The following is a 68864-nucleotide window of genomic DNA, read 5'->3' as shown; positions in this document are numbered from 1 at the left end:
TAGTGTTAGACACAGTAATAACAGTAATGTTATCTAATACTAGTAATGTAGACAACAGTAATGTTATCTACTACTAGTATGTTAGACAACAGTAATGTTATCTACTACTAGTAATGTTAGACAACAATAATGTTACTACTACTAGTAATGTTAGACAACAGTAATAACAGTAATGTTATCTACTCACAGTAATGTTAGACAACAGTAATACAGTAATGTTATCTAATACTAGTAATGTTAGACAACAGTCATGTTATCTACTACTAGTAGTGTTAGACAACAGTAATGTTATCTACTACTAGTAATGTTAGACAGCAGTAATGTTATCTACTACTAGTAATGTTAGACAACAGTAATAACAGTAATGTTATCTAATACTAGTAATGTTAGACAACAGTAATGTTATCTACTACTAGTAGTGTTAGACAACAGTAATGTTATCTACTACTAGTAATGTTAGACAGCAGTAATGTTATCTACTACTAGTAATGTTAGACAGCAGTAATGTTATCTACTACTAGTAATGTTAGACAACAGTAATGTTATCTTCTACTAGTAGTGTTAGACAACAGTAATGTTATCTACTACTAGTAGTGTTAGACAACAATAATGTTATCTACTATTAGTAGTGTTAGACAACAATAATGTTATCTACTACTAGTAGTGTTAGACAACAGTAATGTTATCTAATACTAGTAATGTTAGACAACAGTAATAACAGTAATGTTATCTACTAGTAGTAGTGTTAGACAACAGTGATGTTATCTACTACTAGTAATGTTAGACAACAGTAATGTTATCTACTAGTAGTAATGTTAGACAACAGTAATGTTATCTACTACTAGTAATGTTAGACAACAATAATGTTATCTACTACTAGTAATGTTAGACAACAGTAATTACAGTAATGTTATCTACTACCAGTAATGTTAGACAACAGTAATGTTATCTACTACTAGTAGTGTTAGACAACAGTAATAACAGTAATGTTATCTAATACTAGTAATGTTAGACAACAGTAATGTTATCTACTACTAGTAATGTTAGACAACAGTAATGTTATCTACTACTAGTAATGTTAGACAACAATAATGTTATCTACTACTAGTAATGTTAGACAACAGTAATAACAGTAATGTTATCTACTACCAGTAATGTTAGACAACAGTAATGTTATCTACTACTAGAAGTGTTAGACAACAGTAATAACAGTAATGTTATCTACTACTAGTAATGTTAGACAACAATAATGTTATCTACTACTAGTAATGTTAGACAACAGTAATAACAGTAATGTTATCAAATACTAGTAATGTTAGATAACAGTATTAACAGTAATGTTATCTACTTCTAGAGGTGTTAGACAACAGTAATGTTATCTACTACTAGTAACAGTAATGTTATCTATTACTATTAATGTTTGACAACAGTTATAACAGTAATGTTATCTACTACTAGTAATGTTAGACAACAGTAATGTTATCTACTACTAGTAATGTTAGACAACAGTAATGTTATCTACTACTAGTAATGTTAGATAACAGTAATGTTATCGAATACTAGTAATGTTAGACAACAGTAATGTTATCGAATACTAGTAATGTTAGACAACAGTAATGTTATCGAATACTAGTAATGTTAGATAACAGTAATAACAGTAATGTTATCTACTACTAGTAATGTTAGACAACAGTAATAACAGTAATGTTATCTAATACTAGTAATGTTAGACAACAGTAATGTTATCTACTACTAGTAATGTTAGACAACAGTAATAACAGTAATGTTATCTACTACTAGTAATGTTAGACAACAGTAATAACAGTAATGTTATCTAATACTAGTAATGTTAGACAACAATAATGTTTTCTACTACTAGTAGTGTTAGACAACAGTAATGTTATCTACTACTAGTAGTGTTAGACAACAGTAATGTTATCTAATACTAGTAATGTTAGACAACAGTAATGTTATCTACTACTAGTACTGTTAGACAACAGTAATGTTATCTACTACTAGTAATGTTAGACAACAGTAATGTTATCTACTACTAGTAATGTCAGACAACAGTAATGTTATCTATTACTAGTAGTGTTAGACAACAGTAATGTTATCTACTACTAGTAATGTTAGACAACAGTAATAACAGTAATGTTATCTTCTACTAGTAATGTTAGACAACAGTAATAACAGTAATGTTATCTAATACTAGTAATGTTAGACAACAGTCATGTTATCTACTACTAGTAGTGTTAGACAACAGTAATGTTATCTACTACTAGTAATGTTAGACAGCAGTAATGTTATCTACTACTAGTAATGTTAGACAGCAGTAATGTTATCTACTACTAGTAATGTTAGACAACAGTAATGTTATCTTCTACTAGTAGTGTTAGACAACAGTAATGTTATCTACTACTAGTAGTGTTAGACAACAATAATGTTATCTACTATTAGTAGTGTTAGACAACAATAATGTTATCTACTACTAGTAGTGTTAGACAACAGTAATGTTATCTAATACTAGTAATGTTAGACAACAGTAATAACAGTAATGTTATCTACTAGTAGTAGTGTTAGACAACAGTGATGTTATCTACTACTAGTAATGTTAGACAACAGTAATGTTATCTACTACTAGTAATGTTAGACAACAGTAATGTTATCTACTACTAGTAATGTTAGACAACAATAATGCTATCTACTACTAGTAATGTTAGACAACAGTAATTACAGTAATGTTATCTACTACCAGTAATGTTAGACAACAGTAATGTTATCTACTACTAGTAGTGTTAGACAACAGTAATAACAGTAATGTTATCTAATACTAGTAATGTTAGACAACAGTAATGTTATCTACTACTAGTAATGTTAGACAACAGTAATGTTATCTACTACTAGTAATGTTAGACAACAATAATGTTATCTACTACTAGTAATGTTAGACAACAGTAATAACAGTAATGTTATCTACTACCAGTAATGTTAGACAACAGTAATGTTATCTACTACTAGTAGTGTTAGACAACAGTAATAAAAGTAATGTTATCTACTACTAGTAATGTTAGACAACAATAATGTTATCTACTACTAGTAATGTTAGACAACAGTAATAACAGTAATGTTATCTTCTACTAGTAATGTTAGACAACAGTAATAACAGTAATGTTATCTAATACTAGTAATGTTAGACAACAGTAATGTTATCTACTACTAGTAGTGTTAGACAACAGTAATGTTATCTACTACTAGTAATGTTAGACAGCAGTAATGTTATCTACTACTAGTAATGTTAGACAGCAGTAATGTTATCTACTACTAGTAATGTTAGACAACAGTAATAACAGTAATGTTATCTACTACTAGTAATGTTAGACAACAGTAATAACAGTAATGTTATCTAATACTAGTAATGTTAGACAACAATAATGTTTTCTACTACTAGTAGTGTTAGACAACACTAATGTTATCTACTACTAGTAGTGTTAGACAACAGTAATGTTATCTAATACTAGTAATGTTAGACAACAGTAATGTTATCTACTACTAGTACTGTTAGACAACAGTAATGTTATCTACTACTAGTAATGTTAGACAACAGTAATGTTATCTACTACTAGTAATGTCAAACAACAGTAATGTTATCTACTACTAGTAGTGTTAGACAACAGTAATGTTATCTACTACTAGTAATGTTAGACAACAGTAATAACAGTAATGTTATCTTCTACTAGTAATGTTAGACAACAGTAATAACAGTAATGTTATCTAATACTAGTAATGTTAGACAACAGTAATGTTATCTACTACTAGTAGTGTTAGACAACAATAATGTTATCTACTATTAGTAGTGTTTGACAACAATAATGTTATCTACTACTAGTAGTGTTAGACAACAGTAATGTTATCTAATACTAGTAATGTTAGACAACAGTAATAACAGTAATGTTATCTACTAGTAGTAGTGTTAGACAACAGTAATGTTATCTACTACTAGTAATGTTAGACAACAGTAATGTTATCTACTACTAGTAATGTTAGACAACAGTAATGTTATCTACTACTAGTAATATTAGACAACAATAATGTTATCTACTACTAGTAATGTTAGACAACAGTAATAACAGTAATGTAATCTACTACCAGTAATGTTAGACAACAGTAATGTTATCTACTACTAGTAGTGTTAGACAACAGTAATAACAGTAATGTTATCTAATACTAGTAATGTTAGACAACAGTAATGTTATCTACTACTAGTAATGTTAGACAACAGTAATGTTATCTACTACTAGTAATGTTAGACAACAATAATGTTATCTACTACTAGTAATGTTAGACAACAGTAATAACAGTAATGTTATCTACTACCAGTAATGTTAGACAACAGTAATGTTATCTACTACTAGAAGTGTTAGACAACAGTAATAACAGTAATGTTATCTACTACTAGTAATGTTAGACAACAGTAATGTTATCTACTACTAGTAATGTTAGACAACAATAATGTTATCTACTACTAGTAATGTTAGATAACAGTATTAACAGTAATGTTATCTACTTCTAGTAGTGTTAGACAACAGTAATGTTACTTACTACTAGTAACAGTAATGTTATCTATTACTATTAATGTTTGACAACAGTTATAACAGTAATGTTATCTACTACTAGTAATGTTAGACAACAGTAATGTTATCTACTACTAGTAATGTTAGACAACAGTAATGCTATCTACTACTAGTAATGTTAGACAACAGTAATGTTATCTACTACTACTAATTTTAGATAACAGTAATGTTATCGAATACTAGTAATGTTAGACAACAGTAATGTTATCGAATACTAGTAATGTTAGACAACAGTAATGTTATCGAATACTAGTAATGCTAGATAACAGTAATAACAGTAATGTTATCTACTACTAGTAATGTTAGACAACAGTAAAAGCAGTAATGTTATCTACTACTAGTAATGTTAGACAACAGTAATGTTATCTACTACTAGTAATGTTAGACAACAGTAATAACAGTAATGTTATCTACTACTAGTAATGTTGGACAACAGTAATAACAGTAATGTTATCTAATACTAGTAATGTTAGACAACAATAATGTTTTCTACTACTAGTAGTGTTAGACAACAGTAATGTTATCTACTACTAGTAGTGTTAGACAACAGTAATGTTATCTAATACTAGTAATGTTAGACAACTGTAATGTTATCTACTACTAGTACTGTTAGACAACAGTAATGTTATCTACTACTAGTAATGTTAGACAACAGTAATGTTATCTACTACTAGTAATGTCAGACAACAGTAATGTTATCTACTACTAGTAGTGTCAGACAACAGTAATGTTATCTACTACTAGTAATGTTAGACAACAGTAATAACAGTAATGTTATCTACTACTAGTAATGTTAGACAACAGTAATAACAGTAATGTTATCTAATACTAGTAATGTTAGACAACAGTAATGTTATCTACTACTAGTAGTGTTAGACAACAGTAATGTTATCTACTACTAGTAATGTTAGACAGCAGTAATGTTATCTACTACTAGTAATTTTAGACAGCAGTAATGTTATCTAATACTAGTAGTGTTAGACAACAGTAATGTTATCTACTACTAGTAATGTTAGATAACAGTAATAACAGTAATGTTATCTACTACTAGTAATGTTAGACAACAGTAATGTTATCTACTACTAGTAATGTTAGATAACAGTAATAACAGTAATGTTATCTACTACTAGTAGTGTTAGACAACAGTAATGTTATCTACTACTAGTAATGTTAGACAACAGTAATGTTATCTACTACTAGTAATGTTATCTACTACTAGTAGTGTTAGACAACAGTAATGTTATCTACTACTAGTAGTGTTAGACAACAGTAATGTTATCTACTACTAGTAATGTTAGACAACAGTAATAACAGTAATGTTATCTACTACTAGTAATGTTAGACAACAGTAATGTTGTCTACTACTAGTAATGTTAGACAACAGTAATGTTATCTACTACTAGTAGTGTTAGACAACAGTAATAACAGTAATGTTATCTACTACTAGTAATGTTAGACAATAGTAATGTTATCTACTACTAGTAGTGTTAGACAACAGTAATGTTATCTACTACTAGTAGTGTTAGACAACAGTAATAACAGTAATGTTATCTAATACTAGTAATGTTAGACAACAGTAATAACAGTAATGTTATCTACTACTAGTAGTGTTAGACAATAGTAATGTTATCTAATACTAGTAATGTTAGACAACAGTAATGTTATCTACTACTAGTAATGTTAGACAACAATAATGTTATCTAATACTAGTAATGTTAGACAACAATAATGTTATCTAATACTAGTAGTGTTAGACAACAATAATGTTATCTACTACTAGTAATGTTAGACAGCAGTAATAACAGCAATGTTATCTACTACCAGTAATGTTAGACAACAGTAATGTTATCTACTACTAGTAATGTCAGACAACAGTAATGTTATCTACTACTAGTAGTGTTAGACAACAGTAATGTTATCTACTACTAGTAATGTTAGACAACAGTAATAACAGTAATGTTATCTACTACTAGTAATGTTAGACAACAGTAATAACAGTAATGTTATCTAATACTAGTAATGTTAGACAACAGTAATGTTATCTACTACTAGTAGTGTTAGACAACAGTAATGTTATCTACTACTAGTAATGTTAGACAACAGTAATAACAGTAATGTTATCTACTACTAGTAATGTTAGACAACAGTAATAACAGTATTGTTATCTAATACTAGTAATGTTAGACAACAGTAATGTTATCTACTACTAGTAGTGTTAGACAACAGTAATGTTATCTACTACTAGTAATGTTAGACAGCAGTAATGTTATCTACTACTAGTAATGTTAGACAGCAGTAATGTTATCTAATACTAGTAGTGTTAGACAACAGTAATGTTATCTACTACTAGTAATGTTAGATAACAGTAATAACAGTAATGTTATCTACTACTAGTAATGTTAGACAGCAGTAATGTTATCTAATACTAGTAGTGTTAGACAACAGTAATGTTATCTACTACTAGTAATGTTAGATAACAGTAATAACAGTAATGTTATCTACTACTAGTAATGTTAGACAACAGTAATGTTATCTACTACTAGTAATGTTAGATAACAGTAATAACAGTAATGTTATCTACTACTAGTAGTGTTAGACAACAGTAATGTTATCTACTACTAGTAATGTTAGACAACAGTAATGTTATCTATTACTAGTAATGTTAGACAACAGTAATAACAGTAATGTTATCTAATACTAGTAATGTTAGACAACAGTAATAACAGTAATGTTATCTACTACTAGTAATGTTAGACAACATTAATGTTATCTACTACTAGTAATGTTAGACAACAATAATGTTATCTACTATTAGTAGTGTTAGACAACAGTAATGTTATCTACTACTAGTAGTGTTAGACAACAATAATGTTATCTACTACTAGTAATGTTAGACAGCAGTAATAACAGCAATGTTATCTACTACCAGTAATGTTAGACAACAGTAATGTTATCTACTACTAGTAATGTCAGACAACAGTAATGTTATCTACTACTAGTAGTGTTAGACAACAGTAATGTTATCTACTACTAGTAATGTTAGACAACAGTAATAACAGTAATGTTATCTACTACTAGTAATGTTAGACAACAGTAATAACAGTAATGTTATCTAATACTAGTAATGTTAGACAACAGTAATGTTATCTACTACTAGTAGTGTTAGACAACAGTAATGTTATCTACTACTAGTAATGTTAGACAACAGTAATAACAGTAATGTTATCTACTACTAGTAATGTTAGACAACAGTAATAACAGTATTGTTATCTAATACTAGTAATGTTAGACAACAGTAATGTTATCTACTACTAGTAGTGTTAGACAACAGTAATGTTATCTACTACTAGTAATGTTAGACAGCAGTAATGTTATCTACTACTAGTAATGTTAGACAGCAGTAATGTTATCTAATACTAGTAGTGTTAGACAACAGTAATGTTATCTACTACTAGTAGTGTTAGACAATAGTAATGTTATCTAATACTAGTAATGTTAGACAACAGTAATGTTATCTACTACTAGTAATGTTAGACAACAATAATGTTATCTAATACTAGTAATGTTAGACAACAATAATGTTATCTAATACTAGTAGTGTTAGACAACAATAATGTTATCTACTACTAGTAATGTTAGACAGCAGTAATAACAGCAATGTTATCTACTACCAGTAATGTTAGACAACAGTAATGTTATCTACTACTAGTAATGTCAGACAACAGTAATGTTATCTACTACTAGTAGTGTTAGACAACAGTAATGTTATCTACTACTAGTAATGTTAGACAACAGTAATAACAGTAATGTTATCTACTACTAGTAATGTTAGACAACAGTAATAACAGTAATGTTATCTAATACTAGTAATGTTAGACAACAGTAATGTTATCTACTACTAGTAGTGTTAGACAACAGTAATGTTATCTACTACTAGTAATGTTAGACAACAGTAATAACAGTAATGTTATCTACTACTAGTAATGTTAGACAACAGTAATAACAGTATTGTTATCTAATACTAGTAATGTTAGACAACAGTAATGTTATCTACTACTAGTAGTGTTAGACAACAGTAATGTTATCTACTACTAGTAATGTTAGACAGCAGTAATGTTATCTACTACTAGTAATGTTAGACAGCAGTAATGTTATCTAATACTAGTAGTGTTAGACAACAGTAATGTTATCTACTACTAGTAATGTTAGATAACAGTAATAACAGTAATGTTATCTACTACTAGTAATGTTAGACAGCAGTAATGTTATCTAATACTAGTAGTGTTAGACAACAGTAATGTTATCTACTACTAGTAATGTTAGATAACAGTAATAACAGTAATGTTATCTACTACTAGTAATGTTAGACAACAGTAATGTTATCTACTACTAGTAATGTTAGATAACAGTAATAACAGTAATGTTATCTACTACTAGTAGTGTTAGACAACAGTAATGTTATCTACTACTAGTAATGTTAGACAACAGTAATGTTATCTATTACTAGTAATGTTAGACAACAGTAATAACAGTAATGTTATCTAATACTAGTAATGTTAGACAACAGTAATAACAGTAATGTTATCTACTACTAGTAATGTTAGACAACATTAATGTTATCTACTACTAGTAATGTTAGACAACAATAATGTTATCTACTATTAGTAGTGTTAGACAACAGTAATGTTATCTACTACTAGTAATGTTAGACAACAGTAATGTTATCTACTACTAGTAATGTTATCTACTACTAGTAGTGTTAGACAACAGTAATGTTATCTACTACTAGTAGTGTTAGACAACAGTAATGTTATCTACTACTAGTAATGTTAGACAACAGTAATAACAGTAATGTTATCTACTACTAGTAATGTTAGACAACAGTAATGTTGTCTACTACTAGTAATGTTAGACAACAGTAATGTTATCTACTACTAGTAGTGTTAGACAACAGTAATAACAGTAATGTTATCTACTACTAGTAATGTTAGACAATAGTAATGTTATCTACTACTAGTAGTGTTAGACAACAGTAATGTTATCTACTACTAGTAGTGTTAGACAACAGTAATAACAGTAATGTTATCTAATACTAGTAATGTTAGACAACAGTAATAACAGTAATGTTATCTACTACTAGTAGTGTTAGACAATAGTAATGTTATCTAATACTAGTAATGTTAGACAACAGTAATGTTATCTACTACTAGTAATGTTAGACAACAATAATGTTATCTAATACTAGTAATGTTAGACAACAATAATGTTATCTAATACTAGTAGTGTTAGACAACAATAATGTTATCTACTACTAGTAATGTTAGACAGCAGTAATAACAGCAATGTTATCTACTACCAGTAATGTTAGACAACAGTAATGTTATCTACTACTAGTAGTGTTAGACAACAGCAATAACAGTAATGTTATCTAATACTAGTAATGTTAGACAACAGTAATGTTATCTACTACTAGTAATGTTAGACAACAGTAATGTTATCTACTAGTAGTAGTGTTAGACAACAGTAATGTTATCTACTACTAGTAGTGTTAGACAACAGTAATGTTATCTACTACTAGTAATGTTAGACAACAATAATGTTATCTACTACTAGTAATGTTAGACAACAGTAATAACAGTAATGTTATCTAATACTAGTAATGTTAGATAACAGTATTAACAGTAATGTTATCTACTACTAGTAGTGTTAGACAACATTAATGTTATCTACTACTAGTAACAGTAATGTTATCTACTACTATTAATGTTTGACAACAGTTATAACAGTAATGTTATCTACTACTAGTAATGTTAGACAACAGTAATGTTATCTACTACTAGTAATGTTAGACAACAGTAATGCTATCTTCTACTAGTAATGTTAGACAACAGTAATGTTATCTACTACTAGTAATGTTAGATAACAGTAATGTTATCGAATACTAGTAATGTTAGACAACAGTAATGTTATCGAATACTAGTAATGTTAGACAACAGTAATGTTATCGAATACTAGTAATGTTAGATAACAGTAATGTTATCTACTACTAGTGCAACGGTCGTCGTACGTAATGGACCAAGGCGCAGCGGGTTGAGTGCTCATCTTAACTTTATTTGAACACTTAATTAACAAAACATAAAACGATTGCACGAACAGTGTTGCATGCTAACACACAGCAGTACAACAACACACAGCAGGCCAACAAAGAAATACACAACATAGAAAAACATAGAAATACAAAACAAGAACATTACCCAAAAACCACGGAACACATAAATTAAACACCCCTCTTACATAAATACATATCCCACTAAACCCCGAACCACATAAAACAAATATCCCCTGCCACGTCCTGACCAAACTACAATAACCAATAACCCCTTATACTGGTCAGGACATGACAGTACCCCCCCCCCCCAACGGTACAGACCCCGGATGCACCTCACACAAAAATAAACACAAAATAAACCCCCCCAAACTAAAGGGAGGGAAGGGAGGGTGGCTGCCGTCTCCGACGGTTCCCGTGCTACACCCCCCCTCCCAATCCTCCTACTGTGGAGGTGGCTCAGGCTCTGGCCTTAGTCCACCACCTAACCTGTCCGCCCCCGCTGAATACCTCTTGCTGAGGCACGTCGCTGTAGACCTCGGGCTGAAGCACTTCGCTGTAGACCTCAGGCAGAAGGACGATTCTGGGAGCTCTGGACTGTAGGGCGACTCTGGGAGCTCCGAACTGTAGGCCGTCTCACTCGGTTCCGGACTGTAGGCCGTCTCTCTCGGTCCCGGACTGTGGGCCGTCTCACTCGGTTCCGGACTGGAGGCCGTCTCACTCGGTTCCGGACTGTAGGTCGTCTCACTCGGTTCCGGACTGTAGGCCGTCTCACCCGGTTCCGGACTGTGGGCCGTCTCACTCGGCTCCGGACTGTAGGCCGTCTCACTCGGTTCCGGACTGTAGGCCGTCTCACTCGGTTCCGGACTGTGGGCCGTCTCACTCGGTTCCGGACTGTGGGCCGTCTCACTCGGTTCCGGACTGTGGGCCGTCTCTCTTGGTTCCGGACTGTGGGCCATCTCTAGACGGGGCACTGTCGTCGGACACTCTGGACGGGGCACTGTTTCCGGACACTCTGGACGGGGTACTGTTGCCGGAAGCTCTGGACGGGGTACTGTCGTCGGAAGCTCTGGACGGGGTACTGTCGTCGGAAGCTCTGGACGGGGTACTGTCGTCGGAAGCTCTGGACGGGGACTGCACACTGAAAGCCTGATGCGTGGGGGTGGTAGTGGGGGTACCAGACTGGAGACACACACCCCAAGGCAAGTGCGAGGGGCAGGAACAGGATGAGTTGGACTGGGCTGACGCACTGGAGGCCTGGTGCGTGGTGCTGGCTTTGGATGTGCCAGACTGGAAACACGCACCTCAGGGCTAATGCGAGGAGCAGGAACAGGACCTGTTTCCATGGCAGGGTCTTGTCCCCTGCCATTACCTCCTCCCATGTCCAAAATGTCCTCCACTCCCTTCTCTCCCTGGCCCAGGATCCTTCCTCTTCCTGGGCCCGCTGCTTGGTCTGTTGGTGGTGGGAAGTTCTGTAACGTTCGTCGTATGAAAAGGACCAAGGCGCAGCGGGTTGAGTGCTCATTTTAACTTTTAACCTGTTTGGGATAGGGGGCAGTATTTGCACAGCCGGATAAAAAACGTACCCAATTTAATCTGGTTACTACTCCTGCCCAGAAACTAGAATATGCATATAATTAGTAGATTTGGATAGAAAACACTCTAAAGTTTCTAAAACTGTTTGAATGGTGTCTGTGAGTATAACAGAACTCATATGGCAGGCCAAAACCTGAGTAGATTCTATACAGGAAGTGCCCTGTCTGACCATTTCTTGTCCTTCTAGGGCATCTCTATCAAAAATACAGCATGTCTGCTGTAACGTGACATTTTCTAAGGCGTTCATTGGCTCTAGGAAGGCGCCAGAAAGTGGAATGAGAGCTCTGCAGTCTCTGGGCAAAAAACAGCAGGGGTTTTTGTGAGTGGTCCTTCTGGGAACAATGACACTGAGGCGCGCGTGCACGAGACGACTCCATTTTTTTCTTTCAGTGTTTGAACGAATACAACGTCGCGCGGTTGGAATATTATCGCTATTTTACGAGAAAAATCGCATAAAAATGTATTTTAAACAGCGTTTGACATGCTTCGAAGTACGGTAATGGAATATTTTGAATTGTTTTGTCAATAGTGACTTGAACGCAAGAACAAAACGGAGCTATTTAGATATAACTATGGATTATTTGGAACCAAAACAACATTTGTTGTTGAAGTAGAAGTCCTGGGAGTGCATTCTGACGAAGAACAGCAAAGGTAATCCAATTTTTCTTATAGTAAATCTGAGTTTGGTGAGGGCCAAACTTGGTGGGTGTCAAAATAGCTAGCCATGATGGCCGGGCTATCTACTCAGAATATTTCAAAATGTGCTTTCACCGAAAAGCTATTTTAAAATCTGACACCGCGATTGCATAAAGGAGTTCTGTATCAATAATTCTTAAAATAATTGTTATGTGTTTTGTGAACGTTAATCGTGAGTAATTTAGTAAATTCACCGGAAGTTTTCAGTGGGTATGCTAGTTCTGAACAAAACATGCTAATGTGAAAAGCTGGTTTTTGATATAAATATGAACTTCATTGAACAAAACATGCATGTATTGTATAACAAAAGGTCCTAGGAGTGTCATCTGATGAAGATCATCAAAGGTTAGTGCTGCATTTAGCTGTGGTTTTGGTTTTTGTGACATATATGCTAGCTTGAAAAATGGGTGTGTGATTATTTCTGGCTGGGTACTCTCCTGACATAATCTAATGTTTTGCTTTCGCTGTAAAGCCTTTTTGAAATCTGACAATGTGGTTAGGTAAAGGAGAGTCTTATCTTTCAAAAGGTGTATAATAGTGATATGTTTGAGTAATTGAAATTTTAGCATTTTTAAGGTTTTTCGTATTTCGCGCCAGGCGCTACCATTGGATGGTGGTGAGGCGTTCCGCTTACGGAACGTCTGTCCATAAGAGGTTTTCATTTAGAACACTGAAAACACAAAACAAAAAACGCACAGTAATGCAGGCTACACACAGCAATGCACAAACAACTTCCCACAAAGGGACAGGTGAAAACAGGGCTACTTAAGTATGACTCTCAATCAGCAAAAACGATGTACAGCTGTTCCTGATTGAGAGCCATACCAGGCCAACAAAGAAATACACAACATAAAATAACATAGAAATACAAAACAAGAACATTACCCAAAAACCCCGGAACACATAAATCAAACATCTCTCTTACATAAATACATATCCCATTAAACCCCGAATCACATAAAACAAATACCCCCTGCCACGTCCTGACCAAACTACAATAACCAATAACCCCTTATACTGGTCAGGACGTGACAACTAGTAATGTTAGACAACAGTAATAACAGTAATGTTATCTACTACTAGTAGTGTTAGACAATAGTAATGTTATCGAATACAAGTAATGTTAGACAACAGTAATGTTATCTACTACTAGTAGTGTTAGACAACAGTAATGTTATCTACTACTAGTAATGTTAAACAACAGTAATGTTATCTACTACTAGTAGTGTTAGACAACAGTAATGTTATCTACTACTAGTAATGTTAGACAACAGTAATGTTATCTACTACTAGTAATGTTAGACAACAGTAATGTTATCTACTACTAGTAGTGTTAGACAATAGTAATGTTATCTAATACTAGTAATGTTAAACAACAGTAATGTTATCTACTACTAGTAGTGTTAGACAATAGTAATGTTATCGAATACTAGTAATGTTAGACAACAGTAATGTTATCTACTACTAGTAGTGTTAGACAATAGTAATGTTATCGAATACTAGTAATGTTAGACAACAGTAATGTTATCTACTACTAGTAATGTTAGACAACAGTAATGTTATCTACTACTAGTAGTGTTAGACAATAGTAATGTTATCTAATACTAGTAATGTTAAACAACAGTAATGTTATCTACTACTAGTAGTGTTAGACAATAGTAATGTTATCGAATACTAGTAATGTTAGACAACAGTAATGTTATCTACTACTAGTAGTGTTAGACAATAGTAATGTTATCTAATACTAGTAATGTTAGACAACAGTAATGTTATCTACTACTAGTAATGTTAGACAACAGTAATGTTATCTACTACTAGTAGTGTTAGACAATAGTAATGTTATCGAATACTAGTAATGTTAGACAACAGTAATGTTATCTACTACTAGTAGTGTTAGACAATAGTAATGTTATCTAATACTAGTAATGTTAGACAACAGTAATGTTATCTACTACTAGTAATGTTAGATAACAGTAATAACACAACGAATTCTTTGTCACCGGTGGTCTGATGACAAGAAGCAGGTAATCTCCACAGTGTTGTGCTGGGACCCCGCCACAACCATGATGACTGAGGAGTGTGTTACCGCTCAGAGTGTTACCACGGCAGCGTCACACTCCAAAAGTTCTACACACACATACACAGGATAGCACCTGTAGCCGTGTCTGTGTGAGAGTGAGCTGGGACCGTGTGTTTGAGAATGAATGTGTGAAGAAAGAGACAGGTCGGTGGGGAGCTGGGACCGTGTGTTTGAGAATGAATGTGTGGAGAAAGAGACAGGTCGGTGGGGAGCTGGGACCGTGTGTTTGAGAATGAATGTGTGGAGAAAGAGACAGGTCGGTGGGGAGCTGGGACTGTGTGTGGGTGTCAGCTTTTTGAATTTAATGCACTTGTTGTCGCCCTGGACAAGAACATCTGCTAAATAATTAAATGGAATGCTGAATTTTAACTCATGCAAAGTTTGAAAGTGTAATATCACATGTCAGACCAGAGAGGCATCTGTTCATGTGCTAAATTAACAACCTAACCACAGGTCTCACCCCCTACCTACAGGTCTCACATCTACCCACAGGTCTCACCCCCTACCAACAGGTCTCACAACCTACCCACAGGTCTCAAATCTAACCACAGGTCTCACCCTTACCCACAGGACTCACATTATACCCACAGGTCTCACCCCCTACCAACAGGACTCACCACCTACCCACAGGACTCACATTATACCCACAGGTCACACAACCTACCCACAGGTCACATACCCAACCCACAAGTCTCACACCCTACCTACAGGTCTCACCTCCTACCCACATCCTACCCACAGGTGAGACTTTGTTTTTATCACAAGAGGCAGTTTACTACTCATCACTGCACTCTTTACCAAAAGTTTGGTTGAACCTCTTTAAAGACACGTAGATCACATCATTACGCTCTTTTTGTTTACAAAGCCCTGCTCCAAAAGCTTCCGACTTGCCTAACATCACTGTTAAGATTTAAAATGACAAATGATCAAACTCGTTCACAGGGTTCGTTAACTTTGGAGATTCCTTTGGTGTCTACAGAGTTAGATAAATCGGTCTTTAATTTCCTTGCACTCTATGTTTGGAATAATCTCCAAAAGACATTTCGATTGGATGGTTTGAAGTCCGTACGCGCTTAGAAAAAAAGAGTTCTTTGGCTGACCCCATAGGAGAACCCTATATGGTTCCAGGTAGAACCCTTTCCACAGAGGCTCTTCATGGAACTCAAAATAGTTCTACCTCGAACCAAAAGGGTTTTACCTGGAACTAAAAAGGGATCTTCAAAGGGTTCTCCTATGGGGACAGCTGAAGAACCCCTTTAGGTTCTAGATAGCACCTTTTTCCCCCTAAGAGTGTAGGGCAAATCAAACAGCTGACATAGGATTTTTAGAATAAAGAATGTGTTTGTTTTAATGGAGTGTGCTTTGCATCTTAATGTGTATTTAACGTGTATATTGTCTATATTTATGTGTATCTATTCTTGCCTGTTGTATGTGCTTGTTTCTGTATTGTGCAGGGCTAATTTGTAAAAGAGACTTTAGTCTCAATATGACTTCCCTGTTGAAATAAAGGTAAACATTACACCCTACCCACAGGTCTCACACCCTCATTCACCCAATGATATCCTCTCTGTCATTCACAGAGGATTATTATGGATTCATAACTACCTTGAAACTATGCACTTCTCTTTCTCTTCTGTGTCTGTCTGTCTCTGTCTCTCTCAAACACACACACACACACACACACACACACACACACACACACACACACACACACACACACACACACACACACACACACACACACACACACACACACACACACACACACACACACACACACACACACACACACACACACATATACTTTTGTATCTCTCTGCACTGCAGAGCATGCAGTTTCTTTGTCTTGCAGGTGTGGTATAGAGATCTATACACCCATGAGAACTCAGCCTGTTGAGTGCACTGGAGGGCCAGGATGTGGTGTGAGTCTGAGAGACAGGCTGAGCCACAGCGGCCAGTTTATTGAACATTCAGTTAGAACAAGAGGACCCCAGGAACAACCATTCAGTACAAACCACATAGCTACAAAATACACAGACCATAAGATATGTACTAATTACATTACCCATAGGAACACATCAGATGAACAAGCACTATATGTTTCAACATATCAAAGATATTTATTCCTCTCCATCTCATCTGAAAAATATCTGCAAATATAGCTCCCTAATTATGATGCTATAGATGTCAAATGTCATGATAGCAACTTCTGAAGCAGTACTAGTAAAGTCAGGTTGGTGTTACTTTATGAGTAAAGAATATAGATCTGACAGATTCCACTTTTGTGACTACAGGGGTTGTTGTGGTTAAGAAGAATTTGCGAATGTTTGCACACAAACACACACACATGCCAAATTCCTGTGGTTTTGTGGTCCTGTCCACCTGGGCATTGGTATGGGCTGAGTCTGAGCATCATCTGGTGCTTGCTGTGGAGACCTGGGTCAAACTTGAGGTCCGGAGTTTGGTGTGGCCTGAGACGCAGCTCTGTTATGGGGCCGGGGTCAGCTTTGGGCCCTTTGTTGGTGGTGGACGTATGCTTAGCGTGTGGGATGGGTGAGGGGTGCCAGTCTCATCTCCTCCTCCTCTACAGGGAGACATGAGAGAAGAGAATACATCTGGGTAAATCAGGGGCTAGGATCCATAGGTAATGGAGTTAAATGTTGGTACAGTGTGTGGCTTGGGTTTTATCATAATGTAGATAACGTGTGTTTTTGTGTTCAGTACCTTCTAGGCGTCTCTTGTGCTGCCTGCGGCTCCTGCAGACACACACCAAGGTGATGATGATGAGGGTGAGGAGCAGACCACCTCCGCCAGCCAGAATCAACACCATCAGCCATAGCTCCATCCCAAACAAGAGCACTGCAGAGGAATCATCATCTGCGGAAGAATCATCATCCATCGTCATCATTATAATCATCCTCATCACCATCATCCTCATCACCATCATCATCACTTGTCACGACTTCCGCCGAAGTCGGTCCCTCTCCTTGTTCGGGCGGCGTTCGGCGGTCGATGTCGCCGGCTTTCTAGACACTTTTTATTTTCCATTTGTTTTGTCTTAGTCGTACACACCTGGTTTCACTCACCCAATTACCTGTTTATTATTTAACCCTCTGTTCCCCATGTTTGTTTGTGAGTGATTGTTTGTTGTATTGTGGTCCGTATTGTGGGCTTGGTAATTCTCTTGTATTTTGATGACTTTGAGTAAAGTTGCTTTCATTTATTCATCTCTGCTGTCCTACGCCTGACTCCTCTGCACCAGCTACACATAGATACTTACATCACCAGGTATGTTCCTTAAACGTAGTATGTTCTACACACCTGTACATTCAGGGTAAACATCATCACTCTTCTCCTCGCTGGCTTTAATACTCGCTGTACACGCATAACTGTCTTCAGGTTTGAGCGTTGCCTTGGTTATGGTCAGAGTAGCGTCTGTCTGTCCTGGCAGTGTGTTACTGTTACGGCTCCACGTCACGTTCACATTCACAGGGTTTTCCACATCACACCTCAGAGTGACAGATGCGTCAGTACAGGTGTGTGTCAGACGTGGTTTAGACACAGCCACTGGGAACACAAAACACACACACATTGTAAAGAGCACATACAGTATCTGCCCTAACACTGGCTGTGAGTGTGTGAGTGTGTCCGTGTGTGTGTGTTTCACACACACACACACACTTGTGTAAACAGGTTACTTAAATGTAGTACAGTTGAAGTCGGAAGTTTACATACACTTAGGTTGGAGTCATTAAAACTCGTTTTTCAACCACTCCACAAATTTCCTGTTAACAAACTGTAATTTTGGCAAGTCGGTTAGGACATTTACTTTGTGCATGACACAAGTCATTTTTACAACAATTGTTTACAGTGTAACGACTGTCGTAGAGAGGGGACCAAAGCGCAGCGTATTGAGTGCTCATGATGAAATGTATTTTAATACAGAACACTAAAGAAAATAACAAACAGAAAACGATCAGCTCACAGTTCTGTCAGGTACATAGACTAAACAGAATACAACTACCCACAAACACAGGTGGGAAAAAAAACCTACTTAAGTATGATCTCCAATTAGAGACAACGAGGACCAGCTGCCTCTAATTGGAGATCATCCCAAAAAACAACAACATAGAAATAGAAAACTAGAACTAAACATAGATATAGAAAACCTAGAAAAAACACAAAACACCCCCTGTCACGCCCTGACCTACTCTACCATAGAAAATAACCTCTTACTATGGTCAGGACGTGACATACAGATTATTTCACTTATAATTCACAGTATTACAATTCCAGTGAGTCAGAAGTTTACATACACTAAGTTGACTGTGCCTTTAAACAGCTTTGAAAATTCCAGAAAATTATGTCATGGCTTTAGAAGCTTCTGACAACATTTGAGTCAATCGTAGGTGTACCTGTGGATGTATTTCAAGGCCTACCTTCAAACTCAGTGCCTCTTTGCTTGACATCATGGGAAAATCTAAAGAAATCAGCCAAGACCTCAGAAAAATAATTGTAGACCTCTACAAGTCTGGTTCATCCTTGGGAGCAATTCCAAACACCTGAAGGTACCACGTTCATCTGTGCAAACAATAGTACGCAAGTATAAACATCATGGGACCAAGCAGCCATCATACCAATCAGGAAGGAGACATGTTCTGTCTCCTAGAGATTAACGTACTTTGGTGCAAAATGTGCAAATCAATCCCAGAACAACAGCAAAATACCTTGTGAAGATGCTGGAGGAAACATGTACAAAAGTATCTATATCCACAGTAAACGAGTCCTATATCGACATAACCTGAAAGGCCACTCAGCAAGGAAGAAGCCACTGCTCCAAAACTGCCATAAAAAAGCCAGACTACGGTTTGCAACAGCACATAGGGACAAAGATCGTACTTTTTGGAGAAATGTCCTCTGGTCTGATGAAACAAAACTGTTTGGTCATAATGACAATCGTTATGTTTGGAGGAAAAGGGGGAGGCTTGCAAGCCGAAGAACACCATCCCAACCGTGAAGCACGGGGCTGGCAGCATCATGTTGTGGGGGTGCTTTGCTGCAGGAGGTACTTCACAAAATAGATGTTATCATGAGTCAAGAAAATCCATGGATATATTGAAGCAACATCTCAAGACATCAGTCAAGAAGTTAAAGCTTGGTCGAAAATGGGTCTTCCAAAGGGACAATGACCCCAAGCATACTTCCAAAGTTGTGGCAAAATGGCTTAAGGACAACAAAGTCAAGGTATTGGAGTGGCCATCACAAAGCCCTGACCTCAATCCTATAGAAAATTTGTGGGCAGAACTGAAAAAGCCTGTGCGAGCAAGGAGGCCTACAAACCTGACTCAGTTACACCAGCTTTGTCAGGAGGAATGGGCCAAAATTCCCCCAACTTATTGTGGGAAGCTTGTGGAAGGCTACCCAAACCGTTTGACTCAAGTAAAACAATTTAAAGGCAATGCTACCAAATACTAATTGAGTGTATGTAAACTTCTGACCCACTGGGAATGTGATGAAATAAATAAAAGCTGAAATAAATCATTCTCTCTACTATTATTCTGACATTTCACATTCTTAAAATAAAGTGGTGATCCTAACTGACCTAAGACAGGGAATTTTTACTAGGATTAAATGTCAGGAATTGTGAAAAACTGAGTTTAAATGTATATGGCTTAGGTGTATGTAAACTTCCGACTGTATGTTCTACACACCTGTGCATTCAGGGTAAACATCATCACTCTTCTCCTCGCTGGCTTTAATACTCGCTGTACACGCATAACTGTCTTCAGGTTTGAGCGTTGCCTTGGTTATGGTCAGAGTAGCGTCTGTCTGTCCTGGCAGTGTGTTTCCGTTATGTTGCCACACTATGATCACAACCCCAGGGTTCACCACGTCACACCTCAGCGTGACAGATGTTCCATCACAGGTGTGTGTCAGACGGGGTTTAGACACATGTGCTGAGAACACAAAACACACACACAAGACCACATATTTTCCCTAACACTGAGTGATGGGGTGTGCACATTGTATGTCTGTTTTCTGTATTGTTTGTGTGTTCTGTACTTACCGAGCAGACACAGGCGAGTTACGGTAGACTTCATGTGATTTCCCAGGCTGTCGTAGATGGTAGCCTGATACGTCCCAGCGTTATCCAGCTGTAGGTTCTCCAGCAACAGAGAACCATTCTTTGTGGTCTGGTATTTGTTTGCAGCATCCTTCTTGCTGTCGTAAACTATCGTAGAGTCATGGGTCCACCGTAAGTGGAATGACTGTTCAAACAACTCCAGGCCCGGATAATCATGGTCAATCACCTTGGTCGTCCCGACAGCAGCGTACACACAGTCCTCGTCAGCACCTAAACATATAGTGAAATGTACATTTACAGCCCCATCAGCTACCGCTGGAGATTACTGTTAGTGTCAAATAATCATTAAGCACAACAGGATATGTTGTACTTAAATAACTCAATTAATTACAATTTACAAAAAATACTATAGGCCTACATTCTAATTAATAGAAACAATTGAAAAATATGCACATCCAACTAATCAGGTGTAGGAGAGAAATGTATCAAAGAAAAAAGAAATGTCCGCAACTCTGGTATGCTCCCATGGGGATTTAATCAGACACACAAGGACAACGTTTCAATCCGAGTTGGATCTTCGTCAGGTCGTACATACTAAACAATACATTAGTATGAAGGTTATTAAAACATATTTATTACAGCCAGAATATATGATATGGTGAAATGAACTTGAGCTCGTTTGCATTGATGATGATTGAGAGGGGTGTTGGTAAGACTAATCTTACAAATCACCCTCACATCTCTTCTATCTAGGTCAGGTGTAGGAGGAGGGATCAACAACAAAAACTGTAATTTCAATGGAATCAAGTTTATGACATCAAATCAATTAAATGGTTATTTCATATATTTTGTTGACAATTTCTTATGGATGCAGGCTAACTGAAAACTGTGAAAAAAACGTTGGTTCTGGTTTGCTCTATAGTGTTTAATGGATCACTGTGAGTGAAAATAAGACCAGTCGTGTGATGTTTTTTTCAAAAGTTTTAGAAGGCAAATTAATGATTTATTTGATTTTGATATGAATATTGTGCAGCAATATTAGTTTTACCCAACACATCACCCAGACTAACAGCTAAACCATAAAAACAGACAGAATTAGATACATTTTATCTTTAAATTTGAGATTAAACTAAAATCAGGTTAAGTTCGTACTCACCTGCAAACCCCAGAGAGAGGAGGATAAGAGATATCAGCAGCACCAAGGCCATTCTGAAGGAAGGATTACACCTGCTACAGACTGGGTCTGTGTGTGTTAGCACTCTGTTCATTATTGTTCAGAGCAAGGGGACATCCTGTGTGTGTGTGTGTGTGTGTGTGTGTGTGTGTGTGTGTGTGTGTGTGTGTGTGTGTGTGTGTGTGTGTGTGTGTGTGTGTGTGTAAGAACCCTTTTTGGTTCCAGGTAGAACCCTTGTGAGTTCCATGAAGAGCCCTTTCACAGAGGGTCCTACATGGAACCCAAAAGAGTTCTACCTGGAACCAAAAAGGGTTCTCCTATGGGGACAGCCAAAGATCCCTTTTGGAAGCCTTTTTTTCTAAGGGATGGATGACATTTACATAATAGGTACCTGGAGGGAAATGGGGAGGGTCATGCTTTTTCAATTTCAGTCAAGGGAATAGTTTACTATTTTTTAAAAATCTAATTCAGGGGAGGGTCATGTAATTTGTTATTGACGACATTTCTATTTTTCTCAGTGTTTTAGAATTACACTGAACAAAAATATATAAACGCAACATGCAACAATTTCAAAGATTTTACTGAGTTACATTTCATATGAGCCCTTAACGACGAAAAAACGTATATGTGACATTTAAAAAAAACATAATTATTTGATATCCTCCCTGTTAAATTAAGTGGTTTCGTGAGACTTCCGTAAAAAAAACTTAATGTAAATTACACAACTAAGAATGGATGAACAAGCACTTTCGTTTTCTGCTGCCGATGAAAATCGGCGAAATGTCGGAGAAAAAAGAAAAACCAAACTAAAGGGATGGAAGGACAGTCAACGAAAGACAAAGGGCTGCGGGGAAACCCTATATTAATCGCAAGGGACAAGAAAAAACGGAGAAAACATGTCCAAAAAAGGTATGTGGAAGAACCATATATCAACCAAGCTAAGGATGTTATGTTGTGTTGGCTTGCTTGTGTAACTAGCCAGAGCGAAACATATCAGCTAATAGGCTATACATTAAGAAAGTGGTTGCTAGATTATTCAGGAGAAAAGTATAATTTACATCTATCTATCCACCTGGCTATCAGTAACGTTGCACTGTTACCTGCATTAGGGAAGAGTGTGTGCCTATACTGTTACCTGCATTAGGGAAGAGTGTGTGCCTATACTGTTACCTGCATTAGGGAAGAGTGTGTGTCTATACTGTTACCTGCATTAGGGAAGAGTGTGTGCCTATACTGTTACCTGCATTAGGGAAGAGTGTGTGCCTATACTGTTACCTGCATTAGGGAAGAGTGTGTGTCTATACTGTTACCTGCATTAGGGAAGAGTGTGTGCCTATACTGTTACCTGCATTAGGGAAGAGTGTGTGCCTATACTGTTACCTGCATTAGGGAAGAGTGTGTGCCTATACTGTTACCTGCATTAGGGAAGAGTGTGTGTCTATACTGTTACCTGCATTAGGGAAGAGTGTGTGCCTATACTGTTACCTGCATTAGGGAAGAGTGTGTGCCTATACTGTTACCTGCATTAGGGAAGAGTGTGTGTCTATACTGTTACCTGCATTAGGGAAGAGTGTGTGCCTATACTGTTACCTGCATTAGGGAAGAGTGTGTGCCTATACTGTTACCTGCATTAGGGAAGAGTGTGTGCCTAAACTGTTACCTGCATTAGGGAAGAGTGTGTGCCTATACTGTTACCTGCATTAGGGAAGAGTGTGTGTCTATACTGTTACCTGCATTAGGGAAGAGTGTGTGCCTATACTGTTACCTGCATTAGGGAAGAGTGTGTGCCTAAACTGTTACCTGCATTAGGGAAGAGTGTGTGCCTATACTGTTACCTGCATTAGGGAAGAGTGTGTGTCTATACGGCCAGAGGAGATGTGGCCCATAGCCGTGGTATATATAGGCTATTGGCTATATGCCACAAATACCAAGGTGCCTTATTGCTATTATAAACCGGTTACCAACCAAATTAGATCAGTAAAAATACATGTTTTGTCATACCTCTGGTACACGACCTGATATACACTATATAAACAAAAGAATGTGGACACCCCATCAAATTAGTGGATTCGGCTATTTCAGCCACACCCGTTGCTGACAGGTGTATCAAATCAAGCACACGGCTATGCAATCTCCATAGACAAACATTGGCAGTAGAATGGCTTTACTGAAGAGCTCAGTGAGTTTCAATGTTGCACCATCCAGGGGCGAAAATCTGATATCAACTTTGGAGGGGACAATTACATGAAATTTTCTCAAGAGCAATTCCTGAGGGGGACACCAAAAGTAGTGCTGTAACACATAGCCTACATTGTAATATAGTAAATGTATATTGAGGAACCAAAGAAATAATGTGTTTGCCGTACTCCTAACTACCGGTACCCAAAACTACACAACTAATCACAACAGCAATACCATTACCTTTAACAAATCTTAGTTCAGTCACCAGTTTAAGTTGAGAGTGGGGGTATCCATGGCATTTTCCAATTATGTTCCTATTTTACAAGTAAAAAAATTTGAGAACCTTTCATAATGTTGCCAAACAAAGACTCAACAAACTTACCTGAGACTCCCTGTCTCTGCCAGTCTGTCCCTGCATATCTGTCCCCAACTCTGCTGTCTGTGTGCCATCTGTTGCCTGCTCTGCCTAATGACATCATTGTGAAACATTTCCATTAGAATTTCATTTATTTTTATCAACTAGTCTTTGAGATATTAGGCTACTAGGGTTCTTACTTTGCATTTTGGTGTACTGAAAAATACTCTGATGTCCGTCTTTTATTTTTCTGCCATTTTTCTACCTGGCTGGCTGGCTACACACACACACAGTGTGTAGGTTATTTACAGTAGGAGATGGGCTTCTATCATCTTATCTTTTATCATTCTAATTGGGCTTCGATCTAAAAGGTAGCTAGCAAATGTGAAACGGATTAAAATGACAAGAGTTGACAGCTGTATGAGTTCACCATTTACACAACATATGCTGCAACCTTTTGTAATTTTAATAGTTTGTTTCATATTGGCTGGCTTCCAACAATAGCTGAATTTGCAAAGCTAGCGAGCACCAATTCCGTTTCAGTGGTGTTTGCTATAATCTTTGCAACCCGGGTTAAATAAAGGTGAAATAAAATAAATAAATAAAAGTTCCCTTGCGACAATTTAGCTTTTGTAACGAGACCATTAAATATATTTAAGACAATGGTAGAAGAGAGTGTAGTTCTGTTCAGTTTGGACTTCAGTTTATACCTAACCTTATCACAGGGACTTTGAAGCACTAATTTACATCATCTGCATGCTGATCTTGGAATAAATTGACGATAGCAAAGATTCCATCTTTGACGAGGCCACATAAATGGAATAGGTACTAGCTAGCTTAATAGTTAATATTTGCGCGCTAGCTCTGCATATTCAGCTAGTGTGTGTACGCGATTGACTGGATTAACCTCACGTCAGTTACGTTCATTGAGTGCCTTTCAGACAGTAGACACCACCCCTGTTACCTTGCCAACTAAGGAACTGGCAGTGGATCAAACCATTGTGAGGCAAAGGGTGGGGGGGTCGCAATCTTTTGAAACTTAAAAACGTGCTATTAAGTGTCTATAATCAGCACAATTGCTTTCATTGCGTATTATTAATATTATTTAAATTACATAGTTATGTTTCAGTGATATATTGGGGGGGACAAATCATATTTTTCCCAGGATGGGGGGGTCGTGTCCCCCCCGTCCCCCCCGGGATTTCCGCCCCTGGCACCATCATAGGATGCCACCTTTCCAACAAGTCAGTTGGTCAAATTTCTTCCCTGCTAGCGCTGCCCCGGCCAACTGTAAGTGCTGTTATTGTGAAGTGGAAACATCTAGGAGCAACAACGGCTCAGCCACGAAGTGGTAGGCCACACAAGCTCACAGAACTGGACCGCCGAGTGCTGAAGCACGGAGCATGTAAAAATCGTCTGTCCTCGGTTGCAACAGTCACTACCAAATTCCAAACTGCCTCTGGAAGCAAAGTCAGCACAAGAACTGTTAGTTGGGAACTTCATGAAATGGGTTCCATGGCCGAGTAGCCGCACACAAGCCTAAGATCACCATGCGCAATGCCAAGCATCGTCTGGAGTGGTGTTAATCTTGCCTCCATTGGACTCTGGAGCAGTGGAAAGGCCTTCTCTGGAGTGATGAATCACTCTTAACCATCTGACAGTCCGACAGACCAATCTGGTTTTGGCGGATGCCAGGAAAAAGCTACCTGCTATTAATGCATAGTGCCAACTGTAAAGTTTGGTGGATGAGGAATAATGGTCTGGGGCTGTTTTTTATGGTTTGGGCTAGGCCCCTTAGTTCCAGTGAAGGGAAATCTTAATGCTTCAGCATACAATGACATTCTATAAAATTCTGTGTTTCCATCTTTGTGGCAACAGTTTGGGGAAGGCCCTTTCCTGTTTCAGCATGACAATGCCCCCATGCACAAAGTGTGGTCCATACAGAAATGGTTTGTCGAGATCGTTGTGGAAGAACTTAACTGGCCTGCACAGAGCCCTGATCTCAACTCCATCGAATACATTTGTAATGAATTGGAAACCGACTGCGAGCCAGGCCTAATCGCCCAACATCAATGCTGACCTCACTAATGCTTGTGGCTGATTGGTAGCAGGTCCCCGCAGCAATGTTCCAACATCTAGTGGAAAGCCTTCCCAGAAGAGGGGAGGCTGTTATAGCAGCAAAAGGGGACCAACTCCATATTAATGCCTATGATTTTGGAATGAGATGTTTGACGAGCAGGTGTCCACATACTTTTGGCCATGTAGTGTACCATAACATTCAGCCAATCAGCATTCAGGGCTCGAAACCACCTAGTTTATAAGTGCAAGTAAATACTGTTTGCGCATGTGCATAACTATAGATAAATCCTAAGGGAGAGTTTGGACAGAGGATCTCAATCTCTGTGCTAGAAAAACTTGGATGCACTTCAAAAACGAATGTTAGGCTATATTCTGGCAATTGTGCCATTTTTAAGTACCAGATGTTAAGACTACAACAGTTATAAATAGCCTAATAGCGAGATTTACTTGTTATTTCAATAGGCATAGGCTGTTGACTAAAATCTGAGTTGATAATTGTAATTTAACTTTGCCATGGTTTGCTGAGCTAGATGCAGGTCGCCTATAGCCCCTGATAGGCCAACATCTAATTTCAGTGAAAAGTCCACACTGAATCTGACATTAAATGTGGAGAATGATACATTTGCGATAGAGCTGTGACCATGATCACAATTGATAACATACAATTTAATTAACTAATCTTGGCCATTCGTAATATCACAAGGCTGCAACAACACACTGAAGTTATAGGCTATTTATTAAATATGTTTGCCAGCTCCAGGTACACTACAAAAGTGGCACAAATTGATTTGCAATGACTCCAGTGATATCATTTCAACATAGTTATTGAATCAAATGGTACAGTAGGCTACAATGGCATAGATATTAATAGCCTACTTGATGGCCAACATATGCAAATGTATCATTCTCCACATTTAATGTCCGTTTCATTGTGGACTTTTCCCCATAACAGAAGCTGGAACGCAATGGAGTTCCATAAGTTCCATTTGAAATGTCCACTCGCGCAGCGCTCGAGACCCATGAACTGAGCATGCGTAAAACCCTTCGCTTGATATGCTTTCCCTAAGAAAAGTCCTCATTAGAATGCCGTTTACTTTAGACCACCTCTGAGCCAATTTATCTAAAGGCTCTAGTGCGCCTAATGTCGTTTTCCAGTGTTTTATCGCCGTTGTATCAGTTGAAGCGCGTTAATATGTTTTATGGAAAAAGTGTTGGAAATAGGTGTCTCCATAATGATTAATCTAAATAGCCACCTATGACTGGTAAAAAGTTGTCCCAACGTGCACGCGTGCTGCTCTGTCTCCGCGAAAGGCGCTGCATGGTCATTCCGAAGTCTGTATTGGCCTGTATTCGCTGCTTGGCATTTACAGTGATACTGGCTCTGCAGAAGTCAGGGCATTCATACTTATTCGCCAAGCAGCACAGAGTTGTTGTGAAGGAAGTTGTCAAGGAAGTGAGTTTATGTTTATACAGGACCTCTCGCCCTCACCTATTGTCAACCAATCATGTCAATGTGGAGCTATATGGAGCCCTCTGTTACAACATTTGAGAGGCACATGGCAATGCTGTACGGAGCTCAATTTGGCCTCTGTGTGCCTCAGGAGGCTTCGGAATTGGGTAACACCATCCATATGGCGTCTTCTACCACCTTTTCAGATCAAGCATAAATTGTCTCTTACTCAGCTGCCTGGTGCAGTGCTCTCTCAGAGCCAGTTTATACTTGGACTGTGACGCAATTATGGAGCCTCCAGAGGCACACAGAGGCCAAATTGAGCTCCTTTTGGAATCTCACATTTTGTAACAATGCGGAAGGGATCCATATAGCTCCGCGTTGACATGATTGGTTGATGGTAGGTGAAGGCGGGAGGTCCTGTATAAACACAAATTCACTTCCTTGACATCTTCCTTCACAACAGCTCTGCTGCTCCGCGAAGCCAAGAAGTATGAATGCCCTGACTTCTGCAGAGGCCGTATCACCATAAACGTTGCACGGCCAATGCAGACATCGGATTGACCATGCAGCGCCTTTCAACAAATGCTCTCAACACACACACACCTCCGGCACTCCCCATCACTCACTCACTCAATCGGTCAGTAACAGCCTAATCACTACCTGATAGTCAGCAGCAGGTCACAGTGAAATATATATATATTTTTAAAGAGAAATGCCATGGCGGCCACCGTGCAACATAGAAGTAGCCCGAAAACCTGCGACCAATACATTTTCACCCTCAGCCTTGTTTTCAAAGTAGAAAATTGCAAACATGGCAACCCTGCTACTACGGAAGGGTATTGAATTACAGGTGGCAATCTTGGAAGGGCGGGGACACACTGTAGAGCAGATCTATTGTATGGTGTGTGGTCTAAAATGTGGTCTATTTTAAGGTATTTTTTGCCTATTTAAAGGTTAGGGTTAGGTTTAAAATCTGATTTTAAGAAGATACATTGTAGAAATAGGCAGTGTTAATGACTTTGTGGCTACATTTTGGTGTCACATTGAAACTCACTGAGCTCTTCGGTAAAGCCATTCTACTGCCAATGTTTGTCTATGGAGATTACATGGCTGTGTGCTTGATTTTATACACCTGTCAGCAACGGGTGTGGCTGAAATAGCCAAATCCACTAATTTGATGGGGTGTCCACATACTTTTGTTTACATAGTGTATATCAGGTTGTGTACCAGAGGTAAGACAAAACATGTCTTTTTGCTGTTCTAATTAGGTTGGTAACCAGTTTATAATAGCAATAAGGCACCTTGGTATTTGTGGTATATAGCCAATAGCCTATATATACCACGGCTATGGGCCACATCTCCTCTGGCCTTATTGCTTAATCATAGCAGTCAAAACAAGTTAAATTGACACCCATTGATGAAAAAATGATCTGGCAAGTTTAATAAGGGCAAATATCTTTTCTCTTGCGACATATTCTTAAACTTGCAATAATTATTACTGTGATGGAAAACCGAATTCTGCTTGTTTTAAGCCCTATTCGCGATTAGTATTACCATTCCAAGGGCAGCAGGTAGCCTGTGGACTAGTAACCGAAAGGTTGCAAGATCGAATCCCCGAGTTGACAAGGTAAAAATCTGTCGGTCTGCCCCTGAACAAGGCAGTTAACCCACTGTTCCTTGGCCCATTGAAAATAAGAATTTGTTCTTAACTGATTTGCCTAGTTAAGTAAAGGTAATATATATATTTTTAAAGAATGTCCGTTATTCCAGAGGACGATTCGGACCGGTTTAGTTTTTTCCAAAGTGCCCTGTAATTCTTATTCCTTATTTGGAAACTCCTATCTTGCTGCTATCTTTCTGCAAAAAAAGAGAAATGTCTCGTTTTCAGGCATTTTGGGTGGGTTTTGAGATATAGTTTGTTTAGACATTTGATTTTGACCCTGGCAACCCTGCGTAGTAGGTTACTTTACCTGTGTGCAGGTAGCCAACGTCGCATCGGAATAAGAGCTTGTTTGCTTGCGTAGTTAGGATAAATCTATGTGTTCGGATTTAGACTATATGTAAGGTTGTCGTCCATAATTTAGTTTGTCCTTTGAAACATTCCCGGGCGGGGGTGTTCCAGATGAAATGATAACTGGAACGTGCACTTTCACTTTTATTTACTAGCATACAGAAGTGTACAACTCGAACCGAAGGAAATGGCAGTCAGCTTTTTTGGGAAAGTTATCACACCGTTTTTGGCTTATTTTCTCGGTAAGTAGCCTATACTAAGTCTTTCCCGGTTATTGATTTGTAGGAAAGTAATTTGTCCTTGACATAGTCATTGTGCACTGTATCCCGAGCGGAAGCCTTATTAGCCCTAAGGTCTGTTCAGCCGCCCAGTCTGGTCCAGTCGATAATTAGTCATTCAGTGGTAACTTAACATGTTATAGTGTAACTCAAATCACATTGCTTTGAGTGTACAGAAAAGTCTTTATTTTGTATATTTTTTTATTTGAGATTTATTTAACTCGGCAAGTCAGTTAAGAACAAATTCGTATTTACAATGACGGCCTACCCCGGCCAAACCCGGACGACGCTGGGCCAAAGAAATAGGCAGGGTTAATGACTTTGTGGCTAGCTAGTGACGACCCTATTGTGTTGGTTAAACAGGAAATACAACAACATGATGATCATGATGATGATGCATCATAAAATAAATAACGTAAAACCGAGGTTACAAATATGTTGACATCACATGCATGGTAACAAATGAACACTTCTGTGAAAGCTACAGGTTAATTAATACTGTACACTCTTAGGGAGTGAACGTTATTTATAATAAGGGTTACATGGAGAAAATCGGACCTCTGAAATGAAAATGGATGGCCCTCCCTTCAGCAAAAGATATATATTTTTCTTTAACCTTTATTTAACTGTTAAGAACAAATTCTTATTTACAATGATGGCCTACTCCAGCCAAACCCTAAGAGGATGACGCTGGACCAATTGTGCACCGCCCTATGGGACTCCCAATCACAGCCAGATGTGATACAGCCTGGATTCGAACCATAGGCCTCTGTTTACTATGAAATAGTTTATCATTTATTTTACTAGGCAGGGGTGCTCAACTCTTACTCTACGAGGTCTCTTCTCTTCTACCTGATAATTAATTGCACCCACCTGGTGTTCCAGGTCTAAATTAGTCCCTGATTAGAGGGGAACAATGAAACCAAGCACTGGAACTGGCTTCGAGGTCCAGAGTTGAGTTTGACGGTTAGAGTTTTGATCAACGGTGTGTAGAAATGCACAGTCATCTTGGCACTCCTCAACAAAAAAAAATGCATTTAATAATGTCTACATTATGACATGTTTAATCCATTACAGATACCTGCAAACATTTACATTATATTGTGTGAGCTCAACATTAAAAAAAAACTATGAAAACATCTAATCAAATCAAGATTTATTTTATACAGCAGATTTCAGACATGGAATGCAACTCAATGTATTTCACAGGACAAAACGAATAAAACCAATGAAAATAAAAACGGAAATATTTGCTACACAACAAACATAAGAGGATAAAAAACTAAAGAATAACAATAAAATGAGAACAAGTAAAAAGCACAATAAGGAAAAGCAAAGCTTAAAAGGTGTGTTTTAAGATCTCTTTTAAATATGTCCACAGTTTCGGCCCCCCACAGGTTCTCTGGCAGGCTCTTCCAGAGTCTGGGGGCATAATAACTAAAGGCTGCCTCTCCATGACTCTTGGTCCAAGGTTTTGGGATAGGTTAAAGGGATAGTTTAATCGCACCAAATGTTGTCACCTTCTCACCAAGCTGCTTGGCGATGGTCTTGTAGCCCATTCCAGCCTTGTGTAGGTCTACAATCTTGTCCGTGACATCCTTGGAGAGCTCTTTGGTCTTGGCCATGGTGGAGAGTTTGGAATCTGATTGATTGATTGCTTCTGTGGACAGGTGTCTTTTATACAGGTAACAAGCTGAGATTAGGAGCACTCCCTTTAAGAGTGTGCTCCTAATCTCAGCTCGTTACCTGTATAAAAGACACCTGGGAGCCAGACATCTTTCTGATTGAGAGGGGGTCAAATACTTATTTCCCCTTATTAAAATGCAAATCATTTTATAACATTTTTGACATGCGTTTTTCTGGATTTTTTTGTTGTTATTCTGTCTCTCACTGTTCAAATAAACCTACTATTAAAATTAGACTGATAATTTCTTTGTAAGTGGGCGAACGTACAAAATCAGCAGGGGATCAAATACTTTTTTCCCCCACTGAAGCATCAGCAATCCAGGGTTTATTTACGATTGCCAAGTATCTCAACTCCATGGTGATTTCAACCACGGAGTTGAGCGCAGACTTTTGTTTTTTTAAATGAACCTCAGACTCCTTCAAGTCGCTATGAAGTCAGTACTTTACAAAATTACATTCTTAAACTCTTACCGTGTACCAATGTTTGTCCTCTGTATTGGCATGCCTTACTTTCTTAGCTGAAATCTGTACTTTTTAATAAAACTTAAATCAATACAACCACGGACTGTTTCCTCGTTGCTGTTGCTCTTAAGATGGCAACTCAGCTCGAATGTGCATGTGCCAATTGAATCTCAACAAGGAAAAAGTTGTGGTTGTATCTGATGAACGTTTTATTAAAAAGTATGGATTTCAGCAAACAAAGGCACGCAACAACAGAGGACAAACATAGGTACACAGTAAGTTACATTTTTTAAGTATAGATTGCATAGTGACTTAAAGGAGTCAGAGGTTAATTTCAAAAACTACTTTGCTTGCAACTCCGTGGATTCAATTATCATGGAGTTGAAGTACCCGGCTGGAGTTTCGATAGAGTTGACGATATGTCTCACGATGCATGGCAAAGTTAATGATATATCAAGGTACAAGGTCTACAATCTTGGCTCTGGCCAATCATTGATTTGACAGCAGAGGAGAGCAGTATAGTGGGAGATTACTAACAAGGTTGAATAGGTGGGATGTCTGAATGACACTGCTGATACCTGATCTGTCCTTAGTGGTCTCAAAGAAGACCACTAGCCTACATTACATTATAGTCACAGAAGTTAGGGGGTTTCCAATGTGTTTTCACCTGATCCTCCTGTTTCTGTGCTCAGTGGAGGTGACAGGTGAACAGCAGTATGGTGGCCTGGGAGGCAAGATCACCCTGACCCCAAAGGTCTCAGGACAGCCTGAGGACATCCTGTGGAAACACACAGGGAACAAGGTGGTGGAGTTTGATGGGAGTCAGAATGTTGAGTATGGCAGGTATAAAGGCAGGACCATCCTGGACTGGAGCTCTGGAGCGCTAACTATCAAAGGTCTCGCTGATGCAGACAGTGGGCCCTATGAGTTAGAGGCTGTTGTCAAGGGCAAGCTGCAGTACTCTCAACATGAGGTGGACGTTATTGGTAAGTGTGTAATGTTGCTGTTTAAAGGCCTGCATGTCAGGTTTGTGTGTATACAGTATGTTTATTTACAGTATCAGTAAGGGCGTTTAAAAAAATAATCATTAAGCCCAGACAACGGCTGATTAAGTGATGCCAGTATAGTTTAAAAAATGTAATTGTATACCTTGGTTACTGTATCTAATGAGTCAGGACACATATTCTCACCTAGCTCTTGAAATCTCCTTCCAGTGTGATATTGAAACTCCCCCTTATCATCATTACATCTTTATTACAAATGTTCAAAGTTGCTGGACAGGTTTTCACCCACACCAAGACACACCTCTCCTCAGATCAGTTGAGCTGAAAACGGCTTTTCACTTTGCTGTGTGTGTGTGTGTGTCTGTACTCGTGTGTGCACATGTGTGTAGATGATGTGGCACAGCCCAGCGTAACCTGTGTGGTCGACAACACAACCCCAGAGAACATGGACAGAACCCTGCTGTGCTCAGCTGACCTCCAGCCCCTGACCCAGTTCATCTGGAGGAGTCCTGGAGGGTCAGAGAGTCCTGGACCTGAACTGTTCATACCTGTGGGGGAGAACCAGGAGTCTGTCTACACATGTGTGGTGAAAAACCCTGTTAGTGAGAAAACTGCAGAGTTCACCCTGAAGGACTGCTACACTAGTAAGATAACACTTCTAAACTGTAGTTACAGTAATACACTCTCACTTTCATTCTCTGTCGTGTTCACAATTTGGATGTATTATTTTATGCTGCCAACACATTTTCATGACATGTAGATTCTGTACATTTATTGATAGTGAGAACATGGTTCAGAAAGACATAGAATGAGATTGTTGTGAATACAATGTTATATCGAGCATGCTAAGCATCTTTTTTGCAGATCCCAGATATTCATACGTTACAGTCACTGACATTACTATATAGTTCATAGTGTTATGACTGCTTAATTCATGTCTTATTAAGTGTGGAAATGCTGGTGATCCAAGTTGTTTTAATGGTGTTTCTGTGCAGAGGAAGGCTCAACCAGTGTCCTGGCTGTGGTCCTGTCCATCCTCCTTCTCCTCGTCTTAGTTGCTGTTCTGGCATTTCTCTGGTGGCACTGCAGGAAATGTACGACCATCCTTAGCCTTCCCTGTAGCTCAGTTGGTAGAGCATGGTGTTTGCAACACCAGGGTTGTGGGTTCGATTCCCACGGGGGGCCAGCACAGAAAAAAAATTTTTTTTATGAAATGTATGCATTCACTACTGTAAGTCGCTCTGGATAAGAGCGTCTGCTAAATGACGTAAATATGTAAAAAAATAAATATCCTATGTCCTATGACAAAATCAGACCAAAAGGCCAACGGTTAGTTCCAGACTCCAGAAATATATGGGGGATAGTTCAGTATTATTGGGAGAAAAAGCCCCTCATTATAATGATCTGGCTAGACCAGAGTCAATCCATTTCCTCCCCACTCCCCTGGCGTGTGCTGAGCTTTCAGATGATCACTGTCCCAGTGACGCCAGCTGACTTGTTACAAGGTCGTTGACCTTGGATCTGAGATTAGAGTTGAAAAGGGCAGAGAAAAGAGTACAACCAGCAAACAAAGCAAAGTAAATACATAGTATTTCTGGTTAGACATATACATGTTACAGGATGTTCACTCACATCACGTCCCTATGTTTAATTCTGTCCTTTATCTCTCTTGTCCTTTCCACACTGTGGTGGATGACCAGCGGCTGAAGCTGCACTGAGAACATCTGAAGAGGAGGGGCTGATGGACGGTACAGTACAAGGTTGTTTAGCTGTAAAAACTCTATTTTGAACATGAGTTCTATTGCTATAGACTTAGTTTGGCATCACATATATTTTAAGACAAAATAAAACCTTACCACTTTACTGTTTCTGAATAAAACTATTTTGTTTATGTTTTAATTGAATAGGAAACAAAGATCCTGAGGATGACCATTCTGAGAACACTGGAAATATGTATTCTACACAAAAAGGTTCTCCTTATATAATGTTTATTGCCTTGGGCATAATAAACTTTGAATACATATGATATTAATGGGGATGAATGTTTTTGTGTGTATACAGGAATGGTGAAAAAGCAGGTAGAGCTGTTAAACATGCAGGATACAGATGCAAACAGGAAACAGCACACTACACCAGCTGGAAGAATTTTCTCTCCAACAAAAAGTGGGGGTCACAGGCCTCTGTACAGACAGAATGACAGTCTCTCAGACCAACAGACAGGTGATTTTATGTCCCATGGCAGATAGGTTAAACATAATACTCAATATTGAGACTGACAATGACATAATAAGTCATGTTATCATTAAGACAAATGTGTCTATATAATAGTGTTTGTGTAGTCTTGTATCAACCCATCATCTCATTCTGTGTTTCAGTCACAGACACAGAGCCTGTACAGGACAAGCCCAACCCGGCCCAACCAAAATTAGTTACACCAGAATCCAAAGAAGCCCAGCTAGGCACGGACACACCAGAACCCAACCAGGAAACCGCTCCAGAGAGAGAGATGGACTCAGCAGGCACAACAGAGACAGGCCAAACAGACTCAGTAGCCACGGCGGGATCTGTGATGGACAACCAGACAGAAGATGGAGAGGAGGAGAAGAAGGACAACCAGACTAGAGATGGAGAGGAGAAGGAGAAGAAGGACAACCAGACAGGAGATGGAGAGGAGGAGGACAACCAGACAGGACATGGAGAGGAGGAGGACAACCAGACAGGACATGGAGAGGAGGACAACCAGACAGGACATGGAGAGGAGGAGGACAACCAGACAGGACATGGAGAGGAGGAGGACAACCAGACAGGACATGGAGAGGAGGAGGACAACCAGACAGGACATAGAGAGGAGGAGGACAACCAGACAGGACATGGAGAGGAGGAGGACAACCAGACAGGACATGGAGAGGAGGAGGACAACCAGACAGGACATGGAGAGAAGAAGGACAACCAGACAGGACATGGAGAGGAGAAGAAAGACCACCAGACTAGAGATGGAGAGGAGAAGGAGAAGAAGGACAACCAGACTAGAGATGGAGAGGAGAAGGAGAAGGACAACCAGACAGGAGATGGAGAGGAGGAGAAGAAGGACAACCAGACAGGAGATGGAGAGAATGAGAAGAAGGACAACCAGACAGGAGATGGAGAGAATGAGAAGAAGGACAACCAGACAGGAGATGGAGAGGAGGAGAAGAAGGACAACCAGTCAAGAGATGGAGAGAATGAGAAGTTGGACAACCAGACAGGAGATGGAGAGGAGGAGAAGAGGTACAACCAGTCAGGAGATGGAGAGGAGGAGAAGAAGGACAACCAGACAGGAGATGGAGAGAAGGAGAAGAAGGACAACCAGACAGGAGATGGAGAGGAGGAGAAGAAGGACAACCAGTCAGGAGATGGAGAGAATGAGAAGAAGGACAACCAGACAGGAGATGGAGAGAAGAAAGTCAACCAGACAGGAGATGGAGATGGAGAAGATAAAACGAAGGAGAAAGGACCGTACACAGCAGACCACAAGAGACAAGAACCAGACAGATCAACAACAGAGCCAGCTGGAGACCAATAAGACTTGGGCACAACAGAGACAGCTCCCAGCAAATCATACCCAATAACAACAGAGACAGCTCGAGACCAAACAGACTCAGGAGCCACGGCGGGATCTGTGATGGACCTCCAGACAGAAGATGAAGATAAAGGTGGGAAAAGATGAAGAGAAGGGAAAGAACCTCAGACAGAAGCAAGGTGGAGAAGATACGGATCTGGATAGAGATAGAACGGAGGAGAGGGGGAGTGATGCAAAGCCAGAGATAAAGAACAAAGGAGAAAGGACAGTACACAGCAGACCACAAAGACAAGAACCAGACAAATCAAAACACACGAGGACAGGACATCCAGCTAGGGGAGAAGACAGAATAATGAAGAGGAAGAATAAGGGAAAGGGAACAGAGGAAGGAATAAAGAGACACGGAGGAGAAAGACGAGAGGAGAAAAGAGAACAGAGATGGGAAAATGGACCACAATAGAGGTATGGTTACAAACACAGAGGATGAGGGGGGAAATGAAGGAGAGATGGAGGTGGAAGGGGAAGAGCAGACGGAGAGAAAGGAGATAATACCAACCAAACATCTACCCAGAGTGATGAGGAGATGGATGAGACACCCACCCCAGGCCCCAATGAGTAGCACATTACCCAGACTACACTACAGGGGCAGTCCAGGGACACACAATAATCCCTAATGGAAAAAGGTTTGCATAACAGGTCTCTACCTTATTTTCTACTGAAGTTAGAAGTGCTGTTTTCATACTGTTAGAAGAAAGACTGTAGTGAAGAAAATGCTGGATGCTACATATTTATTGATTGACTTTCACAGTGAAAAGAAAAGTGAATGAAGTGCTCAGTGTAATATAAGCATTGGCATTTCTTGATTGTGGTTTCATAGTTTGAATACAGCATTTTCCTCTAAAGTTACGTTTCAGTTCTTCATACCTGTGGTAGCTAACATAATACATAACATACTACAAGTTAATACACTATTTGTTTTTTTAGCTACATTTAAAGATATGTTTTAATGAACCTTAACATACTGTTATTGCTAAAGCACTTACTTAGGCTACTGATATGCCATCTTGATGGGTTGTCAGAGGTCCTCAGTGATCAGTGTAAATAAATAAATGTTAACAGAATGATGTGAATAAATGACTGTAACCAGACCAGAACAAGCAGCTGTCACTCTGCAGGTTGATGTTTGTCCTGGGTCTTGTCCTGGGTCTTGTCCTGGAGGCAGAACTGAGGGCTTTCTGCTAAATGGGCCAGATGCAGTCACAATTGGCTATATTGTAAAAACAAGCGGGTGTCTCCACATTATGTGGTACTAAACAGCCCCCCCAGAGTAATGAAGATGGGGCAGAACTGGGAAGTTGATATCAAGTGAACCTTTACATGCCCTTTTCTTCATAATATCATGTCATTACAAGTCATATTATGTGAAACACAAGAGGAATCTGAATTTGACTGGAATTCCTACACAGCTAAACAATTGAGGCTTATTGGATACTGTATATATACTGTATATACTATATATATATATATATATATATATATATATATACTGTATAAAACAAAAACTGTTATGGGCATGTTCACCATTGTCAATATTGCATGACCAAATCAACTCAATGACTAATAACACTGAAGATAACCTTTGGTTATGAAGATATTTCGCAGCAGCAGGTATGTAATGAAGTGAGATAGGGAGACAGGCAAATGCTAGAAACAGTGGGAAGGTTGGAAGTAGGGTTTGATCCCTGTTGTCAGGTGGAAAGTTGTTTGCAACACGTGCTGGGAGCGTTACCAGTACACCAAAGCTCTGCACTGGAAATATTAATGGTTGATTGCAGTGGATAACCAAATCATAGATTGCAGACTCTCTCTTTAAAATAGGGCTAGAAGAATGTCCTGCTTCCTCTCCAGGAGGGTGGCCACCCCTGATCTATGTTTCCCAAGTTCTGTGTGTTTGAACATTTTATAAATATCTATGTTCAGGGCCTGCCGAGTGGCGCGGCGGTCTAAGGCACTGCATCGCAGTGTTGAGGCGTCACTACAGGCTGGGGTTTGATCCCAGGCTGTGTCACAGCCGGCTGTGAACGGGAGTCCTATAAGGCGGCGCACAATTGCCCTAGCGTCGCCCGGGTTTGTCCAGGGGGCTTTCCTTGGCTCTATTGATTCCTTGTTTGCGAGCCGGGTGCCTGCAAGCTGAACAGTGTTTCCTCCGACACATTGGTGCAGCGGGCTTCTGGGTTAAGCAAGCAGGTGTTAAGCAGCGTGGCTTGGCGGGTCATGTTTCAGAGGACGTGTCCTTCGGCTCTCCCGGGCCCATTGGGGAGTTGCAGAGATGAGACAATTGGATATCACAACATTTTGGGAAAAAATTTGCCTAAAATTACCCAAAAATTGTTTTGTATGTATATACACTGCTCAAAAAATAAAAGGAACACTTAAACAACACAATGTAACTCCAAGTCAATCACACTTCTGTGAAATCAAACTGTCCACTTAGGAAGCAACACTGATTGACAATACATTTCACATGCTGTTGTTGAAATGGAATAGACAACAGATGGAAATTATAGGCAATTAGAAAGACACCCCCGATAAAGGAGTGGTTCTACAGGTGGGGACCACAGACCACTTCTCAGTTCCTATGCTTCCTGGCTGATGTTTTGGTCACTTTTGAATGCTGGCGGTGCTTTCACTCTAGTGGTAGAATGAGACGGAGTCAACAACCCACACAAGTGGCTCAGGTAGTGCAGCTCATCCAGGATGGCACATCAATGCGAGCTGTGGCAAGAAAGTTTGCTGTGTCTGTCAGCGTAGTGTCCAGAGCATGGAGGCGCTACCAGGAGACAGGCCAGTACATCAGGAGACGTGGAGGAGGCCGTAGGAGGGCAACAACCCAGCAGCAGGACCGCTACCTCCGCCTTTGTGCAAGGAGGAGCAGGAGGAGCACTGCCAGAGCCCTGCAAAATGACCTCCAGCAGGCCACAAATGTGCATGTGTCTGCTCAAACGGTCAGAAACAGACTCCATGAGGGTGGTATGAGGGCCCGACGTCCACAGGTGGGGGTTGTGCTTACAGCCCAACACCGTGCAGGACGTTTGGCATTTGCCAGAGAACACCAAGATTGGCGCCCTGTGCTCTTCACAGATGAAAGTAGGTTCACACTGTGCACGTGACAGACGTGATAGAGTCTGGAGACGCCGTGGAGAACGTTCTGCTGCCTGCAACATCCTCCAGCATGACCAGTTTGGCGGTGGGTCAGTCATGGTGTGGGGTGGCATTTCTTTGGGGGGCCGCACAGCCCTCCATGTGCTCGCCAGAGGTAGCCTGACTGCCATTAGGTACCGAGATGAGATCCTCAGACCCCTTGTCAGACCATATGCTGGTGCGATTGGCCCTGGGTTCCTCCTAATGCAAGACAATGCTAGACCTCATGTGGCTGGAGTGTGTCAGCAGTTCCTGCAAGAGGAAGGCATTGATGCTATGGACTGGCCCGCCCGTTCCCCAGACCTGAATCCAATTGAGCACATCTGGGACATCATGTCTCGCTCCATCCACCAACGCCACGTTGCACCACAGACTGTCCAGGAGTTGGCGGATGCTTTAGTCCAGGTCTGGAAGGAGATCCCTCAGGAGACCATCCGCCACCTCATCAGGAGCATGCCCAGGCATTGTAGGGAGGTCATACAGGCACGTGGAGGCCACACACACTACTGAGCCACATTTTGACTTGTTTTAAGGACATTACATCAAAGTTGGATCAGCCTGTAGTGTGGTTTTCCACTTTAATTTTGAGTGCGACTCCAAATCCAGACCTCCATGGGTTGATAAATTGGATTTCCATTGATTATTTTTGTGTGATTTTGTTGTCAGCACATTCAACTATGTAAAGAAAAAAGTATTTAATAAGATTATTTCTTTCATTCAGATCTAGGATGTGTTGTTTAAGTGTTCCCTTTATTTTTTTGAGCAGTATATATATATATATATATATATATTATATCAATGTTCAGGTGGTTTATGCCTACTAGTTGAAGATCCTTGCCATCATCTCTACAGAGATAAAATATGATTTGTTTATGAGTTGCCTAGCGTGTGCACAATACTAATATATCAACAACATTTGATTCCAATGCTTATTTGTATGACTTATTCAAAACTGTCCATGAATGTTTGCAAAAATTACTTAGCCTCATATAACTCATTTTCAAAGACACAAGTTGGCATATGAGACTTCAAATATGTGATTACACTGGAAAAACTGTGAGGAAGTAGAATATTAAAATAAGTGTGGAATAACAAGCACAGTAATTACCCTATACTTTAGCCAATTGTTAAGAATGAGAATTGTTCCACTGATCAGTTTAAATTAAGTAAATAGATAATAAAATCTCCTGAAGAGAAGATTACATAAATCTGCCACAACACACTAATCAAATGCATCAGCATTATTGGACTCACCTGGACTCACTTATCTCCTGTTAATTTCCTCCCCTATAATTGTCTGTTCCCTAGCTCTATTCCTTGCTGCTTCGTTGTATTGTTTTTGTCTCTTGGATTTGTTTTTGACGCTGTTCCTGTCTCGTCTATGTCAGTCATTTACTAAATGTTTAATCCCCGTACCTGCTTCGTCCCTCCAGCGTCATTCCGCATGACATACACATGTGTGGTGAAAATCCTGTATGACTGCTGCACTGCTGCAGGTAAGACAGCACTGCTATACAGTAGTTACAATATCAGTAGTGGATAAAGTACCCAATTGTCATGCATAAAGATACATGAATAGAAAATGACTCAAGTAAAAGTGGAAGTCACCCAGTACAATACTACCTGTGTAAAATTATAAAAGTATTTGGTTTTAAATATACTTAAGTATCATAAGTAAATGTAATTGCTCAAGTATACTTAAGTATCAAAAGTATAAATCTTTTAAAATTCCTTATATTAAGCTCATTTTCTTGAGTGAAGAAGTAAAACATAAAATACACAAAAAACCTAAGCAGTATTTTTACACCACTGTACACAACAATATTCTCACTTTAGTCATTTAGCAGACACTCTTATCCAGAGCGACTTAGAGTAGTGAGTGAATACATTTTCATATTGGTCCCCCGTGGTAATCAAACCCACAACCCTTGGCGTTGCAAGTGCCAAGATCTACCAAGAGAGCCACACAGGACATTCAGTTTCCCTCATTGTTTTGTCGCAATAGTTTCATAACCAAGTCTTTATAACAATTCAATAATGATTAGACGAGAATCGGGAATCAGTTCAATAATTTATCTAAAACGAGCACATCTCAACATCACGTTACCCATGATGCTCTGTGCAAGTAGCAGGTACAAAAGTTACAACCTTAATATATAACATCTCCTCCCCTCTTATTTAAATTGTCCCCATTATGTAGGAGTTACATCTTTTTCACAGCTTGTTCATTTTCAGCAACACACATATGAAATACACTTTTTTGGTATCGGTTTAGTCAGTGTCTTAAGAACGTGACTGAGCCCCTCGGTGACGACTACTGGGTTAGGGTGTCAACCAGTAACAGTTCTGGACAACCCACGACTGGTGGCTCTGTCGGTGTTGCTTTACTCAACAGTAACCGATCTGTGTGCCTTTTCCAGATGACATCCTCTGCAGTCTGGACAGTGTAGGACACAGGACCAGTCAGCAATGAATGCAGCAGAAACCCACTTTGGTCCTTTGAGGTAGTTCCTAGTTATGACCGTTTCTCCAGGTTTGAAAGCTCTGTCCTTTGCCTCTCCTGTTGACATTGCACAGACTCCTTAGCATTCAGAGGTTTTCGTAGGTGCGTAGCTCTCTTCATGATTAGCAAAGGCAGGTGACGCTTTGGTGGTTGCATGTGGCGTGTTCCTTTAGGATCAACCCACTATCACAAGTGATCCTGAAATAGAAACAATTGACTTATGTGAATATCGTGACAGACACACAAGAAGGGAAACATTTTCGATTCCACCACACAATTTTGTATACAGTGCATTTCAAACACAGATGAAGGCAGTAGGTTACTTAAGACAGAAACGATTGGAGGGAGGTTGGTCGCGGAGGATAGGTGGTCGTATAACACAAATTTCTAGCAACCCAAATGTTGCGTGTTCGAATCACATGATGGACAACTGTAGCAAGTTTGCAACTACTTAGCTAGCATGTTAGCTATTCCTACAAGCTTCATTCCGTTGATCTACGAGTGGGAATTTTGGAGTCACGGACACCTTTTGGTAACATGATAGCCTCGCCGGTCCCACTCCCATTCACAAGGGGGCAATAGGGAAAAAAGGTTTTATGTCTTTTCATTTTGTGAAAGCAAGGAAGAGTCACCTTCCCTTGATGGTAGTAGCTAGCTGGCATTCTGGCTAGCTGGTTTAGTCTGGCTAAAAATATAGTAAGCTAACCTTTTTAGCTCCCCACATCTCTATGTAAAATAATCAGATTGTCACGTCCTGACCATAGTAAGATGTTATTTTCTATGGTAGAATGTGACAGGGGGTGTTTTTCTATGTTTTGTATTTCTATGTTCAGGTTCTAGTTTTTGTATTTCTATGTTGGGTTTGTTTGGGATGATCTCCAATTAGAGGCAGCTGGTCCTCGTTGTCTCTAATTGGAGATCATACTTAAGTAGGGGTATTTTACACCTGGGTTGTGGGAACTTGTTTTTGTATTGCTCAGTGAAGCCTGCAGAACGTGACGTTCGTGTTTCTTTATTGTTTTTGTATAGTGTTCTGAGTATTATAATAAATATTTATCATGAGCACTCAACACGCTGCAACTTGGTCTACGCCTTACGACGAGCAACACAGAAGATCCCACCACAAAAGGACCAAGCAGCGTGGTCAGGACAACTGGACATGGGAGGAGATTCTGGACGGGAAAGGACCCTGGAGTCAGGCTGGGGAGTATCGCCGCCCGAGGGAAGAGATTGAGGCAGCAAGAGCAGAGCGGCGCTATTACGAGGCACTATACCAACCACGAGGCAAGTGGTTGGGGGGGGCACACGGGGAGATTGGCAGTCAGGTTGGAGACCTGAGCCAACTCCCCGTGCTTACCGTGGGGAGCGAGTGACCGAGCAAGCACTGTGTTATGCGGGGATGCACACTGTCGCCAGTGCGCAGCTACAGCCCGGTGCGCTCGGTGCAAGCTTCCCGCAGTTGCCGTGCTAGAGTTGGCATTCAGCCAGGAAGGATTGTGCCGGCTCAGCGTTCCTGGTCTCCGGTGCGTCTCTTAGGCCCAGGTTATCCTGCGCCAGCTCTACGCACGGTACCCCCAGTTCGCCAGCACAAACCTGTGCGACCTGTTCCAACGCCCAGTGCTTGTCGGGCTACAGGGGGTATCCAGCCAGGACGGGTTGTGCCAGTCAAAAGCTCCAGACTTCCAGTGCGCCTCCACGGCCCAGTATATCCTGCGCCAGTTCTACGCACTGTCGCCAGTGTGCCTGCACAGCCCAGTTCGTCCTGTGCCAGCCACCCGCCCTTGCCGGACTAAAGGAAGTATACAGCCAGGACGGGTTGTGCCAGTCATAAGCTCCAGACCATCAGTGCGCCTCCAAGGCCCAGTATACCCTGTGCCTGCTCTGTGCACCCGGCCTCCAGCGACGTTCCCTAGTCCAGAACTCTCAGCGACGTTCCCAAGTCCGGAGCCTCCAGTGACGTTCCCTAGTCTGGTGAGACCTATTCCGGCTCCACGTACGAAGCCTCCAGTGATGATCCATGGCCCAGAGCCTCCAGTGGTGATCCATGGCACAAAGCCTCCAGTGGTGATCCTTGCCGTGGAGCCTGCAGTGATGATCCATGGCATGGAGCCTGTAGAGACGGCCTGCAGTCCGGAACCTCCTGAGACGGCGATCCGCAGTCCGAAACCTACGACGATCCACGGTCCGGTGGTACAGAAGCAGAGGGATCAGCGGGCGGAGGGGGGTTACGCACCGGAGCCGCCTCCTCTGTGGGAAGATCCGCGGGATGAGAAGGTTATGGGTACTGCACCAGAGCCGCCATAGACAATAGTTACCCACCCTGCCCTCTTTTTTAATTTATTTTTTATTTTGGGGGGGGGGGGTTTGTTTTGTTTAGGTGTGGTCGGAGTCCGCACCTTTGGGGGGGGGGGGGGTCAGGGAGTGATGGGGTGTTTTTTATGGTTTGAATTTCTATGTTCAGGTTTTTGTATTTCTATGTTGGGTTTGTTTGGGATGATCTCCAATTAGAGGCAGCTGGTCCTCGTTGTCTCTAATTGGAGATCATACTTAAGTAGGGTTTTTTTTACACCTGGGTTGTGGGATCTTGTTTTTGTATTGCTCAGTGAAGCCTGTAGAACGTGACGTTCGTGTTTCTTTGTTTATTGTTTTTTGTAACGCCCTGGCCATAGAGAGGGGTTTTTGTTCTTTATTTTTGGTTAGGCCAGGGTGTTACATTGGGTGGGCGTTCTATGTTCATTTTTCTGTCTTTGTATTTCTTTGTTTTGGGCCATGTGTGGCTCCCAATCAGGCACAGCTGAAGTTCGTTGTTGCTGATTGGGAGTCACACATAAGCAGCCTATTTTTCCTTTGGGTTTTGTGGGTGATTGTTTTCTGTTGTGTTCATTTGGGACCAGACAGGACTGTTTGCTGTCGTTTGTTTTCGTGTTTGGTATAGAGTGTTTTGTTCATTAAAATCTTTAATTATGAATACACATCCTCCGCTGCACCTTGGTCTAATTCTAACGACAGGCGTTACAGAATCACCCACCAAAAAACGGACCAAGCAGCGGAGGAAAGAGAGGAACCAGGAGAAGAGCTATCGGGAGACGTGGACATGGGAGGAGATACTGGACGGTAAAGGACCATGGGCTCAAGCTGGGGAGTATCGCTGCCCGCAGTGGGAGATCGAGGCGGCGATAGCTGAGAGGCGCTGGTATGAAGCGAGGGAGCGCAGCAGACACGAGAGGCAGTCCCCCCCCAAAAAAAATGGTATAGTGTTCTGAGTATAATAAATATTTATCATGAGCACCTTGGTCTACTCCTTACGACGAGCGTCACACAGATTCCTAATTTAAAAAATATGCCCTGGCAAATAATCTTATGCTTGCTGGTGTAACCTAAAACATTATCCCAGTTTGATATGCAGTTGATGCATTTACTCCCATATCAGCTAAAAAAAAGAACGTCATGTTTTGGCAGGAGCGCCACTTTGGTTTTAGAAGTGGGGGACATAACCTGGTAGGAGGTCTGGGGGTCCTCCCCCATAATCTTTTGGGCATCTTCAGCTAATTTCATGCTTTTTTTTATACAATATGCTGTCTCTATTTAGAACAAAAAGTAAGCAAAAATGTCCCCAGTTATCAAGCTAGGTAAGAGATCATTATTAAATGTTTAACTTCACTAGGGTAGGGGGCAGCATTCGGAATTTTGGATGAAAAGCGTGCCCAAATTAAACTGCCTGCTACTCGGCCCCAGAAGGTAGGATACGCATATAGAAAACACTGACGTTTCTAAAACTGTTTGAATGATGTCTGTGAGTATAACAGAACTCATATGGCAGGCAAAAACCTGAGAAAAATCCAACCAGGAAGTGTGGAAATCTGAGGTTTGTAGTTTTTCAAGTGATTGCCTATACAGTATACAGTGACTTAGGGTTCATTTTGCACTTAAGGCTTCCACTAATGTCAAAAATCTTTAGAACATTGTTTCATGCTTCTACTGTGAATGGGGAGAGAACAAGAGCTGACTAAACAAGTGGACTGCCTGAGGCCAATGAGTTGTTTACTACGCGGTCACGCAGGTGCGCCGTTCCTTCTTTTTCCTCTGTAATGACTACGCTGTTGTCCAGTTGGAATATTATTTAAGATTTATGATGAAAAAAACCATAAGGATTGATTGTAAACATCGTTTGACATGTTTCTACAAACGGTAATGGAACTTTTTTACTTTTCCTCTAGGGTTTTGTGCTCATGCATTATGCCTTTGGAATAGTGATCTGAACGCGTGAACAAAACGGAGGTATTTGGACATAAATATAGAGTTTATCCAACAAAACAAACATTTCTTGTGGAAGTAGGAGTCCTGGGAGTGCATTCCGACGAAGATCAGCAATGGTAAGTGAAGATTTATAATACTATTTCTGAGTTTTGTTGACTCCAGAACTTGGCGGGTAATTGTATAGCTTGTTTTGATGGCTGAGCTCTGTACTCAGATTATTGCAAAGTGTGCTTTCGCCGGAAAACTTTTTTGAAATCTGACACAGCGGTTGCATTAAGGAGAAGTTTATCTTTGAATAACAGTGTTTTTTTATTTATTTTATCAACGTTTATGATGAGTATTTCTGTAAATTGTGCTCATTCACCGGAAGTTTTTGGAGGCAAAACATACCCTAGTGTCCCACATACCCTAGTGCGGTTAAGTAATTAATAAGACTGAACTAGATCAAAAGTATTCAATAATTATTGTGTTGCACCTTAAACCAATAGCCTAACAAATGAACAACTCTTGAAAAATACAAAGACTTTTGTTTGTCTTTATAAAGTATCCTTTATATCAAATTTCAGCTAGACCGTCCAGCCAGCCCGAGCCGCCTGCATGCCCGGACCCTACCAGTCTAGTTAATGACAACTCTTTCCCAACACAATTTCCTTCCCAGTTCACACTTTACATTTTTTAATTCCCAAAGGAAAGGTTTGGAAACAAAAGAAAAAAATATATAAAACACATACACCTCAAATATACATTAACACACACAGCAAATCATCCAATTAATCTCATAGGACTAATAGTACTGTAGAGCTCTTTTTACTTACACACATGGCTGGGTTGCCCCATCCTGTCCATACGGGTCCACCACCCTGCAGCGTCCCAACCCAACACCCCACTTACTCATCTTTAGGATCTTAGTGAAACATTCATTATTGGTTTCGGGTGTGTTAGGCCAAGGCCAGAGTGACAACCCACAGTACGGCAGACCCCCAGGGCCAGGACTGAGCAGCCCAGCAGCAACTCACCCATTTAGGCAATCCTAAATAGCTATCTCCCCTGGTGTGGGCAATAGACTCTTTTAGGCGTACTGTATTCCATATAAGGCATCCAGACCTTATGAAAGTTGCCCAGTATACCCTTAATCTTGTAATAAATCAAATCTAGTAATACATAACTTGACATTGTTTGAGGATAACATGCATTTCGTAGCCACTATGAATGCTTGGTTACAGTTTCTTCAGATGACAGTTTGCAGTATCTACTACAGTGTCTGTAAATAAATATTGATAATAGAAAGAGTCGAAGTACAACAAAAAATAAATAATCATAATTGAATAGGAAAAGGCCCAACGCTCACATAGCCTAGGCTACTATGGTGAGCGAGTGTTGCACCTTTTCATTTTCAATAAGTATTGATTACCCATTTATTTGTCTCTGCCTGCAAATCATCCTCCTAAAAGGTAGGCTATATCCTATAGATCTATGCTAAATGTAGCAAGTGTCGCTGTCATCATTTTTGCTGCTTCCAGCAGATCAGCTGCGCGTGTTGTCTCAATTAAATAAAGTAGGCTATAGCCTATGCATGGGAGGAGAATCACAGGGCAGTTGTCTTTCCAAGGAAATGTACTTTCTGAATAGGCCTATGATTAGGCTATAGTTTACTACCTTGTCTAGAAATAGGCCTAAATATTGATCACCCAACTCTGCTCTCTCCAACTACATCTAGCATATTGGCTGATATAGCCCAGTAATACAATATAAGGGCCATGTGAGAACCTCAGGTTATTTAACCTATATCTTAAGTTATTTTTTCGCATTTGATATTGCCTATAGGGTGCAAAATTTCTGGGAACATGGCTGGCATGTGAGCTGCATCACATACATTGTATTCGGAAAGTATTCAGACCCCTGACTCTTTCCACATTTTGTTTAATTACAGCCTTATTCTAAAATTGATGAAAGATTATTATTATCAATCCACACATAATACCCCATAATGACAAAGTGAAAGCAGGTTTTTAGAAATGTTTGCAAATGTATTAAAAATTAAAAACAGATACCTTATTTACATAAGAATTCTGACCCTTTGCCACGAGACTTCCATTGATCATCCTTGACATGTTTCTACAACTTGTTTGGAGTCTACCTGTGGTAAATTCATTTGATTGGACATGATTTGGAAAGGCACACACCCGTCTATATAAGGTCCCACAGTTGACAGTGCATATCAGATCAATAACCAAGCCATGAGGTTGAAGGAATTGTCCGGAGAGCACCGAGACAGGATTGTGTCGAGGCACAGATCTGGGGAAGGGTACCAAAACATTTCTGCAGCATTGAAGGTCCCCAAGAACACAGTGGCCTCCATCATTCTTAAATGGAAGAAGTTTGGAACCACCAAGACTTACTAGAGCTGGCCCCTCCAGCCAAACTGAGCAATCAGGGGAGAAGGGACTTGTTGAGGGAGGTGACCAAGAACCCGATGGCCACTCTGACAGAGCTCCAGAGTTCCTCTGTGGTGGGTGAGTCTTCCAGAAGGACAACCATCTCTGAAGCACTCCACCAATCAGGCCTTTATGTTAGTGGCCAGACTGAAGCCCCTCAGTAAAAGGCATATGACAGCCCACTTTGAGTTTGCCAAAAGGCACCTAAAAGACTCTCAGTCCATGAGAAACAAGATTCTCTGGTCTGATGAAATCAAGATTGAATTATTTTGCCTGAATGCCAAGCGTCAGGTCTGGAGGAAACCTGGCACCATCCCTATGCTGAAGCATGGTGGTGGCAGCATCATCCTGTGGGGATGTTTTTCAGCGGCAGGCACTGGGAGACTAGTCAGGATGGTGGAAAAGATTAACGGAGAAAAGTACAGAGAAATACTTGATGAAAACCTGCTCCAGTGCGCTCAGGATCTCAGACTGGGGTTAAGGTTCACCTTCCAACAGAACAACGACCCAAAGCACACAGCCAAGACAACGCAGGAGTAGCTTCGGGACAAGTCTCTGAATGTTCTTATGTGGCCCAGCTAGAGACTGGACTTGAACCCGATCAAACATATCTGGAGAGACTTAAAAATAGCTGTGCAGCGACGCTCCCCATTCATCCTGACAAAGCTTGAGAGAATCTGCAGAGAAGAATTGGAGTTTCTCCCCAAATACAGGTGTGCCAAGCTTGTAGCGTCATACCCAAGAAAACACGAGGCTGTAATCGCTGCCGAAGGTGCTTCAACAAAGTACTGATTAAAGGGTCTGAATACTTATGTAAATATAATATTTCATTTTTTTATATACATTTGAATAAGAATAAGGGTGTAACGTAACAAAATGTGTGAAAAAAAGTAATTGGGTCTGAAAATCAAATTTGTCACATGTGGCGAATACAACAGGTGTAGTAGACCTTACAGTGAAAAGTGTTAAAGTATTTGCTCAAATAAACTGAAGTAAAAAATGAATGAATAATAAATACAAATAAGGAAACAATAGAAAAATAACATAATTAAGAGCAACAATAATATAACAGTAGCAAGGCTATGTACAGGGGCTACCGGTACGGAGTCAATGTGCGGGGCACTGGTTAGTCGAGGTAATTGAGGTAATATGTACATGTAGGTAGAGGTAAAGTGACTATGCATGGATAAGAAACAGAGTAGCAGCAGCGTAAAAATGGGGGTGGGGAAATGCAAATAGTCCCGGAAGCCATTTGATTAACTGTTCAGGAGTCTTATGGCTTGGGGGTAGAAGCTGTTAAGAAGCCTTTCGGACCTAGACTTGGTGATCCGGTACCGCTTGCTGTGCGACAAACCTATCCCCCACACTCTGTGCTTTTATTTATTTATTTACCACTTTTTCTCTCCAATTTTGTGGTATCCAATTGGTAGTTACAGTCTTGTGCCATCGCTGCAACTCCTGTACGGACTCGGGAGAGGCGAAGGTCGAGAGCCGTGCGTCTTCCAACACACGACCCAGCCAAGCCGCACTGCTTCTTGACACAATGCCCACTTAACCCGGAAGCCAGCCACACCAATGTTTTGTTGAAAACACTGTACACCTGGCGACTGTGTCCGCGTGCATGTGCCCAGCCCACCACAGGAGTCCCTAGAGCACGATGGGACAAGGACATCCCGGCTGGCCAAACCCTTCCCTAACCCGGACAACGCTGGGCAAATTGTGAGCCACCTCATTGGTCACCCAGTCATGGCTGGCTGCGACAGAGTCTGGACTCAAACCAGGATCTCTAGTAGCACAGCTAGAGCTACGATGCAGTGCCTTAGGCAACTGCGCCACTAGGGAGGCAACGCACTGTGTTTTTTAAAGACTCAAACCCCTACACTAACAGTGCTGTCACACTTAAAGCCCTACTCCCATTCTAGTCTTGTCACATAACAATCATAATTAATGTTTACTTGTGCATGTGTGATATAGCACAGTCTATTGTTGAAAGACAAACTATTTTGCTGGGTGCTTCAGTAAAGTACTTAGTAAAGGGTCTGAATAGTTATGTAAATGTGATATTTCTTTTTTTTATATATATATACATTTGTCAAAATTATACATTTTAGAATAAGACTAACATTAAAAAAAATTGAAAATCTCAAGGGGTCTGAATACTTTCCGAATGCACTGTATAAACCAGGTGGTTCGAGCCCTGAATGCTGATTGGCTGAATACCATGGTACACTACATGACCAAAAGTATGTGGACACCTGCTCATCAAACATCTCATTCCAAAATCATGGGCATTAATATGGAGTTGGTACCTCCTTTTCTGCTATAACAGCTTTCCACTCTTCTGGGAAGGCTTTTCATTACATGTTGGAACATTGCTGCGGGGACTTGCTTCCAATCAGCCACGAGCATTAGTGAGGTCGGGCACTGATGCTGGGCGATTAGGCCTGGCTCGCAGTCTGCATTCCAATTCATCCCAAAGGTGTTCGATGGGGTTGAGGTCAGGGCTATGTGCAGGTCAGTCAAGTTCTTCCACAACGATTTCGACAAACTTTTTCTGTATGGACCTCGCTTTGTGCACGGGTCATTGTCATGCTGAAACAGGAAAGGTCCTTCCCAAAACTGTTTGCTGTAGTGTTAACATTTCCCTTCACTGGAACTAAGGGGCCTAGCCTGAACCATGAAAAACAGCCCCAGACCATTATTCCTCCTCCACCAAACTTTACAGTTGGCACTATGCATTGGGGCAGGTAGCATTGTCCTGGCATCCACCAAACCCATATTCATTCGTCAGACTGCCAGATGGTGATGCGTGATTCTTCACTCTAGAGAACGCGTTTCCACTGCTCCAGAGTCCACTGGCGGCGAGCTTTTCACCACTCCAGACAACACTTGGAATTACACATGGTGATCTTAGGCTTGTGTGCAGCTGCTGAGCCATGGAAACCCATTTCATTAAGTTCCCGATGAACAGTTCTTGTGCTGATGTTGCTTCCAGAGGCAGCTTGGAATTCGGTAGGAAGTGTTGGAACCGAGGACACAATACGCACTTCAGCTGTCAATGTCCCATTCTGTGAGCTTGTGTGGCCTACTACTTCATGGCTGAGCTGTTGTTGCTCCTAGATGTTTCCACTTCACAATAACATTACTTACCGTTGGCCGTGACAGCACTAGCAGGGCAGAAATTTGATGAACTGACTTGTTGGAAAGGTGGCATCCTATGATGGTTCCACGTTGAAAGTCACTGAGCTCTTCAGTAAGGCCATTCTACTGCCACTGTTTGTCTATGGAGATTGCATGGCGGTGTGCTCAATTTTATAAACCTGTCAGCAATGGGTGTGGCTGAAATAGGCGAATCCACTATATTGATAGGGTGTCCACATACTTTTGTGTATATATAGTGCATATCAGACTGTTTACCAGGGGTACGACTAAACATTTATTTTTACTGTTCTAAATACGTTGGTAACCAGTTTATAATAGCTGTCATGACGTTGGCCTGTGGGTAAGGTTTATGACCCCCCCATAAATACCTTTCTCCCTTCCCCTCTCTTTCTGACCCCACTGAAGGACTGTTGAATAGCCTGTGTTAAATATAGAGAGTCTGGGAACATCAAACAAATGGGGAAAAGGAACCATATTTTGGTAATAAAACCAGTTGGAAATATTTTACATTTACATTTAAGTCATTTAGCAGACGCTCTTATCCAGAGCGACTTACAAATTGGTGCATTCACCTTAAGATATCCAGTGGAAAAACCACTTTACAATAGTGCATCTAAATCTTTTTTGGGGGGGGGGGGGTAGAAGGATTACTTTATCCAATATGCTTTGGAACGTAATGAGTATGGATGTCAGTTCGGTTGTCATCTGAGACATTATGACTGATGACAGGTGGACATAAACTGTACCTGGGAAAGTATACACCCTCTAGTTATCAGAGTCACATGGAATTGTTATGCAATTGAAATGTTTGATATTGAAATTGTTTGTTAGGAGATTAAATGTAATTTTAGCTTCCAAATGAGGGAATTGGGTTTTCATAAGGAAAGTGCCCTGCTTGATCAGTGGCCCGCCCCTGTGAAGAGACAGGGGTTATAAATGATGAAACACATCCTTCCCCCTCTCCACTATATAAGCCTTTGACGAAAGGATAACCACATGTTCCACTACGTGAGGTCTGCAGCCTCTGCGTTATAAGGACACACATGTCAAGTACAGAACTAAGCCAACCTCGGCGTGAGCTTTGGTGGCGAATGGTATGAACTTTGAGCTTATTCACTACAGAAGTGATACTTCCTAGCCGTTGAGTTAGCAGCGGCCGCTGTAGACGTGGGCTAGGAAAGGACGGACGACGGATCCAGTCTAACAACCACAGACGAAGATACCACCACGTATCCACTTTACCACCATTGACATTCTTCCGAGTACAGGAAGATCTGTTGGCCAACCCGGCCACCAATCTACCGAAGTGCAGCTCAGAGGAAATATTTATTGCATTTTCCTTTTCCAAATGGGCGGTAATTTAGAATGCATAAGATAATGTATTTACGATAGCATAGCTGCTGTTTCTTTGTTCCGAAGTCTTCCCGCTCTTTCATTTAAGCCAACCCCCTTCCTTTGTGTAACAAATGTCGGCTCCGTCCACCAGGGACGTTTTCTGTATGACATCATTTGTATTCTGTGTATATGTAATTCTGTGTGATTAGTTTAGGTATTTAGTAAATAAATAATTAAAGCAATACAATTAATTTTGTATTGCTGATTCAACTTGTTAGCCAGGGTGTCGGGTCGCGTCAATTCGTATCTGGTATTAGGTTATAAACAAACCATGCGGAAATCTGAGGTTTGTAGTTTTTCAAGTGATTGCCTATCCAATATAGTGTCTATGGGGTCATATTGCACTTCCTAAGGCTTCCACTAGATGTCAACAGTCTTTAGAACGTTGTTTCAGGCTTCTACTGTGAATGGGGAGCGAATAAGAGCTGTTTCAGTCAGGTGTCTGGCAGTCGGCCATTATTTTAGTTACGCGCGCGGCCATGTGCATGAGCTCAGTTCTCTTTCCTTCATGACAACAAAGGAATTGTCCGGTTGGAATATTTTTGAAGATTTATGATAACATCCTAAAGATTGATTCTACACATCGTTTGACATGTTTCTACAAACTGTAATATACCTTTTTTGACTTTTCGTCTGGATTTTAGTGAACCTAACGCGCAAACAAAATGGAGGTATTTGGACATAAAGATTAACTTTATCGAACAAAACAAACATTTATTGTGGAACTGGGAGTGCATTCCGATGAAGATCATCAAAGGTAAGTGAATATTTATAATGCTATTTCTGACTTTTGTTGACTCCACAACATGGCGGGTATCTGTATGGCTTGTTTTGGTGACTGAGCGCTGTACACAGATTATTGCAAAGTATGCATTCGACGTAAAGCTTTTTTGAAATCTGACACAGCGGTTGCATTAAGGAGAAGTGTATCTTTCAATTCAACGCATAACAGTTGTATATTTATCAACGTTTATGATGAGTATTTCTGTAAATTGATGTGCTCATTCACCGAAAGTTTTGGGAGGCAAAACATTTCTGAACATTATACGCCAATGTAAAATGGGGTTTTTGGATATAAATATGAACTTTATCGAGCAAAACATACATGTTATGTGTAACATGAAGTCCTATGAGTGCCATCTGATGACGATCATCAAAGGTTAGTGATTCATTTTAGCTGTATTTCTGTTTTTGTGATGCCTCTCCTTGCTTAAATGGCTGTGTGGTTTTTCTTGTCTAGGTGCTGTCCTAACATAATCTAATGCTATGCTTTCGCCGTAAAGCCTTTTTGAAATCGGACACTGTGGTTGGATTAATGGGAAGTTTATCTTTAAAATGGTGTATAATACTTGTATGTGTGAAATTTGAATTGAGATTTTTGTTGTTTTGAATTTGGCACTCTGCTATTTCACTGGATGTTGGCGAGTGGGACGCTACCGTCCCACATAACCTTTCTGGGGTAACTTCTTGTTAATCCAACCGCATTAGATTTCAAAAAGGCTTTACGGCGAAAGCATACCATGTGATTATCTGAGGACAGCACCCCACACCAAAATACTTTTCCAAACCAGCACAGGCATCACAAACACATATAGCGATAAAATAAATCACTTACCTTTGAAGATCTTCCTCTGTTTGCAATCCCAATGGTCCCAGCTACACAACAAATGATCGTTTTGTTCGATAAAGTCCTTTTTTATATCCCAAAAATGTCAGTTTTAGTTGGCACGTTGATTCAGTAATCCACTCGTTCAACATGCATACAAACGAATCCAAAAAGATACCAGTAAAGTTTGTCCAAACAAGTAAAACAATGTTCCTAACTAATCCTCAGGTACTCTAATATCTAAATAAACAATAACATTTAAGATGGAGAATAGTATATTCAATAGGGAAGATGAATAACGAAGAGCGTGCAACATTGACGCGCACAACAAGACTACTTTTCTAATGAGAGACACCTTGGAAAACTACAACTACTCGTTCGTTTTTCAAAAAACAAGCCTGAAACCCTTTCTAAAGACTTGACATCTAGTGGAAGCCATAGGAACTGCAGTCTGGGAGGAATTATTTTGAATATCCCATAGGCTTGCATTGAAATGGCCGTGACCTCAAAAATATTCCGGATGGATTCTCCTCGGGTTTTTGCCTGCCATATCAGTTCTGTTATACACAGACATTATCTTAACAGTTTTAGAAACTTCAGAGTTTTCTATCCAATTCTTCCAATTATATGCATATCCTAGCTTCTGGGCCTGAGTAACAGGCAGTTTACTTTGGGCATGTCAGTCATCTGGAATTCAGGATACTGCTCCCTAGTCTTAAGGACTTTTAAAGAACATGCACCTGTGGAACGGTCGTTGAGACACTAACAGCTTACAGATGGTAGGCAATTAAGATCACAGCTATGAAAACTTAGGACACTAAAGAGGCCTTTCTACTGACTCTGAAAACACCAAAAGAAAGATGCCCAGCGTCCCTGCTCATCTGCATGAATGTGCCTTAGGCATGCTACAAAGAGTCATGAGGACTGCAAATGTGACCAGGGCAAAAAATTGCAATGTCTGTACTGTGAGATGCCTAAGACAGTGTTACAGGGAGAAAGGACGGACAGCTGATCATCCTCGCAGTAGCAGACCATGTGTAACAACTCCTGCACAGGATCAGTACATCTCATAACATCACACCTTCGGGACAGGTACAGGATGGCAACAACAACTGCCGAGTTACACCAGGAATGCACAATCCCTCCAGTGCTCAGACTGTCCGCAATAGGCTGAGAGAGGCTGGACTGAGGGCTTGTAGGCCTGTTGTAAGCCCGGTCCTCACCAGACATCACCAGCAACAACGTCGCCTATGGGCACAAACCCACCATCGCTGGACCAGACAGGACTGGCAAAAAGTCTTCACTGACTAGTCGCGGTTTTGTCTCACCAGGGGTGATGGTCGGATTCGTGTTTATCGTCGAAGGAATGAGTGTTACACTGAGGCCTGTACTCTGGAGTGGGATCGATTTTGGCGGTGGAGGGTCCGTCATGGTCTGGGGCGGTGTGTCACAGCATCATCGGACTGAGCTTGTTGTCATTGCAGGCAATCTCAACGCTATGTGTTTACAGGGAAGACATCCTCCTCCCTCATGTGGTACCCTTCCTGCAGGCTCATCCTGACATGATCCTCCAGCATGACAATGCCACCAGCCATACTGCGCGTGATTTCCTGCAAGACAAGAATGTCAGTGTTCTGCTATGGCCAGCAAAGAGCCCGGATCTCAATCCCATTGAGCATGTCTGGGACCTGTTGGATCGGAGGGTGAGGGCTAGGGCCATTCCCCACAAATGTCCGGGAACTTGCAGCTGCCTTGGTGGAAGAGTGGGGTAACATCTCACAGCAAGAACTGGCAAATCTGGTGCAGTCCTTGAGGAGATGCACTGCAGAACTTAATGCAGCTGGTGGCCACACAAAAATACTGAATGTTACATTTGATTTTGACCTCCCAACCCTTTGTTCAGGGACACATTATTACATTTCTGTTAGTCATATGTCTGGAACTTATTCAGTTTGTCTCAGTTGAGTCTTGATATGGTCATGCAAATATTTACACATGTTAAGTTTGCTGAAAATAAACACAGTTGACAGTGAGAGGACGTTTCTTTTTTTGCCGAGTTTATATGCACACATATACATACATATACAGTTGAAGTCGTACGTTTACATACACTTACGTTGGAGTCATTAAAACTCCGTTTTCAACCACTCCACAAATGTCATGTCCTAACCAACTTGCCAAAACCACAGTTTAACATCTACTTTGGGCATGACACAAGTAATTTTTCCAACAATTGTTTACAGACAGATTATTTCAATTACAATTCACTGTATCAGGTTTACATACAGTAAGTTGACTGTGCCTTTAAACAGCTTGGAAAATTCCAGAAAATGATGTCATGGCTTTAGATACTTCTGATAGGCTAATTGACATCATTTGAGTCAATTGGAGGTGTACTTGTGGATGTATTTCAAGGCCTACCTTCAAACTCAGTGCCTCTTTGCTTGACATCATGGGAAAATCAAAAGAAATCAGCCAAGACCTCAGAAAAAAACTGTAGACCACCACAAGTCTGGTTCATCCTTGGGAGCAATTTCTAAATGCCTGAAGGTACCACGTTCATCTGTACAAACAATAGTACGCAAGTATAAACACCATGGGACCACGCAGCTGTCATACCGCTCAGGAAGGAGATGCATTCTGTCTCCTAGAGATGAACGTACTTTGATGCAAAAAGTGCAAATCAATCCCAGAACAACAGCAAAGGACCTTGTGAAGAAACAGGTGCAAAAGTATCTATATCCACAGTAAAACGAGTCATATATCTACATAACCTGAAAGGCCGATCAGCAAGGAAGAAGCCACTGCTCCAAAACCGCCATGAAAAAGCCAGACTACGATTTGCAACTGCACATGGGGACAAAGATCGTACTTTTTGGAGCAATGTCCTCTGGTCTGATGAAACATAAATAGAACTGTTTGGCCATAATGACCGTTGTCATGTTTGGAGGAAAAAGGGGGAAGCTTGCAAGCCGAAGAACACCATCCCAACCGTGAAGCACGGGGTGGCAGCATCATGTTGTGGGGGTGCTTTGCTGCAGGAGGGACTGGTACACTTCACAAAATTGATGGCATCATGAGGGAGGAAAATTATGTGGATATATTGAAGCAACATTGGAGTGGCCATCACAAGCCCTGACCTCAATCCCATAGAACATTTGTGGGCAGAACTGAAAAAGTGTGTGCGAGCAAGGAGGCCTACAAAGCTGACTTGGTTACATCAGCTCTGTCAGGAGGTATGGGCCAAAATTCACCCAACTTATTGTGGGAAGCTTGTGGAAGGCTACCTGAAAAGTTTGACCCAAGTTATACAATTTAAAGGCAATTCTACCAAATACTAATTGAGTGTATGTAAACTTCTGACCCGCTGGGAATGTGATGAAAGAAATAAAAGCTGAAATCATTCTCTCTACTCTTATTCTGACATTTCACATTCTTAAAATGAAGTGGTGATCCTAACTGACCTAAGACAGGGAATTTTTTCTTGGATTAATTGTCAGGAATTGTGAAAAACTGAGTTTAAATGTATTTAGCTAAGATGTATGTAAACTTTTGACTTCAACTGTAGGTCAGGTAATTGCTACCTTGTGGCTCAGCAGTCTAAGGCACTGCATCTTAGTGCTAGAGGTGTCACTACAGACCCTGGTTTGATCCAGGCTGTATCACAAACGGCCGTGATCGGGAGTCCCATAGGGTGGCGCACAATTGGCCTGGTTAAGGAAGGGTTGCCTGCCGTCCTGTACCTTTGCCTGCCCGTGTTCGAATTAATAAAGTTTTGTTACTTCGACACTGTCTGCACCTGGATCTTACCTTCAAACGTGATAGATTCACATGATTAACTCGTCAAGCTTTGAATATTTGAATCGGCGGTGTCGTGTTTGGGTAACAGCCAAAACGTGCACCCCTTGGGGTCTCCAGGACCGAGTTTGGGAAATGCTGTACTAGACATTTATATAGTGTATTACAATAAAGGTCAATTCGGGGTCTGTCTGTGTATTGTAATTGTTTTATCAATGTTTATTAGCTTCTGAATCTCAGTCTTCAGCCCAGCGAGTGAGTTTATGAGCTGTAGTAACAAGTGACTCGGATTGCATTACGTAGCCACCACACTGAATGCTGGAAAGTCCCGCCTGTTTCCCACTTAATTCGCTGAAAGGCCCGTCACATCTTGGCAGAAAGATACGTATACACGCACGGCGCTGTCAAACGAAGCACGACGCTGAAAATCTATCCACATAAACTAGTTTGACAAACTCATAAGGTGGTATATTGAATTCAATAGAAGAAAACAGAGGGAGAGCAATATACCGCCAGTTCCTTAAATGTTATCTAAGTGGGCCGGGGGAACACTTGAAATGCACTAACTTGAAATATGTAGTTAGGCTGTTATAGTATTATACACTAAGTATACAAAACATTAAGAACACCTACTCCTTCCAAGACATTGACAGATCAGGTGAAAACTATGATCCCTTATTGATGTCACTTGTTAAATCCACTTCAATCAGTGTAGGTGAAGGGGAGGAGACAGTTAAAAAAATATATATATATATATATATATATATATATATATATTAGACAGTTGAGACATGGATTGTGTATGTGTGCTGTTCAAAGGGTGAATGGGCAAGACAAAATATATATAAGCGCCTTGGAATGGGGTATGGTAGTAGGTGCCTGGCGCACCGGTTTGTGTCAAGAACTGCAACAATGTTGGGTTTTTCACACTCAACATGGGCCAGCATACCTGTGGAACACTGTCGACACCTTGTAGAGTCCATTCTCCGACGAATTGAGGCTGTTCTGAGGGCAAAAGGAAGGTTGTTCAGGTAATCTGGAAGAGTCCTGGGGGGTCAGAGTCCAGTGCCTGAACTGTTCATAGCTGGAGGGATTGTAGCACCCTGAAGGACTGCTAAACAGGTTAGACAACACTGCTGCACTGGTAAAGTCCACACAGGTAAAGACAACACTGCTACACAGGTAAAGACAATACATTCTCAGATTTGTGATTTGAATGTGCTGACTCTGTAGACATGTCTATGTAGGTCTAGGGTACATATAAAGGCTCTGCGTCACATTACTGTGTGATTCGTAGTGTTAGAACTGCTTAAATCATGTCTTATTATATGTTAATGCTGTATATCCAGCAGTGTGTAATGATGTCTCTCTGCAGAGCAAGGCTCATCTGTACTGGCTGTGGTCCTGCCATCATCTTGATTCTACTTGTATTGGCCTTCTTTCTATCATTCATGTTGTGGCATCGCATGATAGGCAAGAAAGGTAACACCATCCTCTGTCAAACATCCTATAGATCAGATTCAGAAATGTGTAAGAGGCGTAGTTCAATATTACAAGAGGCGAAAACTCTTCATTCTTATGATCTGGGTTGACCAGAGTCAATCCATCTCAAGTGTGCATAGTCCCAGTGACACCAGTTGATTTGCTACAAGGTGGTAGACCTTGAATCAGAGATAGAAAGTATCAACTGAAGAGGGGAGAAAAGAGAGCAATACAGAACAAAAGTCTATCTTTCTGGTAAGAGATATAAAGCCTACAATTTATAGAAAGTTGCTATCCCTTATTCTCATAATGATCACTGCCACTCCCCTTTGTATAATCCTGTCCTTTATTCCTCTCTTATTCTCCATTGTGTTGTGGATGACCTGTAGCTACATAGAGAAGGTCTGATGTGTAGAGTCAACTGGAAGAAGGTAGAGTAAGATGATGCACTTTACTTGTCCAAGTCACATGATCATACAGCACATCAGTTTCTGAATATTGCTACGTGGAAGTTTTGTCTAAACAGAAAAACACTGAATGATGTGTTAATGATGTGTTAATGATCTTAATAGCAACTCATTCTTCAGGTGAGGGAGTTTGTTTACATGTAGTCATTTTTAAATGGTTTCTGCTGTTCTATATTATTTTACATTTACTGTCAATTACATAGTGACCCTGAACCCAAATTAGACTCATTGTTTGTTTTAATTTGACAGGAGATAGAAATCATCCTGACCAGTTCACAAAGACCCCAGAGGTTCCTTCGGGTTAGTAATGTGTGCTACCTACATTATGGAATATTCCCAGTTGTTCCGAGGAATTATTGTTCTGTTGATTTAAAAAAAAAGAATTTAATAGGAAATGGGAAGATAGAGGGGACATTTGATAATAATACAGATACAAAGGCAAAGAATGTGAGCTACAGGTCTCCAGACAGACACACAGAGTAACCCCAACTGACAGGTGACTTTCATTGATGGTTCAATCCCCCTCGCTTTCCCCGCTCATGTATGCTGTACTCATTCTGTGTTTCAGTGTCAGTCAGTCCGGGACAGGTCTGAGAATCAGGACAGCATTCTACTCCTAAATCGCTCACGCATCCTGTCAGTGCAGACACACACCCTACTCTGGACCAACACAGCCAGATCCAAACAGCCATGAATCTCAGAACCCACAGAGAGAACTAGAGAAGGAGGCAGCTCTGCAGCCCTCAGCCACCCCAGAGGAGACTCAGGGCCCTACACCACCCCCACCAGATCATAGCCAGGCTCAGAGCCCTACACCACCCCCACCAGATCATAGCCCAGCTCAGAGCCCTTTACCACCCCCACCAGATCATAGCCAGGATCAGAGCCCTACACCACCCCCACCAGATCATAGCCAGGATCAGAGCCCTACACCACCCCCACCAGATCATAGCCAGGCTCAGAGCCCTACACCACCCCCACCAGATCATAGCCCGGCTCAGAGCCCTACACCACCCCCACCAGATCATAGCCAGGCTCAGAGCCCTACACCACCCCCACCAGATCATAGCCAGGCTCAGAGCCCTACACCACCCCCACCAGATCATAGCCAGGCTCAGAGCCCTACACAGATCATAGCCAGGCTCAGAGCCCTACACAGATCATAGCCAGGCTCAGAGCCCTACACCACCCCTTAGAGGTACAGCTGGAGCAGCTCCAGAAAACAGACAGACATCGACAGATGAATGAACCTCCCAAGGCAGACAGGTCCAGCAGCAGAGGAACACACACCCACTGAACACTCTCACAAACTCTACTTATTGGACCACATTAAATCATTATGCACTTCCATTTTTTTTATTAAACAACACATTCAATATTGCTTCTAGACAATGACTATAAGCAGCCTGGTCTCATAGACTAGATGTAACAGAGTACATGTAATTTTTAAATTTAAATTATTTTTTTTCACCTTTATTTAACAAGGTTAGCTAGTTGAGAACAAGTTCTCATTTACAACTGCGACCTGGCCAAGATAAAGCAAAGCAGTGCGACACAAACAACAGTTACACATGGAATAAACAAGCATACAGTCAATAAAACAATAGAAAAAAAGTTTATATACAAGTGTGTGCAGATGGCGTGAGGAGGTAGGCAATAAATAGGCCACAGTAGCGAAGTAATTGCAATTTAGCAGATTAACACTGGAGTGATACATGAGCAGATGATGATGTGCAAGTAAAGATACTGGTGTGCAAAAGAGCAGAAAAGTAAATAAAAACAATATGGGGGATGAGGTAGATGGGTGGGCTATTTACAGTTGGACAGCTGCAGCGATCAGTTAGCTGCTCAGATAGCTGTTTATAGTTAGTGAGGGAAATATGTCTCCAGCGATTTATTTTTTATTTGTATTTTTTGTTAATATATTTAAAAATGTATATATTTTTTATTATTTTGTTTAAAAAAAAGTGCATGTGTGTGTGTGTATATGTATATGTATGTGTATATATATATATATATATATAATTTTTTTATTAGTAATTCGTTCCAGTCACTGGCAGCAGAGAACTGCAAGTAAAGGTGGCCAAAGGAGGTGTTGGCTTTGGGGATGACCAGTGAGATATACCTGCTGGAGCGCGTGCTATGGGTGGGTGTTGTTATCGTGAGCGGAGGTAAGGTGGAGCTTGACCTGGAGCCAGTGTGTCTGGCGACAAATATGTAGCGAGGGCCAGCCGACTAGAGCATACAGGTCGCAGTGGTATAAGGGGCTTTGGATGGCACTGTGATAGACTGCATCCAGTTTGCTGAGTAGAGTATTGGAAGCTATTTTGTAGATTACATCGTCGAGGATCGGTAGGATAGTCAGTTTTACGAGGGTATGTTTGGCGGCGTGAGTGAAGGAGGCTTTGTTGCAAAATAGAAAGCCAATTTTATTTTGGATTGGAGACGTTTAATATTAGTCTGGAAGGAGAGTTTACAGTCTAGCCAGACACCTAGGTAGTTGTCCACATATTCTAGGTCAGAACCATCCAGAGTAGTGATGCTAGTCGGTCGGGCGGGTGCGGGCATCGAACGGTTGAAAAGCATGCATTTGGTTGTACTAGTGTTTAAGAGCAGTTGGAGGCTAAGGAATGAGTGTCACAAATATCTTCGTCTTGTGACGATAATGCGAAATCGTCATCGGAAAAGGTAGACCAATACGCAGCAGGTGTGCAGTTGTTCATTTTGAACATTTAATTAAATCAACACGAATACAAAACAACAAACAAGAAAACGAACGATAAACTGACAGTCCTGTTAGGCTTACTTACGCTAAACACGGAACAATCACCCACAAATACCAAACACAAACACACCCTACTATATGGGACTCTCAATCAAAGGCAGATAGACAACACCTGCCTTCAACTGAGAGTACCAACCCCAATTAACCAAACATAGACATACACTCACTAGACTCCACATAGAAATACCTAAACATAAACCAAAACCCGGAATTACAAAATCAAACACCCTTTTAACAAAACACACCACCCTGAACCACATAAAACAAATACCCTCTGCCACGTCCTGACCAAACTACAAAACAATTAACCTTATACTGGCCAGGACGTGACAGTACCCCCCCCCTTAAAGGTGCTACCCCGGAAGCACCTTAACAAAAAATAACCCCAAGCAACACCAAAAGAAAAATTCCCCTTTACTAAAGGGAGGGAAGGGAGGGTGGCTGCCGTCAACGACGGCAATGTGCTACACCCCCCCCCTCCCCAACCCACCTATTTCTGGAGGTGGCTCCGGCTCAGGCCGTTCCAGGCTGTCTGGGCAGTGTGGCAGCTCGGGACAGTCTGGGCAGTCTGGCAGCTCGGGACAGTCTGGGCAGTCTGGCAGCTCGGGACAGTCTGGGCAGTCTGGCAGCTCGGGACAGTCTGGGCAGTCTGGCAGCTCGGGACAGTCTGGGCAGTCTGGCAGCTCGGGACAGTCTGGGCAGTCTGGCAGCTCGGGACAGTCTGGGCAGTCTGGCAGCTCGGGCCAGTCTGGGCAGTCTGGCCACTCCGGCAGTTCTGGGCAGTCTGGCCACTCCGGCAGATCAGGGCAGTCTGGCCACTCCGGCAGATCAGGGCAGTCTGGCCACTCCGGCAGTTCAGGGCAGTCTGGCCACTCCGGCAGTTCTGGGCAGTCTGGCCACTCCGGCAGATCAGGGCAGTCTGGCCACTCCGGCAGTTCAGGGCAGTCTGGCCACTCCGGCAGTTCAGGGCAGTCTGGCCACTCCGGCAGTTCAGGGCAGTCTGGCCACTCCGGCAGTTCAGGGCAGTCTGGCCACTCCGGCAGTTCAGCGCAGTCTGGCCACTCCGGCAGTTCAGCGCAGTCTGGCCACTCTGGCGACTGTTGACTGGCGGGCAGCTCCGACGACTGTTGACTGGCGGGCAGCTCCGACGACTGTTGACTGGCGGGCAGCTCCGACGACTGTTGACTGGCGGGCAGCTCCGACGACTGTTGACTGGCGGTGCTGGGTTTACGCACTTGAAGGCTAGTGCGGGGAGCGGGAACAGGACGAGTCGGACTGGGTTGACGCACTTCCGGGTCCGCACGAGAGACAGGAGCTGGAAACCCAGGGCTATGGAGGCGCACAGCCGGTCTAGATCTTACCTCCTGCACAACCCGCCTTGGCTGGATGGAACTAGTAGCCCTGTACGAGCGGGGTGCTCGTACAGGGCAGACTGGGCTGTGCAGGGGCCTGATGGTAGCCGTGCGTAGAGCGGGAGTTGGGTAGCCTGGTCCTCGGAGGCGTACCGGCGACCAGATGCGCTGCGCAGGCATCCCCCTACCAGGCTGGATGCCCGCTCTAGCACGGCACCTGCGAGGGGCTGGAATAACTCGCACCGGACTGTGCGTGCGTATGGGTGAGAGTGCGCTTCTCAGCGAAACATAGCGCTCTCCACCCCATACGCTCCTCCATATAACCACGGGTAGCTGGCTTCCGGCTCTTCTTACGCCTAGCCAAACTACCCGTGTGTCCCCCCCAAAAGAATTCTTGGGGGTGCCTCTCGTGCTTCTCCCTCAGCGCGTCCATGGCCTCGTACCTCTGCCTTGGCTGCCTCAATTTCCCACTGCGGGCGGCGATAATCCCCAGCCTGGTGCCAAGGTCCGGCCCCGTCCAGAACTTCCTCCCAGGTCCACTTCTCCCGCCAGTCCAACTCGAAGTCCCTCTGCTCCTTCCTCTGCTGCTTGGTCCAATGTTGGTGGGTGATTCTGTCACAAATATCTTCGTTTTCTGACGATAATGCGAAATCGTCATCGGAAAAGGTAGACCAATACGCAGCAGGTGTGCAGTTGTTCATTTTGAACATTTAATTAAATCAACACGAATACAAAACAACAAACAAGAAAACGAACGATAAACTGACAGTCCTGTTAGGCTTACTTACGCTAAACACGGAACAATCACCCACAAATACCAAACACAAACACACCCTACTATATGGGACTCTCAATCAAAGGCAGATAGACAACACCTGCCTTCAACTGAGAGTCCCAACCCCAATTAACCAAACATAGACATACACTCACTAGACTCCACATAGAAATACCTAAACATAAACCAAAACCCAGAATTACTAAATCAAACACCCTTTTAACAAAACACACCACCCTGAACCACATAAAACAAATACCCTCTGCCATGTCCTGACCAAACTACAAAACAATTAACCTTATACTGGCCAGGACGTGACAATGAGTGTTGTATGGCATTGAAGCTCGTTTGGAGGTTAGTGCGGGACACTCGACTATGTTACGTTTGGTATGGTTACATAAGACAGATGGTTACGTAATAACATTTTACTTCAGTGGGCTAAATCAGGTCACACAGAGTGTTGGTAGTCTTAAACAAATGTACTTTGAAACAGAAGTATACATGGTTATGGTCTTTAAAAAAACAAGACGCCTGTCAGATATAGAATTAAAATGTATTCAATGTTGAGTTTGCAGCCCAGTATTACACTTTTTATATATGTATAACAAAACCGTTTGACATAGAAATAACAGATTTTGGGTAGTTTTTTTAAACGTTTTTTTTATGACATGAAAAATATTAAACATTCTACCCATCAGGCCACTAGGTCATTTGACTGTAGGAAAGGGTTACGGCAAAAACAAAAGTAGGGTTGTTGATTGGGGTGGCTGGATAGATGGGTGTATAGCGTACATGTCTAGCAACTGTAAAGTTGTGAGTTCAAATCTCATCGCAGACAATTTTAGCTAATTAGCTACTTTACTTATCATGTTAGCTAACCCTTCCCCTAACCTTAACCCTTTAACCTAACTCCTAAACTTCACCCCTAACCCTAACTCATAGCCTAGCTACGGTTAGCCAGCTAGCTAATGTTAGCCACCTAGCTAGAATTTGTTACATATCATACATTTTGCGAATTCTTAACATATAATACGAATTGTAATTTGTGACATCACACGAAATGAGCGATGGACATCCACAAATTATTGCATACAGTAACATACGAAACGTAACATAACATACGAAACGTAACATATCATACTAAATGGAGTGTCTTGGATTTACATACAGAATAATATGAAATGGTCTGAGACCAGGTTGCAATAAGTAATGTCATTTTTCACTCCTCTCTCATTCAATTATTTTGTATTCTGTACTCATCTCTTCCTTCTGTGTTTCAGTGTCAGAGAAACTGCTAGAAGAGTACAGGTCTGAGGACCAGGACAGAGGAGACACACCCTCTTAACTGGACCAAAACCTCCAGAGGACAAACTACCATGACCCGCAGAGCAAACTAGAGGAAGAAGAAATACTAGACTTGCACATGAAGCCCAACCAGGAGAGACACCAGGACCTGTACACAGTAGACGACAAGAACCAGACAAATCAACACATGCAGGAGTCCAGCCAGGAGACTCAGTCAGGGGAACCAGCCAGGGGAGTAAAGAGAATAATGATGTTGAAGAATAAGAGGAAGTAATACAGAGACAGAGAGGAGAAATGGGAACAAAATACAGAGGGGGACATGAATGAGAGATGAAGGACAGGAGTAGAAGGAATCAGACACAGAGAATGAAGGAGTTGATACCAACCAAACATCCACCCAGAATGATGAGATGGATGAGACACATATAATAAACCCCAATGAGCAGCACATTGCCCAGACTACACTACAGAGACAGTCCTGTGAATCCCCAGCATCCCCAGATAGCAAAGAAAAAATAAGGGACATGAGTCACCCATCCCAGACCCCAATGAGCAGCACATTACCCATAATTCACCACAGAGACTGTCCAGTGACTCCACAGAAGACCCAGAAAGAATTGATGACACACCCGCCCCAGACCCCAAGGAGCAGCACATTATCCACAGTCCGCTACAGGCGCAGTCCAGTGACTCCCTTTGATGACCGCCAAGAGAAGGGGCACAGAGAAAGGAAAAATAAATGCATCCTTCAGTAATCTGCAATTCACTTGTATTGAAGATTATCCACAAACTGTAACACTTCTTTGTACCAGTAGGGGTCAGTGTTCTTTTGCGTTTCCATCTACTACTTCCTTTGCAGGGGCCATTTTTTTATTTCAATGTGGTAAGACTGTCTTTGTGACAGT

General features: G+C 41.0%; 2 protein-coding genes across 2 annotated transcripts; one reads left to right on the top strand and one right to left on the bottom strand.

The window, feature by feature from the left end:
- Positions 1-17036: 17036 nt before the first annotated feature.
- LOC115161127 (neural cell adhesion molecule 1-like) lies at positions 17037-22480 on the bottom strand. The gene is made up of 6 exons (XM_029711883.1): positions 22351-22480; positions 21177-21464; positions 20821-21066; positions 18431-18676; positions 17834-17986; positions 17037-17693 (listed from the first exon to the last, which is right to left on the bottom strand). The coding sequence occupies exons 1-6, from the start codon at positions 22460-22462 to the stop codon at positions 17647-17649; spliced, it is 1092 nt and encodes a 363-aa protein (XP_029567743.1). The 5' UTR covers positions 22463-22480; the 3' UTR covers positions 17037-17646.
- Positions 22481-30368: 7888 nt separating this feature from the next.
- LOC115160532 (histone-lysine N-methyltransferase SETD1B) lies at positions 30369-62908 on the top strand. The gene is made up of 10 exons (XM_029710698.1): positions 30369-30689; positions 33566-33859; positions 34267-34521; positions 34873-34979; positions 35167-35206; positions 35578-35637; positions 35785-35847; positions 35939-36097; positions 36253-36968; positions 62384-62908. The coding sequence occupies exons 1-10, from the start codon at positions 30635-30637 to the stop codon at positions 62906-62908; spliced, it is 2274 nt and encodes a 757-aa protein (XP_029566558.1). The 5' UTR covers positions 30369-30634.
- The last annotated feature ends 5956 nt before the right edge of the window (positions 62909-68864 follow it).

This window comes from Salmo trutta, chromosome 24 (assembly GCF_901001165.1).
Source record: "Salmo trutta chromosome 24, fSalTru1.1, whole genome shotgun sequence".
NCBI lineage: Eukaryota > Metazoa > Chordata > Actinopteri > Salmoniformes > Salmonidae > Salmo > Salmo trutta.
Note: the sequence above shows the minus strand (reverse complement) of the source record. Positions and strands in the feature narration are given on the sequence as shown.

Bases quoted from the DNA above. Each gene is read 5' to 3' on its own strand.
- LOC115160532 (XM_029710698.1), top strand. From the start codon at position 30,635: ATGGCAGTCAGCTTTTTTGGGAAAGTTATCACACCGTTTTTGGCTTAT. The intron at 35,207-35,577 runs GTTAGTTCCAGA...GTGGATGACCAG, and splicing joins ATCAGACCAAAAGGCCAACG to CGGCTGAAGCTGCACTGAGA. The intron at 36,098-36,252 runs GTGATTTTATGT...TCTGTGTTTCAG, and splicing joins TCTCTCAGACCAACAGACAG to TCACAGACACAGAGCCTGTA.
- LOC115161127 (XM_029711883.1), bottom strand. From the start codon at position 22,462: ATGAACAGAGTGCTAACACACACAGACCCAGTCTGTAGCAGGTGTAAT. The intron at 17,987-18,430 runs GTGTGTAGAACA...ATTCTTCCGCAG, and splicing joins TGTTTACCCTGAATGTACAG to ATGATGATTCCTCTGCAGTG. The intron at 17,694-17,833 runs GTACTGAACACA...GTCTCCCTGTAG, and splicing joins GCACAAGAGACGCCTAGAAG to AGGAGGAGGAGATGAGACTG.